Genomic DNA, 72,089 nt, shown 5'->3' with positions numbered 1-72,089 from the left:
CTAACATGGAGATCAAGCACGACGTTAGCATACAACACTACCATGCTAGTTATGATAACTAACACATGAAAGCATACTAAGCATGTAGGAAGGTAAGCAACTAGATCATTTGATCGGCCAAATCAACATGTGTTATAGAAGCATGAATAACAAAATGACATGCATTTTTATTTAGTCATCCTACACTTGCAAATATATAAAAGGTACACAAGTAACCATCAGACAACACACGGATTGGTACACACACGTTATGCAATCGAGTTATACAATCACAGCACTAGGGCATGATATTGACCAAGCAGGAAGGGCTCATATGCATTTAAAACATATGCAATCATAACTACTAGCATGCATCTACTAATAAGTAAAGGCCAACCACATGTGCGAAAATACGAAGCAACTAGCAATCCCATAACACATGATAGGACACAACCAAAACATGCATTCTACCTTAAGCAATGGCTATCATAACATGACAAGAAATAAAGGTAAATAAACACACATGATAATTACCAAGAGGCAATAAACTAAGTTGTATGTCACAAGAATAACTTATATAAAGCAATACACATATAACCATGACATAAAGCATCAAGCATGTAATCTTGGATAACAATCATCTACAACATAGTGTTAACAACTAGGCGACAATTTATTATGCGACATGGAAATACAATGGATTTGTTCTCAAACAACAGAGCATTCCATTTGACTTCAAGCATAAAGAAACCATGCGACATCAGGTACTAAAAATATATAAACATCTATCATAGACATAACATGATTTCAAACCATTAAAACAAACATAAGACATCCGTAAAAATAAATATGTAAACCATATGTAAGATATCTTTGTGCCAAACAAAAACAATCAAAACAAGAAATATTTCACAATTAGGTGAACAAATTAAGGCCTTGAATAATTCTATGAAATTATGTGCACGACGAACAATCACCAAAATTTGTACGCACGCAGCAAAGATGACTACAAGATGCATCAAACTTTATCAACATGATACCTTACAAAACAATATTAAAATCTATACACATGTCTAACACGAGACAATTAATATACAAAAATATATTATCAACTTGCCACGACATGTAGTACAAATTTCTAATAATTTAAATAATCCTAGAAATAAATCTAATACATCACGTGTTCCTCCTAAAATTATCCAAAACAAATAGAAGTGACTCATAAGCATAAAGATACATATGGAACTAACATAGCAACCTAAAAGTTTTGTCAAACACAAAACGTACTTGGACTCTATACAAAAACGACTAAGATAAAGTCTATACTTAAACATGATTGTCCAAACAAACAATCTAACTCCACCATGGGGTTTCTACAGCCATAAGGAGTGCTTCATATGTTGAACACGAGACCATTTGATGGATAGAAAATAAAGGGACAAGCCGATACCATCAAAACAAAATATGTTTTGGACAAGCGCGGCCAACGAGATAGATAGGTTAAAACATAATGTCTATGAGATACTACGGGTGTTGTTGAGAAGGTGTGCATGAGGAATTGGATAGAGGCTCACCGAGTTGGACGTAACGGTGTGGTGAACTTGCCGAACAGTGTACACGCACATGTGAAATTCTTCGCGTGTGGTTGACGGAACGCGTTCTTTCTTCTCTGAATGGAACCATGACATGGAGGAGGACCTTCGAGCGCAAGGATTTGGATGGAGGTGTTGTGAGTCACCAGGAACGAGCTCTCGTGTCCATGGAGCAGCAGCAGTTTGAGAAGGGTTCTTGGCAAGACAAAGAAGGGATAAGGCAGGAGGGCTGAGAGGAATGAGAGAGGAGATCGGGGCGCTCGTCCAATCACTCACGGATTTGGAAACCATGAAGTACTAAGGAAGTTAGAGGAGGGGTGCATGGTGGCTGTAGGTTTTCTCTTCTCTGTATTGGGTGCGCATGTAAGCGTGGGTGAAAGAAGGAGATGAAGTGATGGAGGTGGAAGAAGAGGTGGAGGCGCACGATAAGGCCTTTCAGTTTTGGAAACCAATGGGTTTATGGGAAATAAAAGGAGAGGAGGAATCATGGCTGTTGACGTTTCCTTTCTGTAGGATTGTGAGCGTACAGAGAGGGAGGAGAAGAGAGGTCGCTCTGCTGGGTAAGATGGGCCAGATCGGCCAGACCCATGAGGAAGGAGGGAAGAGGGAAAAAAATAGAGAGAGGGGTTGTTGGGCTACGGTCCAAGAGAGATGGAGAAAGAAGGAAAATAGATGGGTTGGGTCCATACGGGTGAGAGGAATAAGAAACACAAGGAAAAATAGAGAAGGTAGATTGGGCATCGAATATTGCCCAGAGTTTGGGAAAAGAAATTAAATATATTTTCCTTCTTAGGAAAATCTAGAAAAGGAATAGAAGCTAACAAATTCAACAGAAGTTACAAAATACAAATGCGCATAATTTAATATGCTGAAGGGAGAAAAACAAAACCCAACTCTAAGAGAAGAACAAAACTCAAGTTAAATTTAAGTTCGCATTAGATCAAGTTAAATCCTCCAAATTATAAAAGTCCAATTTAAGCTTTGTTACCAAATAAAACAAATGAAATTTTCTCACCCTAATTTTTGGAAAACTTTCTCTTAAACAGTTACTCAACTTGAATTAATTGTCATTGGCTTTGAGCACATAAAAGACTTGTATGCGCATGATCCTACTTTTGCTATTCCTTATGCCAAGTGTTTGACGCATACATCTTGAGATTGCTATTACATCAAGGATGATTATCTTATGAGAGCTAACAAACTTTGCATCCCCAAGTCTTCTCTTCATTTGTTATTTTTGCAAGAATCTCATGGAGAAGGACTAATGGGACACTTTGTACGCGACAAGACATTTGCTACGCTCTCCAAGAACTACTTTTGGCCCAAGATGTTCTGCGACGTCTCACACTTCACCACTCGATGTTCTACATGTCGCAAAGCTAAGTCTGAAGCTCAATCTCATGGTCTATATACACCCCTTCCAATTCCATACCACCCATGGGAAGATATTGGCATGGATTTTGTGCTTGACTAGAAATGGAAAGGATTCCATGTTTGTTGTTGTGGACCGATTCTCTAAAATGGCTCATTTCATTCCTTGCAACAAGATAGACGATGCTTCACATGTTGCCAATCTCTTTTGTAGGGAAATCTTGCGCCTACATGGAGTGCCAAAGACGATTGTCTCAGATCGCGATGTCAGGTTCTTGAGTTACTTTTGGAGACCTTATGCACCAAGCTCGAAATCAAGCTACTTTTCTCCACGGCATACCATCCACAAACCAACGGCCAAACGGAAGTGATGAACCGGACACTCTCCACTCTACTACGCATCTTGATCAAGAAGAAATCAAGGAGTGGGAGGAGTGTCTACCCATCGGTGAGTATGCCTACAACCGCGCAAAGATATTCGACTACCGGCAAGTCCCCCTTCGAGGTCGTATATGGCTTCAACCCGTTGTCACCATTGGACATTCTTCCTCTACCACTACAAGAGCGCATCAACATGGACGCGAGTGCACGAGCGAGCTATCTCAGGAAGGTGCATGAAGATACAAGGCACACCATCGAGCGTCAAGTACAACGCCTCGCGACCAAGATCAACACTAACAAGAAACCCATGATATTCAACACCAGAGATCATGTGTGGCTACACCTTCGCAAGGACCTCTTCCCCAACGAACGCAAGTCCAAGCTTCTACCTCGAGCCCACGGACCCTTCAAGGTGCTAGCACGCTACAACAACAACACCTACAAGATCGACATCCCGCGCGACAAGTACTCCGTGAGAGACATATTCAACGTCAAAGATCTCTCGCCCTACCATGGTGATGAGGTTTTCGATCCGAGGTCGGATCCTTCCCAAGGGGGGGGGGGATGATGCGGAGCATCCTACGGTCATCCCCATGGACCTATCTTCCTCTCCCAAGACACCACGTGGACCGATGACACGAGCGCGTGCAAGGTGTTGGGGAACATAGTAATTTCAAAAAAATTCCTACGCACATGCAAGATCATGGTGATGCATAGCAACGAGAGAGGAGAGTGTTGTCTACGTACCCTCATAGAACGAAAGTGGAAGCGTTAGCACAACGCGGTTGATGTAGTCGTACGTCTTCACGACCCGACCGATCAAGCACCGAAACTACGACACCTCCGAGTTCTAGCACACGTTCAGCTCGATGACGATCCCCGGACTCCGATCCAGCAGAATGTCGGGGAAGAGTTCCGTCAGCACGACGGCGTGGTGACGATCTTGATGTTCTACCGTCGCAGGGCTTTGCCTAAGCACCGCTACAATATTATCGAGGATTATGGTGGAGGGGGGCACCGCACACGTCTAAGAGATCAATGATCAATTGTTGTGTCTATGGGGTGCCCCCCTGCCCCCGTATATAAAGGAGCAAGGGGGAGGAGGTGCGGCCAGGCAAGGGGCGCGCCAGGAGGAGTCCTACTCCCACCGGGAATAGGACTCCCCCCTTTTCCATGTTGGACTAGGACTTGGGGGAGGAGAGAAAGAGGGGAAAGGAAAGGGGGGGTGCCGCCCCCCTCCTTGTCCAATTTGGACTTGGGGGGGAGGGGCGCGCGGCTGCCCCTTTGGCCTCCTCTCTACTTCCTCCACTAGGCCCATTAAGGCTCATTAGGTTATCGGGGGGTTCCGGTAACCTCCCGGTACTCCGGTAAAATGCCGATTTCTCCCGGAACACTTCCGATGTCCAAACATAGGCTTCCAATATATCAATCTTTATGTATCGACCATTTCGAGACTCCTCGTCATGTCTGTGATCACATCCGGGACTCCAAACAACCTTCGGTACATCAAAACATATAAACTCAAAATGAAACTGTCATCGTAACGTTAAGCGTGCGGACCCTACGGGTTCGAGAACAATGTAGACATGACCGAGACACGTCTCCGGTCAATAACCAATAGCGGAACCTGGATGCTCATATTGGCTCCTACATATTCTACGAAGATCTTTATCGGTCAGACCGCATAACAACATACGTTGTTCCCTTTGTCATCGGTATGTTACTTGCCCGAGATTCGATCGTCGGTATCTTAATACCTAGTTCAATCTCGTTACCGGCAAGTCTCTTTACTCGTTCTGTAATACATCATCCCACAACTAACTCATTAGCTGCAATGCTTGCAAGGCTTAAGTGATGTGCATTACCGAGAGGGCCCAGAGATACCTCTCCGACAATCGGAGTGACAAATCCTAATCTCGAAATACGCCAACCCAACAAGTACCTTCGGAGACACCTGTAGAGCACCTTTATAATCACCCAGTTACGTTGTGACTTTTGGTAGCACACAAAGTGTTCCTCCGGTAAACGGGAGTTGCATAATCTCATAGTCATAGGAACATGTATAAGTCATGAAGAAAGCAATAGCAACAAACTAAACGATCAAGTGCTATGCTAACGGAATGGGTCAAGTCACTCACATAATTCTCCTAATGATGTGATCCTGTTAATCAAATGACAACTCATGTCTACGGTTAGGAAACATAACCATCTTTGATCAACGAGCTAGTCAAGTAGAGGCATACTAGTGACACTCTGTTTGTCTATGTATTCACACATGTATTATGTTTCCGGTTAATACAATTCTAGCATGAATAATAAACATTTATCATGATACAAGGAAATAAATAATAACTTTATTATTGCCTCAAGGGAATATTTCCTTCAGTCTCCTACTTGCACTAGAGTCAATAATCTAGATTACACAGTAATGATTCTAACACCCATGGAGCCTTGGTGCTGATCATGTTTTGCTCGTGGAAGAGGCTTAGTCAGCAGGTCTGCAACATTCAGATCCGTATGTATCTTGCAAATTTCTACGTCTCCCACTTGGACTAAATCCCGAATGGAATTGAAGCGTCTCTTGATGTGCTTGGTTCTCTTGTGAAATCTGGATTCCTTTGCCAAGGCAATTGCACCAGTATTGTCACAAAAGATTTTCATTGGACCCGATGCACTAGGTATGACACCTAGATCGGATATGAACTCCTTCATCCAGACTCCTTCATTTGCTGCTTCCGAAGCAGCTATGTACTCCGCTTCACATATGGATCCCGCCACGACGCTTTGTTTAGAACTCCACCAACTAACAGCTCCACCGTTTAATGTAAACACGTATCCGGTTTGCGATTTAGAATCGTCCGGATCAGTGTCAAAGCTTGCATCAATGTAACCATTTACGATGAGCTCTTTGTCACCTCCATATACGAGAAACATATCCTTAGTTCTTTTAAGGTACTTCAGGATGTTCTTGACCGCTGTCCAGTGATCCACTCCTGGATTACTTTGGTACCTCCCTGCTAGACTTATAGCAAGGCACACATCAGGTCTGGTACACAGCATTGCATACATGATAGAGCCTATGGCTGAAGCATAGGGAACATCTTTCATTTTCTCTCTATCTTCTGCAGTGGTTGGACATTGAGTCTTACTCAACTTCAGACCTTGTAACACAGGCAAGAACCCTTTCTTTGCTTGATCCATTTTGAACTTCTTCAAAACTTTGTCAATGTATGTGCTTTGTGAAAGTCCAATTAAGCATCTTGATCTATCTCTATAGATCTTAATGCCCAATATGTAAGCAGCTTCACCGAGGTCTTTCATTGAAAAACTCTTATTCAAGTATCCCTTTATGCTATCCAGAAATTCTATATTATTTCCAATCAATAATATGTCATCCACATATAATATCAGAAATGCTACAGAGCTCCCACTCACTTTCTTGTAAATATAGGCTTCTCCAAAAGTCTGTATAAAACCAAATGCTTTGATCACACTATCAAAGCGTTTATTCCAACTCCGAAAGGCTTGCACCAGTCCATAAATGGATCACTGGAGCTTGCACACTTTGTTAGCTCCCTTTGGATCGACAAAACCTTCTGGTTGCATCATATACAACTCTTCTTCCAGAAATCCATTCTGGAATGCAGTTTTGACATCCATCTGCCAAATTTCATAATCATAAAATGCGGCAATTGCAAACATGATTCGGACAGACTTAAGCATCGCTATGGGTGAGAAGGTCTCATCGTAGTCAATCCCTTGAACTTGTCGAAAACCTTTCGCAACAAGTCGAGCTTTGTAGACAGTAACATTACCGTTAGCGTCAGTCTTCTTCTTGAAGATCCATTTATTCTCAATTGCTTGCCGATCAACAGGAAAGTCAACCAAAGTCCATACTTTGTTCTCATACATGGATCCAATCTTAGATTTCATGGCTTCTAGCCATTTTGCGGAATCTGGGCTCACCATCGCTTCTTCATAGTTCGTAGGTTCATCATGATCTAGTAGCATGACTTGCAGAACAGGATTACCGTACCACTCTGGTCGGATCTTACTCTGGTTGATCTACGCGGTTCGGTAGTAACTTGATGTGAAGTTTCATGATCATTATCATTAGCTTCCTCACTAATTGGTGTAGGTGTCGTAGAAACCATTTTCTGTGATGAACCACTTTCCAATAAGGGAGCAGGTACAGTTACCTCATCAAGTTCTACTTTTCTCCCACTCACTTCTTTCGAGAGAAACTCCTTCTCTAGAAAAACTCCGAATTTAGCAACAAAAGTCTTGCCTTCGGATCTGTGATAGAAGGTGTTCCCAACAGTCTCCTTTGGGTATCCTATGAAGACACATTTCTCCGATTTGGGTTCGAGCTTATCAGGTTGAAGCTTTTTCACATAAGCATCGCAGCCCCAAACTTTCAGAAACGACAACTTTGGTTTCTTGCCAAACCACAATTCATAAGGCGTCGTCTCAACGGATTTTGATGGTGTCCTATTTAACGTGAATGCAGCCGTCTCTAAAGCATAACCCCAAAATGATAGTGGTAAATCAGTAAGAGACATCATAGATCGCACCATATCTAATAAAGTACGATTACGACGTTCGGGCACACCATTACGCTGTGGTGTTCCGGGTGGCGTGAGTTGCGAAACTATTCCGCATTGTTTCAAATGTACACCAAACTCATAACTCAAATATTCTCCTCCACGATCAGATCGTAGAAACTTTATTTTCTTGTTACAATGATTTTCAACTTCACTCTGAAATTCTTTGAACTTTTCAAACGTTTCAGACTTATGTTTCATTAAGTAGATATATCCATATCTGCTTAAGTCATCTGTGAAGGTGAGAAAATAACGATATCCGCCAAGAGCCTCAATATTCATCGGACCACATACATCAGTATGTATGATTTCCAAAAAATCTGTTGCTCTCTCCATAGTACCGGAGAATGGCGTTTTAGTCATCTTGCCCATGAGGCACGGTTTGCAAGTACCAAGTGATTCATAATCAAGTGGTTCCAAAAGTCCATCAGTATGGAGTTTCTTCATGCGCTTTACACCGATATGACCTAAACGGCAGTGCCACAAATAAGTTGCACTATCATTATCAACTCTGCATCTTTTGATTTCAACATTATGAATATGTGTATCACTACTATCGAGATTCATTAAAAATAGACCACTCTTCAAGGGTGCATGACCATAAAAGATATTACTCATATAAATAGAATAACCATTATTCTCTGATTTAAATGAATAACCGTCTTGCATCAAAAAAGATCCAGATATAATGTTCATGCTCAACGCTGGCACCAAATAACAATTATTTAGGTCTAATACTAATCCCGAAGGTAGATGTAGAGGTAGCGTGCCGACCGCGATCACATCGACTTTGGAACCATTTCACACGCGCATCGTCACCTCGTCCTTAGCCAATCTTCGCTTAATTCGTAGCCCCTGTTTCGAGTTGCAAATGTTAGCAACAGAACCAGTATCAAATACCCAGGTGCTACTGCGAGCATTAGTAAGGTACATATCAATAACATGTATATCACATATACCTTTGTTCACTTTGCCATCCTTCTTATCCGCCAAATACTTGGGGCAGTTCCGCTTCCAGTGACCAGTCTGCTTGTAGTAGAAGCACTCAGTCTCAGGCTTAGGTCCAGACTTGGGTTTCTTCTCCTGAGCAGCAACTTGTTTGCTGTTCTTCTTGAAGTTCCCTTTCTTCTTCCCTTTGCCCTTTTTCTTGAAACTGGTGGTCTTATTGACCATCAACACTCGATTCTCCTTCTTGATTTCTACCTCCGCGGCTTTTAGCATCGCGAAGAGCTCGGGAATAGTCTTATTCATCCCTTGCATATTATAGTTCATCATGAAGCTTTTGTAGCTTGGTGGCAGTGATTGAAGAACTCTGTCAATGACACAATCAATAGGAAGATTAACCCCCAGTTGAGTCAAGTGATTATGATACCCAGACATTTTGAGTATATGTTCACTGACAGAACTATTCTCCTCCATCTTGCAGCTATCGAACTTATTGGAGACTTCATATCTCTCAATCCGGGCATTTGCTTGAAATATTAAATTCAACTCCTGGAACATCTCATATGCTCCATGATGTTCAAAACGTCGTTGAAGACCCGGTTCTAAGCCGTAAAGCATGGCACACTGAACTATCGAGTAGTCATCAGCTTTGCTCTGCCAGACGTTCATAACATCTGGTGTTGCTCCTGCAGCAGGCTTGGCACTTAGCGGTGCTTCCAGGACGTAATTCTTCTGTGCAGCAATGAGAGTAATCCTCAAGTTACGGACCCAGTCCGTGTAATTGCTACCATCATCTTTCAACTTTGCTTTCTCAAGGAACGCATTAAAATTCAACAGAACAACATCACGAGCCATCTATCTACAATTAAACATAGACAAGCAAGATACTATCAGGTACTAAGTTCATGATAAATTTAAGTTCAATTAATCATATTACTTAAGAACTCCCACTTAGAAAGATATCCCTCTAATCCTCTAAGTGATCACGTGATCCAAATCAACTAAACCATGTCCGATCATCACGTGAGATGGAGTAGTATCAATGGTGAACATCAATATGTTGATCATATCTACTATATGATTCACGCTCGACCTTTCGGTCTCCGTGTTCCGAGGCCATATCTGTTATATGCTAGGCTCATCAAGTTTAACCTGAGTATTCCGCGTGTGCAACTGTTTTGCACCCATTGTATTTGAACGTAGAGCCTATCACACCCGATCATCACGTGGTGTCTCAGCACGAAGAACTTTCGCAACGGTGCATACTCAGGGAGAACACTTATACTTTGATAATTTAGTGAGGGATCATCTTATAATGCTACCGTCAATCAAAGCAAGATAAGATGCATAAACGATAAACATCACATGCAATCAATATAAGTGATATGATATGGCCATCATCATCTTGTACTTGTGATCTCCATCTCTGAAGTACCGTCATGATCACCATCGTCACCGGCGCGACACCTTGATCTCCATCGTAGCATCGTTGTCGTCTCGCTAATCTTATGCTTCCACGACTATCGCTACCACTTAGTGATAAAGTAAAGCATTACAGCGCGATTGCATTGCATACAATAAAGCGACAACCATATGGCTCCTGCCAGTTGCCGATAACTCGGTTACAAAACATGATCATCTCATACAATAAAATTTAGCATCATGTCTTGACCATATCACATCACAACATGCCTTGCAAAAACAAGTTAGACGTCCTCTACTTTGTTGTTGCAAGTTTTACGTGGCTGCTACGGGCTTAGCAAGAAACGTTCTTACCTACGCATCAAAACCACAATGATAGTTTGTCAAGTTGGTGCTGTTTTAACCTTCGCAAGGATCAGGCGTAGCCACACTTGGTTCAACTAAAGTTGGAGAAACTGACACCCGCCAGCCACCTGTGTGCAAAGCACGTCGGTAGAACCAGTCTCGCGTAAGCGTACGCGTAATGTCAGTCCGGGCCGCTTCATCCAACAGTACCGCCAAACCAAAGTATGACATGCTGGTAAGCAGTATGACTTATATCGCCCACAACTCACTTGTGTTCTACTCGTGCACAACATCAACGCATAAAACCTAGGCTCGGATGCCACTGTTGGGGAACGTAGTAATTTCAAAAAAATTCCTAGGCACACGCAGGATCATGGTGATGCATAGCAACGAGAGAGGAGAGTGTTGTCTATGTACCCTCGTAGACCGAAAGTGAAAGCATTAGCACAACGCGGTTGATGTAGTCGTACGTCTTCACGGCCCGACCGATGAAGCACCGAAACTACGGCACCTCCGAGTTCTAGCACACGTTCAACTCGATGACGATCCCCGGACTCCGATCCAGCAGAATGTCGGGGAAGAGTTCCATAAGCACGACGGCGTGGTGACGATCTTGATGTTCTACCGTCGCAGGGCTTCGCCTTAGCACCGCTACAATATTATCGAGGATTATGGTGGATGGGGGCACCGCACACGGCTAAGAGATCAATGATCAATTGTTGTGTCTATGGGGTGCCCCATGCCACCGTATATAAAGGAGCAAGAGGGAGGAGGTGTGGCCAGGCAAGGGGCGCGCCAGGAGGAGTCCTACTCCCACCGGGAGTAGGACTCCCCCCTTTTCCATGTTGGACTAGGACTTGGGGGAAGGAGAGAAAGAGGGGAAAGGAAAGGGGGGGCGCCGCCCCCCTCCTTGTCCAATTCGGAGTTGGGGGGGAGGGGCGCGCGGCTGCCCCTTTGGCCTCCTCTCTAATTCCTCCACTAGGCCCATTAAGGCCCATTAGGTTACCGGGGGGTTTCGGTAACCTCCCGGTACTCCGGTAAAATGCCGATTTCACCCGGAACACTTCCGATGTCCAAACATAGGCTTCCAATATATCAATCTTTATGTCTCGACCATTTCGAGACTCCTCGTCATGTCCGTGATCACATCCGGGACTCCGAACAACCTTCGGTACATCAAAACATATAAACTCAAAATTAAACTGTCATCGTAACGTTAAGCGTGCGGACCCTACGGGTTCGAGAACAATGTAGACATGAACGAGACACGTCTCCAGTCAATAACCAATAGCAGAACCTGGATTCTCATATTGGCTCCTAAATATTCTATGAAGATCTTTATTGATCAGACCGCATAACAACATACGTTGTTCCCTTTGTCATCGGTATGTTACTTGCCCGAGATTCGATCGTCGGTATCTTAATACCTAGTTCAATCTCGTTACCGGCAAGTCTCTTTACTCGTTCTGTAATACATCATCCCGCAACTAACTCATTAGCTGCAATGCTTGCAAGGCTTAAGTGATGTGCATTACCGAGAGGGCCCAGAGATACCTCTCCGACAATCGGAGTGACAAATCCTAATCTCGAAATACGCCAACCCAACAAGTACCTTCGGAGACACCTGTAGAGCACCTTTATAATCACCCAGTTACGTTGTGACGTTTGGTAGCACACAAAGTGTTCCTCCGGTAAACGGGAGTTGCATAATCTCATAGTCATAGGAACATGTATAAGTCATGAAGAAAGCAATAGCAACAAACTAAACGATCAAGTGCTATGCTAACGGAATGGGTCAAGTCAATCACATCGTTCTCCTAATGATGTGATCCTGTTAATCAAATGGCAACTCATGTCTATGGTTAGGAAACATAACCATCTTTGATCAACGAGCTAGTCAAGTAGAGGCATACTAGTGACACTCTGTTTGTCTATGTATTCACACATGTATTATGTTTCCGGTTAATACAATTCTAGCATGAATAATAAACATTTATCATGATACAAGAAAATAAATAATAACTTTATTATTGCCTCTAGGGCATATTTCCTTCACAAGGGCTATCGAGAACGAGGTTAACTCTCTCCTTGTTGAACCCCCCTTTGATCCACTTGAGACATGACTACTACCTCAAACGGAGATGCTTTGTGTGCTTAGGTACCAAGGAAGAAACCAAGGAGAAGTTATGGTGCAAGATGGACATCAAGAGCATGAAGAGAATCTGCCCAGCCCAGAAGTACCGGTACAACCGCCCTTGTACCGCCCAACTACCGGCCAAGCTTCTCTGATCGAGCGATGCAAGGCTGGTACAGCACCAGTTTATCCCCGTAACAGCCACCAGACCGGTACAACCGCCCCAAGCACCGGCACAACCGTTGAGCACATCTGAAAGCACCTCCAGGAACCAGTACCTGAGCGCCCAGTGGTACAACCGCCCCATGACCGGTACTACCGCCCTACCTGTGCGCAGTGAAAGGGGTTTCACCCCATGTATCCCCCAACTTACCCCTTGGACTATACATACTTGTCCCTTAGCTCCGTACTAGGGTTAGCGTTGTGTTAGCTCATATGTGAGATAGAGCTTCGCTCATCCATCTGGATCTACTCCACCGCGAGGGACCGACACCTCTTTGGAGAAGATCCTCTTTGGATTCAAGACCCCTTTCAGGGAAGATCCCCTTGTTGATTCAAGGCCTCCTCAAGGAGAAGAACCGGTTACCTTATGTATCGTCCTTTGTTGGATTCGGATCATGTATCTCTTTGTGGTTCGAGAATCTAGCATATGTGTGATCATTCTGGTTGGTTTGAGTGATTCTCTCGTGTCTCTTCTCATGTCTCCCCTCGTGATTTCCCCTCGTGTTCTTCATGTTCTCCGCGGGATTTGCTCCAATCGTGAAAGGTCGGGCAACTAGGGTTCTACCCTACACCACATGGGTTAGTACATAAAGTGTAATGGGCAATGCTTATCATGCCATGGGGTCACTTGATCCCTCTCAGTACATCTTCTACGCTTTATGTGTTGATCAACTTGATTCACTTTTTGACTTAGTCTTGATGAACCTTGAGTCATGTCTTCTATATGACCACTCTTTGGATAATTCCTTGAATAGCACCTTGATCAACACATAAACTCCTTGAAACCAACAAATGGACTTCGAGAAAAGCCTATGGACAAACCCTTCAAATATAACTCAAGGCAACCATTAGTCCATAGAGATAGTTATCAATTACCAAAACCAAACATGGGGGTACCATGCTTTTTCAACCCCCAACCCGACCATCCTCCTTAGCTCTTGTTATAAGAATACCAACATATCTGCTACAATATGAAATAAGATTGGTGACATGGGATCACCTTGCCTCAGTCCCTTCCGGGTTTGGAAATAATGATTGATGTCATCGTTCACCTTAACCCAACACTCCTGCCTTGAATGTAGGAAGCCATTTGTTTCCTTTATTCAGCCGCAAAATCTTTCATGCGAAGGGCTTGTTGAAGAAAATGCCACTTGACTTTGTCATATGCCTTTTCGGAGTCCACCTTAAATGAAACTCCATCAAGTTTCTTAGTGTGGAGCTCATGGATCGTCTCATGGAGGACAACCACTCTCTCAAGAATATTGCGACCAGGCATAAAGACAGTATGTGTTGGGCGCACGACCGTATGAGAAATATCAGACAATCTATTAGTGCCCATCCTTATAAAGATTTTAAAACTAACGTTCAACAGGTAGATGGGTCTGAATTGCTCAATCCGAGCAACATCCACAATCTTGGGTAAAAGCATGATAATTTAGGACTATCTTGACGCCCCTCACAAATTTGTTCTTTTGTGCAGCTCGCAAATTCATAGTATTTCATTATGAAATTTTAACACACGTACAATACATCCTTCCTTATGTACACACGTATGTATTTTTTTAGATTTTTTAAACTGAAAAGTTTGATTTTGATTTTTCTTAAAATAACGTCTTAGGACATCTTCATCGCAAGACTCTATCTTGTCCGCCGGACGCAGTTTGAATAAAAACGGACACATGCAACGATCCAACGGCAGACCCCATTTTACTTTTTCGTCCACTTCATGTCCGTTTCACCCCATCTCTGATCCAAAGTTGGTCTGAATTTGAGGCAAAAGCGGACAGAAAACGGACGCCTCCGCGTCCTCTTCGTCCGCCTGTGTTCGAGCGTGCCCCACATATCACCCTCTCTCCCTTGGCCCACCGTGTCCACCTACCCATCAACACATGCAGCCACATGGCTGTGCCTACCGGAGCGGCGCGGCGCCGGCCGGAGCGGGACGCGGTGCGGCGCAGGCGGCGGCCGGAGCAGGGTGTGGGCGCGAAGCAGGCGGCGGGCGAATACGGTGCGGACGCCGGAGAGCACGGGCGCGAGCTCGACGCTGGCGAATCTGGCAGGCCCGGGGCCGACCTCTGGTGGGCAGGGCGTGCAGGCGCGGGGCCGAGCACGGCCGTCAGACCTCAGGGGACGTTGGCGGCGGCGCGCGGGCCTTCCTCTCTCCCCATCGGACGAAGCTCGCGGTGGCCTGGTCGGAGCGAGCGGGAGCGGCAGGCGAGACGCGGCCGGCACGGACGAGCGCCACGCCGGGCGACAGCCAAGCGCTGTGGGGCACGAACCGGGGAGCGGCTGCGGCGCTACGGCCGGAGCAGAGCCGATGCTGCCCCTCCTCTCCCGCGGACCGTGGCCGAGGGCGCGGCAGCAGGGGGTGCAAGGCGGGGCCGGCGAGCACGGTGCGCCGGGGTTGCTGGTGCTGGCAAGGCACGATGGGCGCGGCTGCGGCGTGCGGAGCGAGCGAGCCGCTGCGTCCTCTCCACCGGGCGTGGCCGCAGGCTCAGGCAGCAGGGCGGCCGTGGCAGGCGGGGAACGCGAGCACCGGTGCGCCGTGGCGGCTGTGCTGTGCGGGACGCGACGGCGCACAGGCACATCAACAACGAACGCGTCGGTGCATCGGGCGACATGCTGGCAGATGTGGGCGACTGCGTCGATGCGGCGACCGGCCGCACGCTGATGGCGCCGGCTTGGCTAGCTAGCTAGCCAGCCCGTGCGCGTGCGCGTGCTTGCTAGCTAGCTAGCGAGCCGCCGCGGGTGCATGCTAGCTTGGGCTTGCAGGGCGAGAGCGGCCGGCGCGCGAGCGTGCAGATGAGCGCTACCGGCGCACGGGCATGCAGACGGGCGATGCCGGCGTGCGAGCACGGGCGAGGCATGGTGGGGTCTAGGTCGGACAGTTTGCGATGGATTGTTCTCGTTGCATGCACAAGTTGACGAACGACCCAAACCGAACGCGTATGTTCGTTTTTTTATCTAAATGGACAAAATTCGGATAAAGACGAACGTCCGTTTGGGGTCACGCTCACGTTTTTTGCCCATCTTTTGTGGGTGGAGGGAGGGATGCGGATCGAGCTCTCCGCCTATACCGGTCAAGTTCCAACTGCCGCCCGCCGGCACCCCCCAAATTTCGCCAGTCTTTCATCAGCGCCTGCCCCCTGGCGGGCTCCTCGTCCTCCCAGTCTTTCATCAGCGCCTGCCCCCTAGAGGGCTCCTCATCCTCCTCCTTCCCTGCGCGCCCACCTTTGTCGTTGGTCAAGAAATTCGTCAATGGAAAACATCGAGATGGCCAGCCAACGACGAACGGGTTCTTCTTCTTCTTCCCTCCGCCGCATCGCCTGATGTCAACCGCTACAAGAAGAGGGAAACGGGCCTGGAAAGATCGTGGGGTCGCAGGTTGGTTACACACCCCTTCTCCGCATTTTGCGTAGTGGCATGACTACTTGTGGATGGTGGTTGATTCGCCTTCTTGTTTTCTCACAGCCGTGCCGAGGGGAGGGGAGGAGGTGATCAGGCAAATCGGTGCTTCTTTTCCGAGGAGCTAGCTTTGCTACAGGTTTGATCTTATCCCGGGATCTGATGTGCATGCGCGCTCCTCTCGTGAACTTGTGGTGACTAATTTCGCACCATGAAGGCCAAAGCCTCGGTGGCTGGGGGCGGCGAATAGTCGAGCGCCTTGTGCGCACTGTGTTTGTGCCACCAATGGAAGCCACCATGCCCTGATTGCACTAGGCAGGGTTGCGAATAACGCGAAGGGGTTGCTGTTCCTCCTTTATTCTTGCAACTTCCACTTGATACTGAACCTGCAACAATTTTGCAACATAACTGCACGGCATTCCCCTTGTCTGCCGTGGCGCAGTGTCACGCATATCTTTACTGCAGCCCATGTTATCACTTACACTGTTTAAGCAAAAGAAATGTGATGTCTGGTGAATTGTTGATTATGGCATCGCCATATTTAGTTAGTTTGTTTACTTATTAGTGGTATATAGTTTAATCGAGGACCTCTATTTCCGTTCGTACCTTCGGTTGTGTGCTGATAATGACGGATTGTTCTAGTTTTGCCTCGTCCTATTTTATTATGTTTGTGTTGAACATCCAGGCATCCAGCAATTGGCATTATAGGTTCATTACCTTAACCTTACAGTCACGTGATTGTTCTAGGACACGATATCTCTCTTGAACATCTACAGCACAAAGGGCGCATGTTCTGTGAGTAAGAGTAACAAAAATGAATCAGTTTAGATTTTCATCACCTAACAAGATTCTTACTCAAACTGTGTATTTTCCCAAATAGTCAAATTTCATAACTTAGCTGATGCTAAAGAACCCTTGTTCCTGGGCTGCTAGTCTACAATATAGAAACAGGTGCAAGTATTGCCTTAACCATCTCTTCGATGCTCAAGGTTCTTGAATGTGGTGATTGAAAGTTTATTGTTTCTTTGACAAATAGACATGCTTGTTATAATTGATTTAGTGGTTTCTTAAATCTATTCGGTGGATGGATTGACAGATCAAAACTCGGGAAGCGATGCCATCTCCATCAGCACCTATTCGTGTGGCAGTTCCACCACCCTATGTAACATCGCATGGAGCTAAAATTGCAAGGCTACATATGTATGACTGGATTGTGCTGGTTATTCTAGTTGTGGTGGATGTAGTACTAAATAAAATAGAACCATTCCATCGATTTGTTGGATCGGACATGCTAACGGATCTCCGATATCCCATGAAAGACAACACGGTGCCATTTTGGACGGTGCCGGTATATATTTTGAACTCTTAGTTCTACCCTGTTTATTTTCATGAACCTCCTAAGTACATTGTCTTGAATTATCGTGATTGTGCAGATATATGGTATCATTGGACCTATGATTATCATGACCAGTATATACATCAAGAGGAGGAATGTCTATGATTTGCATCATGCCATACTAGGTTCATTCATATTCTTCCGTGCAAGTTTGTGATATCTTATTCTTATGCAATTAATCTGAAATCTAGCTTGTCCTACCAGGTCTCCTCTTTTCAGTGGCTATAACTGCAGTTTTAACTGATGCGATTAAGGATGGTGTTGGTCGGCCACGTCCAGATTTCTTTTGGCGCTGTTTTCCTGACGGAGTACCTGTAATGTGCTCACCTTCGGTTGATCTTTCAATGATTGTTTGAGTGGAGCCCTTCGCACGATTTCATCTGACCTTTCTGTGCAACTTATGGCTTTGCTTGATGTTCAGGCCTATGACAATTTTACTACGGGCGTCCTGTGTCATGGTAAAGCGAGTGATATCAAAGAAGGTCACAAGAGTTTCCCAAGTGGTCATACTTCTTGTAAGTGAAAGCATGTTCGTCAGTTCCCTTTTACCTCAGCAATGCAAAAACTATGATTGCTGATACTCTAAACTGCAAGAGCTTTTACATGCTACCTGTTCTTGAGGTGAACGACTCACAAATTTTCTGTTTCTCAGTGTCTTTTGCTGGCCTCGGGTTTCTGTCATGGTATCTAGCTGGTAAAATCAAAGTTTTTGATCGAAGAGGCCATGTTGCAAAACTCTGCATTATTTTTCTCCCTCTGCTTGGTGCAGCCTTAGTGGCTGTTTCTCGAGTAGACGACTACCGGCATCATTGGCAAGATGTGTGCACTGGTGGAGTTCTGGGTAGGTCTGACATGGTTATCTATTAAAGATTACGTTGCGAAACAAATAAAGATAGAAGTTAAAAGTGTTGTACACGTAATTCTTGATAATCTAATGTGTTAACTAAAATTCTGCAGGACTGGTGGTTGCTTCTTTGTGCTACCTGCAATTTTTTCCTCTGCCGTCTGACGAAAATGGTATGCTTCATACTTCTTTTAGGGTAACTCACAAGACCCCACAGAGTTAGGGAATAGTTCTTAGAAACCACTGGTGTCGATTGGAAAGTGCTTTGCAATGTGAAAATTGGCATCAAGATCTAGCCTTCAAGCATTATAACCACACTCATTTGTACAAAATCATCAGAGCAAAGGTTTTCATTGTGTGTTCTGTAATATACTTGGGTTGTTATGCGGCACTGATGATACAGTAGCATGTATGAAAACAGATAACGTGGAGGTTTTGTGTCCAATTTCCAGTTCCGTCGTATAATTTGGTAACTCTTCGACAATATCCCTTGAAGTGCTCAGACTAATCTTCATCTTTTGTTACCACAATTGACAATGGGTGCCCTTCACACCAAACAATTTTTACTAATCTAGTGCCATGCACATGGTGAGAAATTCTTATATTTGATGCATTTTTATTGTGGTTTAATATGTTATAAACTACTAGGTTGATGTTGCAGGGCTATCTCATATCCTACTGTAATCTGCTCTGTTCGCAAGCTTAAGATCGTTATCTTCTTTCATCTTTGTCAAGATTATTGATACATTGTTCATTGACAGGTCTATGGCCTCACGCATACATCCAGCACATTCATAATCCGGAAGGGGGACACACAAGTGCAACCCACAGCAATGGATCACCAAAACTCGGTGCAGAACGGTTTGTTTGAAGGTTCTGATGGACTAGAGACGAGGGCTAGATTCCATGAGGTTGGTCGTAGACAGCAATAACGGATTACTAACATGAATAGGATGGTTGCTAAATATCGGATGTGTTTTCAATAGAACCTGAAAACCTGAGGTACTATGTAGACCTTTCAGGTCCGACTTAATATATTCCTCATATATTAGGCTATCAAGATAATTCTCAGGATGATTGTTCAGATATTGCTTTTAACATGGGGTAGAATATTGATAGTATAATGTTAAGTTCCTGATGATCTGTGACCCCTGTTATTTGTGACTGCACCTTTTATCCTGGAGGTTGTAGCAAGTAGGTAGAGGATTTTGAACATCATTGTAGTCTTACCCTTGAAGTTAAACAGGATAAATCCTCAACAAAGCCCAGCTTTGCATGCTAGCCAGCGACAGTTTTGCCCTTAGCAGATTATGGTAGGTATACAGTTTTTCTTTTCTGGTTAACTGTCACTATATCCATCTGACTGATCCCGAATAGGCTTTCAGATCCCAAAACGTTTTTGGAGCGAGCTGAAATATAGCCCCTCCATCCCAAAAGATTCAGCCAAACCCACGAGCGTCAAAATGCCTCCAGGTTCCATGATTCCTAGTGGGAACGAGTATTCACGCCCTAGCACCTGCCCTCTAGCCGCCCGGCACCATGCTCCGACCACCGTGCTACTGAGAATCGAGTCTGAAGCCTCCACCGTGACCCCCACAACGGCGCCCTAGGAGGGGCTATGGTCAAGCGCCACCGGCTTGTAGCATGCTTGTGCTCACGGGACAGGATTTCTGACAGGCAAGTGCTTTTGAATATAAAGTACAAATTAAGTTATGTTTTCATATCCATGTTTCTCGTGACTAGGACTTTCAAATAAGATCCATTTTGAATACGTTTCGATGAATTTTAAAAATAAATGTTAAATTTTAACTCTTGAAACTTAGTACGCACCAACGATAAAATCATAATTTTTTTGCCTACGGTCGCCAAAAAAATATCTTAAAATTTATCTATGAAACTTGTAAAACAGAGCGAGAAAATTACAAGTTCCAGATAAAAAAGCATAAGTTTCAACGACGGAAACTTAAAACTTATTGTGCCCTCGCGCGGGATCGAACGACTTCACGAATCGTGAGGCAATCGAGCAGTCGGACAGGGCTTGGCAGGTGCGTGCCCCTGCGAATTTCCCTTCTGCCCACCGTTCCTAAAAGATACTATCAGCATAAAGAAACTCACAGAGGAGCAAGACTCAATTCAACAACAACAAAAAGAAAAGAATAGATGGGCATCATAAGATCCAACTCCATTAACAAAGCTCATGATACAAAGGTCAAAAGTTCTCACACAGCTGCCTCCTCCCTCAAGAAAAGCTTAGGGTTCCTCTGCCTCCCGTCAGCGCCGCCGCCAGTCCACCTCGTCTCCGGTGGCCTTAGGGCCATGGCGGGGTGGTGGATCCCGGCCCTTGCCAGCAGGAGGGCTATGTTTCTAGATGTTCCTTTGAGTTTTTTAGGGTTTGTGTCCTGCTCAGGAAGACAAGAAGGTGGCGGCTCTCTGAAGATGGAATAAGGTTCTGCCCGCCTAGCCCCCATCCCGGTGATGTGTCTAGCATCGTCGGTGGGTGTGTGGAGGTGTGTCTACGGCAGATCTGTCCTTGATAGATTTGCTCGGATCTGGTCGTAGTTCTGTGACCGCATATCTCTCTGGACAACCCATGGGATATGCCTTTGGTTTTTTTTTGAAGTGGGGGCGGGAGAGGGGGGTTAACCATCTCCACGATAAATATCCAAGGAAGCAATGACCTGAGATAAATGTTAGCAACCATCATTACTTCTACTAACCACATTATCATCACACCAAAATACCATTTAGAGATAAATACACTTTCAACTTGTAAAAATGACCAAATCAGAGCTTCTCGACAATGAAACAAGAAAATAGCTTGATGTCCTGCAATTGCACATAATTTAGTTGTAGTTGTTTTCAACATAAGAGTGTCGATCCCACAAAGGGCCAAGGAACTGGTCTTTTGCCCCTTATAGAGATTTATCTGAGTGTGTTTGCAAGTTATATTTGATCCCAAGCAAAAGCGGTGTGAAGAAGGAAATATTGCAAGAGTATGTGTGCAAGAGCAAGAATTAAAGTGCAGAATAATAGTAATTAAGAACAAGAGAGTAATGGGAATGATGAAAACTGAAGGAAATATGCCCTAGAGGCAATAATAATGTTATTATTTTATTTCCTTATATCATGATAAATGTTTATTATTCATGCTAGAATTGTATTATCCGGAAACATAATACTTGTGTAAATACATAGACAAACTAAACGTCACTAGTATGCCTCTACTTGACTAGCTCGTTAATCAAAGATGGTTATGTTTCCTAACCATAGACATGTGTTGTCATTTGATTAACGGGATCACATTATTAAGAGAATGATGTGATTGACATGATCCATTCCATTAGCTTAGCACCCGATCGTTTAGTATGTTGCTATTGCTTTCTTCATGACTTATACATGTTCCTATGACTATGAGATTATGCAACTCCCATTTGCCGGAGGAACACTTTGTGTGCTACCAAACGTCACAACGTAACTGGGTGATTATAAAGGAGCTCTACAGGTGTCTCCAAAGGTAAATGTTGGGTTGGCATATTTCGAGATTAGGATTTGTCACTCCGATTGTCAGAGAGGGATCTCTGGGCCCTCTCGGTAATGCACATCACATAAGCCTTGCAAGCATTGCAACTAATAAGTTAGTTGCGAGATGATGTATTACGAAATGAGTAAAGAGACTTGCCGGTAACGAGATTGAACTAGGTATTGAGATACCGACGATCGAATCTCGGGCAAGTAACATACCGATGACAAAGGGAACAACGTATGTTGTTATGCGGTTTGACCGATAAAGATCTTCGTAGAATATGTGGGAGCCAATATGAGCATCCAGGTTCCGCTATTGGTTATTGACCGGAGACGTGTCTCGGTCATGTCTACATTGTTCTCGAACCTGTAGGGTCCGCACGCTTAAGGTTTCGATGACAGTTATATTATGAGTTTATGAGTTTTGATGTACCGAAGTTAGTTCGGAGTCCCGGATGTGATCACGGACATGACGAGGAGTCTCGAAATGGTCGAGACATAAAGATTGATATATTGGACGGCTATATTCGGACACCGGAAGTGTTCCGGATGATTTCGGAGAAAACCGGAGTGCCGGAGGGTTACCGGAACCCCCCCGGGAGAAGTAATGGGCCTTACGGGCCCTAGTGGAGAGAGAGAGGGGCGGCCAGGGTGGGCCGTGCACCCCCTCCCCCTCTGGTCCGAATTGGACTAGGAGAGGGGGGGCGCCTCCCCTTTCCTTCTCCCTCTTCCCCTTCCTTTCCCCCTCCTAGTAGGAGTAGGAAAGAGGGGAGTCCTACTCCTACTAGGAGGAGGACTCCTCCTCCTTGGCGCGCCCTAGGGACGGCCGGCCTCCTCCCCTTGCTCCTTTATATACGGGGGCAGGGGGCACCCCTAGACACAAGTTGATCCACGTGATCGTTTTCTTAGCCGTGTGTGGTGCCCCCTTCCACCATACTCTTCGATAATATTATAGCGGTGCTTAGGCGAAGCCCTGCGACGGTAGAACATCAAGATCGTCACCACGCCGTCGTGATGGATCGGAGTCCGAGGATCGTCATCGAGCTGAACGTGTGCTAAAACTCAGAGGTGTCGTAGTTTCGGTGCTTGATCGGTCGGGACGTGAAGACGTACGACTACATCAACCGCGTTGTCATAACGCTTCCGCTGTCGGTCTACGAGGGTATGTAAATCACACTCTCCCCTCTCATTGCTATGCATCACCATGATCTTGCGTGTGCGTAGGAAAGTTTTTGAAATTACTACGTTCCCAACAGTGGTATCAGAGCCTGGTTTTATGTGTTGATGTTATATGCATGAGTAGAACACAAGTGAGTTGTGGGCGATATAAGTCATACTGCTTACCAGCATGTCATACTTTGGTTCGGCGGTATTGTTGGATGAAGCGGCCCGGACCGACATTACGCGTACGCTTACGCGAGACTGGTTCTACCGACGTGCTTTGCACACAGGTGGCTAGCGGGTGTCAGTTTCTCCAACTTTAGTTGAACCGAGTGTGGCTACGCCCGGTCCTTGCGAAGGTTAAAACAGCACCAACTTGAAAAACTATCATTGTGGTTTTGATGCGTAGGTAAGATTGGTTCTTGCTTAAGATCGTAGCAGCCACGTAAAACTTGCAACAACAAAGTAGAAGACGTCTAACTTGTTTTTGCAAGGCGTGTTGTGATGTGATATGGTCAAGACATGATGCTAAATTTTATTGTATGAGATGATCATGTTTTGTAACCGAGTTATCGGCAACTGGCAGGAGCCATATGGTTGTCGCTTTATTGTATGCAATGCAATTGCGCTGTAATGCTTTACTAAGCGGTAGCGATAGTCGTGGAAGCATAAGATTGGCGAGACGACAACGATGCTACGATGGTGATCAAGGTGTCGCGCCGGTGACGATGGTGATCATGATGGTGCTTCGAAGATGGAGATCACAAGCACAAGATGATGATGGCCATATCATATCACTTATATTGATTGCATGTGATGTTTATCTTTTATGCATCTTATCTTGCATTGATTGACAGTAGCATTTTAAGATGATCTCTCACTAATTATCAAGAAGTGTTCTCCCTGAGTATGCACCGTTGTGAAAGTTCTTCATGCTGAGACACCACGTGATGATCGGGTGTGATAGGCTCTACGTTCAAATACAACGGGTGCAAAACAGTTGCACACGCGGAATACTCAGGTTATACTTGACGAGCCAAGCATATACAAATACGGCCTCGGAACACGGAGACCGAAAAGTCGAGCATGAATCATATAGTAGATATGATCAACATAGTGATGTTCACCAATGAAACTACTCCATCTCACGTGATGATCGGACATGGTTTAGTTGATTTGGATCACGTGATCACTTAGAGGATTAGAGGGATGTCTATCTAAGTGGGAGTTCTTTAGTAATATGATTAATTGAACTTAAATTTTATCATGAACTTAGTACCTGATAGTATCTTGCTTGTTTATGTTTGATTGTAGATAGATGGCCCGTGCTGTTGTTTCATTGAATTTTAATGCGTTCCTTGAGAAAGCAAAGTTGAAAGATGATGGTAGCAATTACACGGACTGGGTCCGTAACTTGAGGATTATCCTCATTGCTGCACAGAAGAATTACGTCCTGGAAGCACCGCTGAGTGCCAGGCCTACTGCTGGAGCAACACCAGATGTTATGAATGTCTGGCAGAGCAAAGCTGATGACTACTCGATAATTCAGTGTGCCATGCTTTACGGCTTAGAATCGGGACTTCAACGACGTTTTGAACGTCATGGAGCATATGAGATGTTCCAGGAGTTGAAGTTAATATTTCAAGCAAATGCCCGGATTGAGAGATATGAAGTCTCCAATAAGTTCTATAGCTGCAAGATGGAGGAGAATAGTTCTGTCAGTGAGCATATACTCAAAATGTTTGGGTATAATAATCACTTGATTCAATTGGGAGTTAATCTTCCAGATGATTGCGTCATTGACAGAATTCTCCAATCACTGCCACCTAGCTACAAGAGCTTCGCGATGAACTATATTATGCAAGGGATGAATAAGACTATTCCCGAGCTCTTCGCAATGCTGAAAGCTGCGGAGGTAGAAATCAAGAAGGAGCATCAAGTGTTGATGGTCAACAAGACCACTAGTTTCAAGAAAAAGGGCAAAGGGAAGAAGAAGGGGAGCTTCAAAAAGAACAGCAAGCAAGTTGCTGCTAAAGAGAAGAAACCCAAATCTGGACCTAAGCCTGAAACTGAGTGCTTCTACTGCAAGCAGTCTGGTCACTGGAAGCGGAACTGCCCCAAGTATTTGGCGGATAAGAAGGATGGCAAGATGAACAAAGGTATATGCGATATACATGTTATTGATGTGTACCTTACTAATGCTCGCAGTAGCACCTGGGTATTTGATACTAGTTCTGTTGCTAACATTTGCAACTCGAAACAGGGACTACGGATTAAGCAAAGATTGACTAAGGACGAGGTGACGATGCGCATGGGAAATGGTTCCAAAGTCGATGTGATCGCGGTCGGCACGCTACCTCTACATCTACCTTCGGGATTATTATTAGACCTAAATAATTGTTATTTGGTGCCAGCGTTGAGCATGAACATTATATCTGGATCTTGTTTGATGCGAGATGGTTATTCATTTAAATCAGAGAATAATGGTTGTTCTATTTTTATGAGTAAAATCTTTTATGGTCATGCACTCATGAAGAATGGTCTATTCTTATTAAATCTCAATAGTAGTGACACACATATTCATAATGTTGAAGCCAAAAGATGCAGAGTTGATAATGATAGTGCAACTTATTTGTGGCACTGCCGTTTAGGTCATATCGGTATAAAGCGCATGAAGAAACTCCATACTGATGGACTTTTGGAACCACTTGATTATGAATCACTTGGTACTTGCGAACCGTGCCTTATGGGTAAGATGACAAAAACACCGTTCTCCGGTACTATGGAGAGAGCAATAGATTTGTTGGAAATCATACATACAGATGTATGTGGTCCGATGAATGTTGAGGCTCGTGGCGGATATCGTTATTTTCTCACCTTCACAAATGACTTAAGCAGATATGGGTATATCTACTTAATGAAACATACGTGTGAAACATTTGAAAAGTTCAAAGAATTTCAGAGTGAAGTTGAAAATCATCAAAGCAAGAAAATAAAATTCCTACGATCTGATCGTGGAGGAGAATATTTGAGTTACGAGTTTGGTGTACATTTGAAACAATGCGGAATAGTTTCGCAGCTCACGCCACTCGGAACATCACAGCGTAATGGTGTGTCCGAATGTCGTAATCGTACTTTACTAGATATGGTGCGATCTATTATGTCTCTTACTGATTTACCGCTATCGTTTTGGGGTTATGCTCTAGAGACAGCCGCATTCACGTTAAATAGGGCACCATCAAAATCCGTTGAGACGACGCCTTATGAACTGTGGTTTGGCAAGAAACCAAAGTTGTCGTTTCTGAAAGTTTGGGGCTGCGATGCTATGAAAAAGCTTCAACCTGATAAGCTCGAACCCAAATCGGAGAAATGTGTCTTCATAGGATATCCAAAAGAAACTATTGGATACACCTTCTATCATAGACCCGAAGGAAAGAATTTTGTTGCCCCCTTCCACCATACTCCTCGATAATATTGTAGCGGTGCTTAGGCGAAGCCCTGCGACGGTAGAACATCAAGATCGTCACCACGCCATCGTGCTGACGGAACTCTTCCCCGACACTTTGCTGGATTGGAGTCCGGGGATCATCATCGAGCTGAACGTGTGCTAAAACTCGGAGGTGCCGCAGTTTCGGTGCTTGATCGGTCGGGCCGTGAAGACGTACGACTACATCAACCGCGTTGTCATAATGCTTCCGCTGTCGGTCTACGAGGGTACGTAGATCACACTCTCCCCTCTCTTTGCTATGCATCACCGTGATCTTGCGTGTGCGTAGGAAATTTTTTGAAATTACTACATTCCCCAACAAAAAATGCATCTAAGGCTAAAGGCATTCTCAGGAAGTTCAGATTCACCACCTGTATTTATGATACTTGATTGTGTAGAAACACAATCTTTCATTGACATATGTAATCCATGTTATATGTGTATTGTGTGGGCTATGTGCATACTACCGCAACTCTGCGTCACAGACGCCACCACTATCCCTCCAATACCTACCGATGGAGTACGACGATCAATAAGGACGCCGCATAAAACACATGGGTCATCATTATTTACATACCAATGATCCTCTAAGAAGATGGGTAGCCTTTGTCACCATTGTATCTCTAACCCCACATCACAAAGATAATAATATTCTTCAAATCCCAATGGGCTAAATGTTGTGCAAACGACATACACACAATATCAAGAAGAATATTACCACAACCGTATTACGAAGATCATATATCTTATCGGTGTTCATATCATATAAATGCTAGGGTTCATCCGTGTCCATGATAACTAGGGAATTAATCAGACATAGAGACACAAGACATCATCGATGTGTTCATGTCAATAAAAGATCAATGATTGATGTGGTATGCGTACAAATTCACACTATGTTTTGGATTACAACGAGATGAATGAAGGAGTTGATGTCTAGGATGTGGATGCTGTTGATGATGGTTTATGGTGTGAACTTCAGGATCGAATGTATGGCGAGGTGGTGCCCTTCTGCCAATTCCCACTCCGGATGTCTTCTAGAGGTGAGGTTTTCTGCTTTTGTTTCGCGAGCTAGAGTCTATCCATTCATCACATCTGAGATCTGAACGATACTACGGTTGTTGTACGAGCGGTCGTACTCATATGAATATCTTCTACTCTTCTTGAGTGGTGAATGCAACCTGGTTTCTTCCCATGTGCTTATCTCTTTGTATGGTAGGCTTTCATGACGTCTAATTAGCATATTTTACACCAAACATAGGTGTTCCCCATTCAATGCTCCAAATCTCTTGCTTCCTTGTAGTCCTGGTGAAAGCTGGCAAAAAGGTATGCGCAAACGTGGTAAAATACAAAACATCATGTGTCTATGATGCAAAAAAAATCTAAGAAAAACATGTTACAAAATGCACCCATGATATAGATGATGTTTGAGATTCTTTTTTTGCTCATTTATGCGGTATAACAACAATAGATTGCTAATATATTATCTATAAATCAAGACATAGTTGAAGTCGAGGGGTATTAAAGGCTTTGCAAAGCTTAACACAGATAAAATCCAAAATTTCATAAGCTGAATGAATAGGAAAAGTAGTTTCACAAGGTTTCCTCTTAGCGGTGCTTATTTCCACCACTTTCCATAAGCCTGTTTCTGAAAAAAAAGCATAAGGTCAAAAGAGGTGACCCTTACAACATGTTTGGTAACTTTTGGGAAGGGGTAGAGGAATTTAGAGGAGGGAGTTATATGAAGAGATTAGATGTGGGAAGGCCATTTTATTCTAAATCCCCTGTTTGGTCCGATTGAGTATTACACGTGAGAATTTGAGAGATATCTTTATTCCATGTTTGGTTAGTGGGAATTCATGAATATTAGCCGAGAGCAACATAACTTAATTCCCACCCACCCATGCTAATAAATTGTTTTGTTCATAGGCATCTAGTTTTGATCCTAGATCCTTGTTGATGACCCATTGCCTATTTGGTTTTGGTGTATATGACCTTCACACAGTAGCAGGGATTTAAGTACTCATGCCTTGATTACTTACATGAACAAGGATCCAACACACATCTAACAAAATTACCATCAAATCAAGTAACTATATCTAAAGATATTGATGTTTCAGTAACCACACAATATCATAATCATGTTCAGCAGCTAATATGATCATTACACGAAAATATATCACAATCAGTTTGGGGAGCTCATGCGAGCATTCAAAAGGGAGCGAATGTTGCATATCCACCACTCACAAGCCTGCATCATCTTGGGAGAAAGGCTAGTGAAGATGGTAGGAAGAGAACCTCTCCTATATGTTGGATTTGAAACATGGTTGGTTTCCGATGGGTTCACCATTTTCAAGATAGACCGTTTAGTATGGTTAGTAGGTAGCATTTAGTACTCCCTCTGATCCATATTAGTTGTCGCTTAAACATATGTATCTAGATGTATTTCAGTGCTACATCTGTTTGAGCGACAATTAATATGGGCTGAAGGGAGTATGATTTTTCAAGAATCCTATAGGATTGAAGAGAATGAGGGCTTAGTATCTGATATGTGCACATCTTGGCCGTGAGACTTCATGGAAGCATGAAAGAGGATGATGCAAGAGGTGCTGAAGTATGTCTTTGTTGACTCCATGGATGTTCTTGAGCCCTTCTTGTCATTGTTACACTGCATTCGTTTCGAGACTTCTAAAACCATGCACATGTATCTATGGTTCATTAAGTTAGAGTCATTGTCGGTGTCAAAACTGGCGGATCTCGGGTAGGGGGTCCCGAACTGTGCGTCTAGGCCGGATGGTAACAGGAGGCAAGGGACACGAAGTTTTACCCAGGTTCGGGCCCTCTTGATGGAGGTAAAACCCTACGTCCTGCTTGATTAATATTGATGATATGGGTAGTACAAGAGTAGATCTACCACGAGATCGGAGAGGCTAAACCCTAGAAGCTAGCCTATGGTATGATTCTTGTTCTGTACGTTGTCCTACGGACTAAAACCCTCCGGTTTATATAGACACCGGAGAGGGTTAGGGTTACACAAAGTCGGTTACAATGGTAGGAGATCTATATATCCGTATCGCCAAGCTTGCCTTCCACGCCAAGGAAAGTCCCTTCCGGACACGGGACGAAGTCTTCAATCTTGTATCTTCATAGTCCAGGAGTCCGGCTGAAGATATAGTCCGGCCATCCAGACACCCCCTAATCCAGGACTCCCTCAGTAGCCCCCGAACCAGGCTTCAATGACGATGAGTCCGGCACGCAGATTGTCTTCGGCATTGCAAGACGGGTTCTCCTCCAAATTCCGTGTACCTGTTGAATAAAGTCCGGCTTCTTGTAAATGTTGCGCTCCTTGGCTTCTACGCCCAATAATGGCCGTCTCCCACGTGTCAAACGAATATGAAAATTCTGAGTGTTTTTACATCCACACCCCTAGCCACGTAAATGAGCCGCCCATTTAAGAAGACGAGGATTTAGATCCAAACCGCACCTTCTCCCCCTTGCGAGTGTCCATCAGAGCGCATCCGACAAAGGTCCATACCACCATGGCCAGCCGTCGCAACTCCTCCTTTCGCCCTTCCAGCCCTCAGCTCCTAGAGTTCTATGGCCTCCAGCTACACAATCTTACGCCTGCCTCCGTATTGCATATCGCGGGCTTCGTAGCCCTCTGCGAGCTGTTTTTGGGTGTTGAGGCTCATTTCGGGCTGTGGAAAGAGCTATTCTGCCTTGTGCCCCGTTCTCAGAAGAGGCCAATATATCAAGTGGGTGGAGCCGAAGTGTGGCGCATCGCCGGGACCGGATATCTATCCGGAACCCCAAAGAAGGTGTCCGAGGACTGGCCTTCGGAATGGTTTTACATAGAGGACGTCCCGCTACCGGATCCTGTCCGGATCGGCCTCCCTGAGTTCGTCAGTGCTCCACTAAAGAAGCGCCTAAGTTGGCATCCACGGAGCCCTCAGAGGGAAAATGACAAGGACGTCCTTTACCTGATGGGCCGGATAAGATTGTTAGCTCATTCCAGACTGACCATGATCGGGGTCGTGGCCGCATGCATCATGCGAGGGGTGCAGCCACTACAGTATAGAGGCCACCCCATGTGGGATTTCAACAGGGAGGACGATGCCACCCGCTACGGCCATAAGGGACCGGATTCGGCTGCAGCCCTAACAAAGACCTTGTCCGCTTTGTACAAGGGAGAAGAGGAGGAATTTCTCCGCGTCAACCCACAGGGTGGATTTTCTATGTACAATCCCCCAAGCTGGGTAAGTGGTCACATTTACTTGCCCATTCGTTTTATATTCCCATTGTTAAATATTCAGTCTAACGACTTCAACGCAGGAACTGCGCCAGGCTGTTAAAGAAATAAACAGCCCTCCTCCACAACCCGAGGACCCAGGACGGTCCCTCGACCCGGCCTCTCAAGAGGATTCGGACTTATCTGTGGAGCTGATTGATGGAGTGTTCCATCAATTGAGCAAGGACAACGCCTTGGTGGCCATTACGGCCGATTACCCAGGGCTAATCCCGGCCTCCCAGGTAACTGAGATCGAAGTCCCAGTACCCTAAATAGGGGTCCGCCCTCTCGTGTTTTCAGTTTCCTGATTACAACCGAGCTTTGCAGGGGAGGTTTTTGAGACGGGAGGCCAAACCTGCGGCGACAAGCCAATGAGGGGCCGCAGGGCCCCGTGGGCAGAAAAGAGGCGCTGTCCGGACCGAGGTGTCAGTGCAAAGGTATGGCGCGCCCCCTTATCCTAGGTGTTATACCTTCAAGGCATATTAACACTCGTGCTCTCTTCAGGACAAAGAGACCTCGCCGGACTATATCCGGAGAGGCTGTCAATCATGCCTCCACCAGCCAGGCTCCAAAGCCTGGTCCGGAGGCGGAGGCGAACACAAGGCGCGCACCAGACGCTCCTCCGACGGAGGATGTGGACAGGTTGTCTGCCACCAACTCTGAGGTGGAGAGTGCCATGAACCACAGGCGTCGCCGGACAATTCTTCCCGATGCTTGTTTCTCCCGAGAGGCATTAAATGCCTTCAATTCGGGAGATGCGTACCTCTGTGCCGCTCAAAATGGTCTAGCCAGAGCCACGGAGCAATATGTAAAAGACATACGGGTAAGAAAATTTTGGTAATTATATATATATATATATATACCAGTAGCCCCCGAGACTTGAAACAGTTAGAATAACTGATTTTAAGGATCATTTGTTATGCAGGTTCTTACAAAAAAGAATTCCCTACTGTCCCAGGAGCTGGAAGAGTGCAAAGCCCAACTTGAGGCCGCACTAGCCGCGGCAGGGGAGCCCAAGGAGACCCCCTCTGGTAATATACACTTCGAAAGATAAGTGTTTTGCGAAGCAAGGCATGGGTGCGAATCTGACAAATGAAATTGCAGATGGCACCGGATTGAGTCCGGAAAGGCAACAACTCCTACGCCAGCTGAAGGCTGGTGAGAAGGTGCAGACAAAGGTGAGGCGGGAGAGGAACGATCTCCAAGATGCCAACACCAAGCTGGGCGTCGACCTTAAAGATGTTCGTGCCCAGCTGTCAGACTCCGTTAAGGAGAATCAGCTGCTTCGGCGCGGCATATTTAGTAAGTGCTTGAACGAACCTTTGAAAAAAAGTTCGGTGGGGAAGTCGACTAACAGAGTAATGTCTGTAGGTGTGCTAACAGGTCGTCCTGCAGAGGAGATGCCCGGTTCTATGGGTGACCTTCTTCCCGAGCTCTCGCAACTGCTCAAGCGAGTTCGGCAGGCGATGCAAGGCGTCGCCCAGGCCTTGTGGCCATCCATCTCCATGCCCGAAGGTCTTGGAGAGCTTGCGGAGAAGCTAAAGGGAGCACGGCGGCGCTTCCGATTGTGGAAGATATCGGCCTGCTGTCAAGGCGCTAGGGAGGCCTGGGCCATGGTGAAGACGTGGTACACAAAGGCTGACCCCAACCACATGGCCGAGGTCGGTCCCGTGGGGCCCGATGGGAAGGAGATCCTTGTAAGCTTAGTATACGGACAAGTAGAATTGGCCGCAAAGTATTCCCAACAGGACTGTAAATTAGACAGCCTGTTAGATGGTATTGAAGAGGAATACAATTAGTCAGAATGACTATGTAATTTAATTGACATTTATAATGCCTTCTAGACGGATTGTAGATCGTTTGTCATGGCCGACCTTTTCGCTTCAGCCTCGGGACCTGACGGTCCAGAGTGTGTTCGAATTCCCATGCGGTTATATAAGAACCGGGGAATGCATGGAGACCAGGCGTAGGGGTCATTAGTGCGGGAACAGACAAGTGCCCGACTAGTTATGTTATATTACATGGTTAGTAAGAAACATCTTCCAGGGAGAATAGTTCCGTTAGGGGTTCCTTTCCCTGGGAGGCATGCCCTAAAGTGCATGCCCATTCTGCGAAAAAGAAGCGGGAAAAAGCATCCGGGGCGCATAAATAAATAAGTGAAAAGATCATCTTTTAGGTCACCGACCGAATATTCCCTTAAGAACGCTAGCTTTCGGCTTCACCCAGTTTGAGGTATGCATCCGGCTGATCCGGCAGTAACAATCGCAGAGGTGTTCCCTTTACCGCCTAACTGAATAATCGGGAACGTAGGGGTAAGCACAGGAGCCAGGCAACCCAGCTTGGCCAAAACTTAAGTCATATCGATGCATATAATGGTGAAATAAAAGGTACATGCGGAAGTGTAACACATGTGTTGGGCATGAAGCCCGTATAAATAAGCTTCTGTTAAAAGAAGCCCCCATGTTTAATGAGTGCGAATAGCACGTCATTTGATGAGCCTTTAAAGGCTATAAGAGAAAGGAAGGGGAGAAGGAGAGAAATGTAAGACACACATTATATAAAAAATGGACAGAGGAAGGATACGAACACAGAGTCCGGCGCTAGGCATAGAATCTTCGGAGATGGGCTGCGTTCCATGGGTTCGGCTCGAGTCGGTTATCCGATGCATCTCGCAGGCGGTACGCTCCACCAGTCAGGACTTGGTCAATTATGAAGGGACCTTCCCACTTGGGCTTGAGTTTTTCCTTTTTCTTGTCCAGCAGGCGTAGAACTAATTCGCCAACGTTGTAATTTTTGGCCCGTACTTCTCTGCTTTGGTATCTTCGAGCCTGCTGTTGATAGAATGCGGAACAGGCTTTTGCCACGTCACGCTCCTCCTCCAATGCGTCCAAACTGTCCTGCCGATCGAGCTCGGCTTCTCTTTCTTCGTACATGCGCACTCGAGTGAGTCATGAATTATGTCGCAAGGCAAAACTGCCTCTGCGCCGTACACCATAAAGAATGGTGTGTATCCGGTGGTGCGATTCGGCATGGTCCGCAGCCCCCAGAGTACGGAGTCGAGCTCCTCTACCCACTGCATGTTAGATTCCTTGAGGGACCGCACTAATCTGGGTTTGATGCTGCTCATGATAAGACCATTTGCACGTTCGACCTGGCCGTTAGTTTGTGGGTGATAGACGGAAGCATAATCGAGCTTGATGCCCATGTTTTTGCACCAGAGTTTTACCTCGTCGGCCGTAAAGTTCGTGCCGTTATCAGTGATGATGCTGTGGGGGACGCCGTAACGGTGTACAACCCCGGATATAAAGTCTATCACTGGTCCGGATTCGGCCGTCTTAACAGGCTTGGCTTCTATCCATTTGGTGAATTTATCCACCATGACCAGTAAGTATTTTTGCTTGTGGGTTCTGCCTTTAAGGGGTCCAACCATGTCAAGCCCCCAGACCGCGAAGAGCCAAGTGATGGGGATAGTTTGGAGGGCAGTGGGTAGCATATGGCTTTGGTTTGCAAAGAGCTGGCAACCGACGCATCGTTGGACTAAGTCCTGGGCGTCTGCCCGGGCCATCGGCCAATAAAAGCCTGTACGGAAGGCCTTGCTTACAAGGGACCGAGCTGCAGCGTGATGACCGCCGAGTCTGGCATGAATTTCAGCCAGGAGGTTCCGCCCTTCCTCTTCGGAGATGCACCTTTGAAGGACTCCGGTAGTGCTTTTCTTATAAAGCTCTCCCTCGTGGACTTTGTAGACTTTGGATCGCCGCACTATGCAGTGTGCCTCATTTTGGTCCTCGGGGAGTTCCTGCCTAGTAAGGTAGGCGAGGAATGGTTCTGTCCACGGGGCGATGACGACCATTATTACGTGGGCTGAAGGTGTTATTTCATTGGCAGAGCCTCCGATTGTGTCAGAATGTTCAGTGTCGGGCAATGTGGTTGGGTCCGGGCTGTTATTGTTCGGCTTCCCTTCCCATACTACGGATGGCTTGAACAGCCTTTCCAAGAAGATGTTGGGGGGGGGTACTACATCGCGTTTTGCGCCGATGCGTGCCAGGACATCTGCCGCCTGATTATTTTCCCGGGCTATATGGTGAAATTCAAGCCCTTCGAACCGAGCTGACATTTTTAGGACGGCGTTGCAGTAAGCTGCCATTTTTGGATCCTTGGCATCGAAGTCTCCATTTATTTGGGATATTGCGAGGTTCGAGTCCCCGTGCACCTCTAGGCGTTGAATGCCCATGGATACTGCCATCCGGAGACCATGTAAAAGGGCCTCATATTCGGCTTCATTGTTGGAGTCTGTGTACATAATCTAGAGTACGTATTGAACTGTGTCTCCTACGGGGGACGTCAAAACGACGCCAGCCCCTAGTCCGGCCAACATCTTGGAGCCGTCAAAATGCATGATCCAATTTGAATATGTGCCGTACTCTTTAGGGAGTTCGGCCTCCGTCCATTCTGCGACGAAGTCGGCCAAAACTTGCGACTTGATGGCTCGCCGTGGCTTATAAGTTATGTCGAACGGGAGGAGCTCAATGGCCCATTTTGCAATCCGGCCTGTTGCGTCACGGTTGTTTATAATATCGTTAAGTGGTGTTGGAAATATGCCCTAGAGGCAATAGTAAATTGGTTATTATTATATTTCCTTGTTCATGATAATCGTTTATTATCTATGCTAGAATTGTATTGATAGGAAACTCAGATACATGTGTGGATACATAGACAACACCATGTCCCTAGTAAGCCTCTAGCTGACTAGCTCGTTAATCAATAGATGGTTACGGTTTCCTGACCATGGACATTGGATGTCGTTGATAACGGGATCACATCATTAGGAGAATGATGTGATGGACAAAGACCCAATCCTAAGCCTAGCACAAGATCATGTAGTTCATATGCTAAAGCTTTTTATAATGTCAAGTATCATTTCCTTAGACCATGAGATTGTGCAACTCCCGGATACCGTAGGAGTGCTTTGGGTGTGCCAAACGTCACAACGTAACTGGGTGGCTATAAAGGTACACTACAGGTATCTCCGAAAGTGTCTGTTGGGTTGACATGAATCGAGACTGGGATCTGTCACTCTGTGTAAATGGAGAGGTATCTCTGGGCCCACTCGGTAGGACATCATCATAATGTGCACAATGTGATCAAGGAGTTGATCACGGGATGATGTGTTACGAAACGAGTAAAAGAGACTTGCCGGTAACGAGATTGAACAAGGTATTGAGATACCGACGATCGAATCTCGGGCAAGTATCGTACCGCTAGACAAAGGGAATTGAATACGGGATTGATTAAGTCCTTGACATCGTGGTTCATCTGATGAGATCATCGTGGAACATGTGGGAGCCAACATGGGTATCCAGATCCCGCTGTTGGTTATTGACCGGAGAGTCATCTCGGTCATGTCTGCATGTCTCCCGAACCCGTAGGGTCTAGACACTTAAGGTTCGGTGACGCTAGGGTTATAGAGATATTAGTATGCGGTAACCCGAAAGTTGTTCGGAGTCCCGGATGAGATCCCGGATGTCACGAGGGGTTCTGGAATGGTCCGGAGGTAAAGAATTATATATAGGAAGTGCTATTTCGGCCATCGGGACAAGTTTCGGGGTCACCGGTATTGTACCGGGACCACCGGAAGGATCATCGGTGATTTGGATCACGACGAATATGACTCCATCAACCCCGTTCTCTTGAACACTTCCGCGCGCGATCTACAAGGGTATGTAGATCCACTCCTCCCTCGTTGCTAGATGACTCCATAGATAGATCTTGGTGACACGTAGGAAAATTTTGAATTTATGCTACGTTCCCCAACAGTGGTATCAGAGCTAGGTCTATGCGTAGATTCTATGCACGAGTAGAACACAAAGTAGTTGTGGGCGTTGATTTTGTCAATTTACTTGCCGTTACTAGTCTTATCTTGATTCGGCGGCATCGTGGGATGAAGCGGCCCGGACCGACCTTACACATACTCTTACGTGAGACTGGTTCCACCGACTGACATGCACTAGTTGCATAAGGTGGCTAGCGGGTGTCTGTCTCTCCCACTTTAGTCGGATCGGATTTGATGAAAAGGGTCCTTATGAAGGGTAAATAGCAATTGGCATATCACGTTGTGGTTTTGCGTAGGTAAGAAACGTTCTTGCTAGAAACCCATAGCAGCCACGTAAAACATGCAAACAACAATTAGAGGACGTCTAACTTGTTTTTGCAGGGTATGCTATGTGATGTGATATGTCCAAGAAGAATGTGATGAATGATATGTGATGTATGAGATTGATCATGTTCTTGTAATAGGAATCACGACTTGCATGTCGATGAGTATGACAACCGGCAGGAGCCATAGGAGTTGTCTTTATTTATTTATGACCTGCGTGTCAACATAAACGTCATGTAATTACTTTACTTTATTGCTAACCGTTAGCTGTAGTAGTAGAAGTAATAGTTGGCGAGACAACTTCATGGAGACACAATGATGGAGATCATGATGATGGAGTTCATGGTGTCATGCCGGTGACGATGATGATCATGGAGCCCCGAAGATGGAGATCAAAAGGAGCAATATGATATTGGCCATATCATGTCACTATTTGATTGCATGTGATGTTTATCATGTTTATACATCTTATTTGCTTAGAACGACGGTAGTAAATAAGATGATCCCTCATTAAAATTTCAAGAAAGTGTTCCCCCTAACTGTGCACCGTTGCGAAAGTTCGTCGTTTCGAAGCACCACGTGATGATCGGGTGTGATAGATTCTTACGTTCGAATACAACGGGTGTTGACGAGCCTAGCATGTACAGACATGGCCTCGGAACACATGCAAAACACTTAGGTTGACTTGACGAGCCTAGCATGTACAGACATGGCCTCGGAACACAAGAGACCGAAAGGTCGAGCATGAGTCGTATGGTAGATACGATCAACATGAAGATGTTCACCGATGATGACTAGTCCGTCTCACATGATGATCGGACACGGCCTAGTTGACTCGAATCATGTAATCACTTAGATGACTAGAGGGATGTCTATCTGAGTGGGATTTCATAAGATGAACTTAATTATCCTGAACATAGTCAAAAGGTCTTCGCAAATTATGTCGTAGCTCGCGCTTCAGTTCTACTGTTTAGATATGTTCCTAGAGAAAATTTAGTTGAAAGTTGATAGTAGCAATTATGCGGACTAGGTCCGTAAAATGAGGATTGTCCTCATTTGCTTCATAGAAGGCTTATGTCCTTAATGCACCGCTCAGTGTGCTGAACCTCGAACATCGTCTGTGGATGTTGCGAACATCTGACATACACATTTTGATAACTACGTGATAGTTCAGTTAAACGGTTTAGAGTTGAGGCACCGAAGACGTTTTGAAACGTCGTGAAACATATGAGATGTTTCGAGGGCTGAAATTGGGATTTTAGGCTCGTGCCCACGTCAAGAGGTATAAGACCTCCGACGATTTTCTTAGCCTACAAACTAAGGAGAAAAGCTCAATTGTTGAGCTTGTGCTCAGATTGTCTGAGTACAACAATCATTTGAATCGAGTGGGAGTTGATCTTCCAGATGAGATAGTGATGTTTCTCCGAAGTCATTACCACCAAGCTGCTAGAGCTTCGTGATGAACTATAATGTATCGGGGACATATATGATGATCCTTGAGATATTCGCGATGTTTGAAACCACAAAAGTAGAAATCAAGAAGGAGCATCAATTATTGATGGTTGGTGAAACCACTAGTTTCAAGAAGGGCAAGGGCAAAAGGGGATACTTCATGAAACGACAAATCAGCTGCTGCTCTAGTGAAGAAACCCTAGGTTGAACCCAAACCCGAGACTAAGTGCTTCTGTAATAAGGGGAATAGACACTGGAGCAGAATTACCCTAGATACTTGGTAGATGAGAAGGCTAGCAAGGTCGATAGAAGTATATTGGATATACATTGTGTTAATGTGTACTTTACTAGTACTCCTAGTAGCACCAGGGTATTAGATACCGGTTCGGTTGCTAAGTGTTAGTAACTCGAAATAACAACTATGGAATAAACGGAGACTAGCTAAAGGTGAGCTGACGATATGTGTTGGAAGTGTTTCCAAGGTTGATATGATCAAGCATCGCACACTCCCTCTACCATCGAGATTGGTATTAAAACCTAAATAATTGTTATTTGGTGTTTGCGTTGAGCATAGACATGATTGGATTATGTCTATCGCAATACGGTTATTCATTTAAAGAGAATAATGGTTACTCTATTTATTTGAATAATACCTTCAATGGTCTTACACCTGAAATGAATGGTTCATTAAATCTCGATCGTAGTGATACACATGTTCATGCCAAAAGATATAAGATAGTAATGATAGTACCACCTACTTGTGGCACTGCCACTTAAGTCATATCGGTATAAAACACATGAAGAAGCTCCATGTTGATGGATCTTTGGGCTCACTCGTTTTGAAAAGTTTGAGACATGCGAACCATGTCTATTGGTGTATATACATGAAGAAACTCCATGCAAATGGACCGTTTGGACTCACTTGATTTTGAATCACTTGAGACATGCAAATCATACCACATGGGCAAGATGACTGAAAGCCTCGTTTTCAGTAAAATGGAACTAGAAAGCAACTTGTTGGAAGTAATACATTTTGATGTGTGCAATCCAATGAGTGCTGAGGCATGTAGTGGATATCGTTATGTTCTTACTTCACAGATGATTTGAGTAGATGTTGAGTATATTTACTTGATGAATCACGAGTCTGAATTATTGAAAGGTTCAAGTAATTTCAGGGTGAAGTTGAAAGATCGTCGTGACAAGAGGATAAAATATCTATGATATGATCATAGAGATGAATATCTGAATTACGAGTTTGGCACAGAATTAAGACATTGTGGAAATTGTTTCACAACTAATACAGCCTGGAACACCATAGTGTGATGGTGTGTCCGAACATCATAACTGCACCCCATCGGATATGATGCATACCATGATGTCTCTTATCGAATTACCACAATAGTTTATGGGTTAGGCATTAGAGACAACCACATTCACTTTAAAAGGGGCACCACGTAATTCCGATGAGATGACACCGTATGAACTATGGTTTAGGGAAACCTAAGCTGTCATTTCTTAAAAGTTTGGGGCTGCGACGCTTATGTGAAAAAGTTTCAGGCTGATAAGCTCGAACCCAAAGCGGATAAATGCATCTTCATAGGACACCCAAAATAGTTGGGTATACCTCCTGTCTCAGATCCGAAGGCAATAAGGGATTGTTTCTGGAATTGGGTCCTTTCTCGAGGAAAAGTTTCTCTCGAAAGAATTGAGTGGGAGGATGGTGGAGACTTGATGAGGTTATTGAATCGTCTCTTCAACTAGTGTGTGGCAGGGCACAGGAAGTTGTTCCTGTGGCACCTACACCAATTGAAGTGGAAGCTTATGATAGTGATCATGAAACTTCAAATCGAGTCACTACCAAACCTCGTGGGATGACAAGGATGCGTACTACTTCAGAGTGGTACGTGATCCTGTCTTGGAAGTCATGTTGCTAGACAACAATGAACCTACGAGCTATGGAGAAGCGATGGTGGGCCCGGATTCCGATAAATGGCTCGAGGACATAAAATCCGAGAGAGGATCCATGTATGAAAACAAAGTGTAGACTTTGGCAGAACAGCTCGATGGTCGTAAGGCTGTTGAGAGCAGATGGATTTTTAAAAGGAAGACGGACAATGATGGTAAGTATCACCATTGAGAAAGCTCGACTTGTCGTTAAGATGTTTCCCGACAAGTTCAAGGAGTTGACTATGATGAGACTTTCTCACACGTAGCGATGCTAAAAGTCTGTTGGAATTATATTAGCGATTACTGCATTATTTATGAAATCTTGCAGATAGGATGTCAAAACAAGTTTTCTTACCAAGTTTTCGTAAGAAAAGTTGTATGTGATACAATAGAAGGTTTTGTCAATCCTGAAAGATGCTAACAAGTATGCAAAGCTCCAGCAATCCTTCTAAGAACTGGAGTAAGCATCTCGGAGTTGGAATGTATGCTTTGATGAGATGATCAAAGATTTTGGTGTATACAAAGTTTATGAGAAACTTGTATTTCCAAAGAAGTGAGTGGGAGCACTATAGAATTTCTGATGAGTATATGTTGTTGACATATTGTGGATCAGAAATGACGTAGAATTTCTGGAAAGCATATAGGGTTATTTGGAAAGTGTTTTTCAATGGAAAGCCTGGATTAAGCCACTTGAACATTGAGCATCAAGATCTATAAGGATAGATCAAAACGCTTAATGGTACTTTCAAATGAGCACATACCTTGACATGATCTTGAAGGTGTTCAAGATGGATTAGTCAAAGAAGGAGTTCTTGCCTGAGTTGTAAGGTATGAAGTTAAGACTTAAAGCTCGACCACGGCAGAATAGAGAGAAAGGACGAAGGTCGTCCCCTATGCTTAAGACGTAGGCTCTACAGTATGCTATGCTATGTACCGCACCTGAAGTGTGCCTTGCCATGAGTCAGTCAAGGGGTACAAGAGTGATCCAAGAATGGATCACAGGACAGCGGTCAAAGTTATCCTTAGTAACTAGTGGACTAAGGAATTTTCTCGATTATGGAGGTGATAAAAGAGTTCGTCGTAAAGGGTTACGCCGATGCAAACTTTGACACTAATCCAGATTATTCTGAGTAGTAAACTGGATTCGTATAGTAGAACAGTTATTTGGAATAGCTCCAAATAGAACGTGGTAGCTGCATCTAGGAGATGACATAGAGATTTGTAAAGCACACACGGATCTGAAAGGTTCAGACCCGTTGACTGTAACCTCTCTCACAAGCATAACATGATCAAACCCAGAACTCTTTGGGTGTTAGTCACATGGGGATGTGACCTTGAGTGTTAGTCACATAGCGATGTGAACTGGATTATTGACTCTAGTGCAAGTGGGAGACTGTTGGAAATATGCTCTAGAGGCAATAATAAATTGGTTATTATTATATTTCCTTGTTCATGATAATCGTTTATTATCCATGCTAGAATTGTATTGATAGGAAACTCAGATACATGTGTGGATACATAGACAACACCATGTCCCTAGTAAGCCTCTAGTTGACTAGCTCGTTAATCAATAGATGGTTACGGTTTCCTGACCATGGACATTGGATGTCGTTGATAACGGGATCACATCATTAGGAGAATGATGTGATGGACAAAGACCCAATCCTAAGCCTAGCACAAGATCATGTAGTTCGTATGCTAAAGCTTTTCTAATGTCAAGTATCATTTCCTTAGACCATGAGATTGTGCAACTCCCGGATACCGTAGGAGTGCTTTGGGTGTGCCAAACGTCACAACGTAACTGGGTGGCTATAAAGGTACACTACAGGTATCTCCTAAAGTGTCTGTTGGGTTGGCACGAATCGAGACTGGGATTTGTCACTCTGTGTAAACGGAGAGGTATCTCTGGGCCCACTCGGTAGGACATCATCATAATGTGCACAATGTGATCAAGGAGTTTATCACGGGATGATGTGTTACGAAGCGAGTAAAAGAGACTTGCCGGTAACGAGATTGAACAAGGTATCGAGATACCGACGATCGAATCTCGGGCAAGTATCGTACCGCTAGACAAAGGGAATTGAATACGGGATTGATTAAGTCCTTGACATCGTGGTTCATCCGATGAGATCATCGTGGAACATGTGGGAGCCAACATGGGTATCCAGATCCCGCTGTTGGTTATTGACCGGAGAGTCATCTCGGTCATGTCTGCATGTCTCCCGAACCCGTAGGGTCTACACACTTAAGGTTCGGTGACGCTAGGGTTATAGAGATATTAGTATGCGGTAACCCGAAAGTTGTTCGGAGTCCCAGATGAGATCCCGGACGTCACGAGGGGTTCCGGAATGGTCCGGAGGTAAAGAATTATATATAGGAAGTGCTATTTCGGCCATCGGGACAAGTTTCGGGGTCACCGGTATTGTACCGGGACCACCGGAAGGGTCCCGGGGGTCCACCGAGTGGGGCCACCTACCCCGGGGGGCCACATGGGCTGTAGGGGTGTGCGCCTTGGCCTGTATGGGCCAAGGGAACCAGCCCCAAGAGGCCCATGCGCCAAGAGATGAGGGAAAGGAAGAGTCCTAAAGGGGGAAGGCACCTCCTAGGTGCCTTGGGGAGGTGGGACTCCTCCCTGGCCGCACCCTTCCTTGGAGGAAGGGCCAAGGCTGCGCCCCGCCCTCTCCCTTGGCCCTATATATAGTGGGGGGAAGGGAGGGCAACCATACCTAAGCCCTGGCGCCTCCCTCTCCCTCCCATGACACATCCCCCTCCTCCCGCAGCGCTTGGCGAAGCCCTGTTGGAATCCCGCTACTTCCACCACCACGCCGTCGTGCTGCTGGATATCCATCAACCTCTCCTCCCCCCTTGCTGGATCAAGAAGGAGGAGACGTCGCTGCTCCGTACGTGTGTTGAACGCGGAGGTGCCGTCCGTTCGGCGCTAGGATCATCGGTGATTTGGATCACGACGAGTACGACTCCATCAACCCCGTTCTCTTGAACGCTTCCGCGCGCGATCTACAAGGGTATGTAGATCCACTCCTCCCTCGTTGCTAGATGACTCCATAGATAGATCTTGGTGACACGTAGGAAAATTTTGAATTTATGCTACGTTCCCCAACAAGTGGTACTTCCGAGGCTACTGTTATTGAACACTCTTGAAAGTAGTGTCGTAGCTTCCAGGATGCCATGAATACCGCGTAAGCAATCTTTTGATAATGCGGGTACCGTGATTTGCACGGAGTGAGGACAGTGGACACATAATAGACCGACTTTTGAAGGGGGAATTTGTGTCCGTCCGTTTCTCGTTCGATGACGAGCACTGCGCTTACAACCTGATGTGTTGCTGTAATGTACAATAGCATTGGTTCGCCAATGTTTGGCGCGGCCAGGACTGGGTTTGTTGCCAATATGGCTTTTATTTCGTCGAGTCCGGCCGTGGCTGCATCCGTCCATTCGAAGTGTTCGGTGCGCCGAAGGAGGCGGTAAAGGGGTAGGGCCTTTTCTCCCAAGCGGGAGATAAAGCGGCTTAGAGCCACCACGCATCCGGTTAATTTTTGTATTTGTTTGAGGTCCTTTGGGATATCCAATTGTAACAGAGCTCGGATCTTGGCTGGATTTGCTTCAATTCCTCTACCGGATACAATGAAGCCCAAGAGCTTTCCGGCTGGGACGCCAAAAATGCATTTTTCCGGGTTGAGCTTGATGTTGTATGTTCGGAGGTTATCAAATGTGAGCCTCAAGTCGTCTACTAGAGATTCGACATGTCTTGTTTTGACGACCACATCATCTACATATGCCTCCACTGTTTTGCCGATCTGGTTTGCCAGACATGTCTGAATCATGCGCTGATATGTTGCGCCGGCGTTTTTGAGCCCGAAGGGCATTGTGTTGAAGCAGAATGGGCCGTATGGTGTGATAAATGCCATTGCGGCTTGGTCTGATTCTGCCATCTTGATTTGATGGTAGCCGGAATATGCGTCGAGGAAACACAACGAATCGTGTCCTGCGGTAGCGTCGATAATTTGATCGATGCGGGGGAGGGGGAAGGGATCCTTTGGGCAAGCCTTGTTAAGGTCTTTAAAATCAACGCACAGACGCCAGGATTTGTCCTTCTTTGGTACCATCACCAGGTTTGCTAGCCAGTCCAGATATTTTACATCTCTGATGAATCCGGCCTCCAATAGCTTTGCTAGCTCCTCTCCCATGGCCTGTCTCTTAGGTTCGGAAAACGCCGAAGAGCTTGTTTGACAGGTTTGAATCCTTTTAGGATATTTAAGCTGTGCTCGGCCAGCCTGCGTGGGATTCCTGGCATGTCTGAAGGGTGCCAGGCGAAAATGTCCCAGTTCTCTCGTAGGAACTCTCGCAGTGCGGCGTCTACATCAGGGTTTAACTGTGCCCCGATGGAAGCTGTTTTATTGGGGTCCGTTGGATGGACCTGGAATTTGACTATTTCGTCCGCCGGTTTAAAGGAGGTGGACTTGGATCTTTTGTCGAGTACCACATCGTCCCTATTCACCGTGGAGCGCAGCGCAGTTAGTTCCTCAGCCTCTAGGGCTTCGGATAGTGCCTCGAGGGCCAGTGCGGCTGTCTTGTTTTCGGCGCGGAGTGCTATGTCCGGATCACTAGCGAGAGTGATGATCCCGTTAGGCCCGGGCATCTTGAGCTTCATGTACCCGTAATGGGGTATTGCTTGGAAGATTGTAAACGCTTCCCGCCCTAGCAGAGCGTGATAACCGCTGCTGAACGGAGCCACATGGAATGTGACCTCTTCGGACCTGTAATTATCCGGCGTGCCGAACACCACATCTAGTGTGATTTTTCCTGTACAGCGCGCTTCCCGACTGGGGATTATTCCTCTAAAGGTTGTGCTGCTTCGCTCAATGCGGTTCCAGTCTATTTCCATTTTTGAAGGGTTTCCTCATAAATGAGGTTCAATCCGCTACCGCCGTCCATGAGTACCTTGGTAAGACGAAAGCCATCCACTATTGGACTAAGGAACAATGCGGCTGGTGCTTGGGCTGTTCAGAATTTAGGTTCATCACTGGCGTTAAAGGTAATAGTCGTGTCACTCCATGGGTTTATTGTTGCTACTTGGTAGACTTCGGCAAGGCTGCGGAGTGTCCTTTTTCGCATATTATTTGATGCGAAAGTCTCGAAGACTGTTAATACCGTATTGATGTCTCCGGGGTGGCTTTCTGTGGCCTCCGGAATTAGGAGATCTTCGCCAATTTTGGCCACCTACCGGAGTATCCAACATGCTCTAAGGCTGTGAGTTGGTGTGGCGTCTTCTGTACTATGAATTTTACAGTGTCCATTAAGCCATCCTTCCAGTACGGTTCCATGCCCTGTAGAAGGTTTTTGCTTTTTGGTGTTTGACCCGGGTGTCTGGCGATGATGCACCCTTTTATTTCGGACTGGGTTTGTAGTCAGCGAAGCGTGTAATATCACGGCGACTTATGGCGTTGAGGATTCCCTTGTCCGTGCAATTATTGCAGAAGATTGAGATTGCGTCTTCCTTGCGGCAGTCCCTTATCCTGTTCCTAACCAGGAGGAATCTGGCCCAGTAATGATGTACTATTTCATCGGGCTCTTGCCTGATTTGGGATAGATCGCTTATGTTCGGGTGGGTGGGTGGAATTAAATCCGAAGCCTCACCCAATCTGAGGCTCAGAGGCCGAGGAATTTCCGAACTCAAAAATTTGGATTCCTGGATGTTGTCCAATGAATCCAGCCCGTCGCCTGACTCTAAGTTCAGGTCTTGAGTGATATCCTCCCCTCCGTGGGTATCCGGCTTGGAGGGATCGGGAATCCGGACGTAGCTAGTCCTTAAGATAGATGAAGGGTCGCCGCACTGTCCCTCTACCACGGCAACGTGATGGGTGACTTGGGGTGAGTTAATCTCTCTCAGATCGGGTTTAGGCCCAATCTGGTCGTAATCCGTAGCGACTCCCAGGGCGGCGATGCGATCCAAGAGCTCGTTTATGGAGGGGAGCTCCATTGGATCTAACTGCTCAGCAAGTTCCGGGCTGACATGAAGATTGTTTTCGATGGCTCGAGAGGTCATCGTCGGCGTAGAAGCCGAACAGGCGGTCATAAGAAAACCACCTAGCCGGAGGGTTTGGCCGACAGTCAAAGCTCCCTTAGCAACGGTGCCGTCTTTAAAGACGGGGCGAGGCATCCTTCCTGATGGCGACGACACAGAGGAACTCTCAATGAAAGCACCAATGTCGGTGTCAAAACCGGCGGATCTCGGGTAGGGGGTCCCGAACTGTGCGTCTAGGCCGGATGGTAACAGGAGGCAAGGGACACGAAGTTTTACCTAGGTTCGGGCCCTCTCGATGGAGGTAAAACCCTACGTCCTGCTTGATTAATATTGATGATATGGGCAGTACAAGAGTAGATCTACCACGAGATCGAAGAGGCTAAACCCTAGAAGCTAACCTATGGTATGATTGCTGTTCTGTACGTTGTCCTACGGACTAAAACCCTCCGGTTTATATAGACACCGGAGAGGGTTAGGGTTACACAAAGTCGGTTACAATGGTAAGAGATCTATATATCCGTATCGCCAAGCTTGCCTTCCACGCCAAGGAAAGTCCCTTCCGGACATGAGACGAAGTCTTCAATCTTGTATCTTCATAGTCCAGGAGTCCGGCTGAAGATATAGTCCGGCCATCCAGACACCCCCTAATTCAGGACTCCCTCAGTAATTCTCTTAAAACCTGGAAAGATGATGTTCATTAGTGTTATTTTACTCTATTTTATTCATGTCAAACTTTAAAATGTAATAATCTTGTCATAACCTGGAAAGATTTGTAATTCAGTTCTTAATATGTGAAATATGTGTTGTAATGGGGAAGAGGAGTTGGAGCACTCGGGTGCTCCACCCCTTATATGAGTATTAAATTCATAAAAGAAACTAGGGAAATTAAAAAATAGGAATTTTAGGATATCAAACCTAGGTATCCAATCTACTTCCATGTGAAGTCTCGTGAAAAATCCCAGAAAATGTATTCTTGATGAAAAAAGACAAAAAGAATCCAACACATAGAAAAATACTATTCTGTTTGGATGGATTGTAGGCCGGACTGCATTTTCTTCGACATGGATGCATTTCCTGATATCTTTTCAGGAAACTTCACACGTGAGTAGATTGGACAACCAGGTTTGATTCCAAATTATTTTAGTTTCTCATCCGCAAAAAAATTATTTTAGTTTCCTTGGTTTTTTAATTTAATATTTATATGAAGGTGTGGAGCCCCACGAGCTCCTGCGTATTTTCGGTTGTATTGGAGACTATTCATATGTATCCAACATTGTTTGCCTGGTCGGCAGGGCGTCGCTAACAGAAAAAAAAACGAGTAGAAAGAGAATGGAATTCCATGCACGCAAGCGACATCACCAAAAAAATTCCACGTCTGTCCATCCATTAATGCGGCGATCAATGTTTGGTCGCACATCAAAGCTGAGCTGGTGCATGCATGCATGCTTGCTTGCTTGCACACGCGCAGGAAGCGGGAGAAAAATATGGCCATCAGAGCAACCGAAGCTGACTTGAGAGGGTTTTTCCACGCTTACTTCCAGCCCGATCAACGTCCGGTGCACCGGCATCGGCATGTGCACCAGCGCCAGCATTCCATGCTTCCATTAGTGATCACTGACTCATCTGTAGCTAGCTTACACGAGATCGAAACATGCGTACAAAGTGCACGTACTAGATCGCTCTCGAGATCTGCCGAACTTGCTTGTACTACGTAGCTAGACTAAGTAGAGCGATCACGGCCTTGTGGAAAGCTGGACACGTCTGCTGTGGCTTGCTGGCTATATAAAAACGTGCACTCACCAGCTTTCTGGCACACACACCACTACACGAGCAGTGTGACACACAATCACCAGCTGAGCGGACTCTGCTTCATTGCCCAAGATGAGAGGAGTTGTGGTGGTGGCCATGCTGGCCGCGGCCTTCGCCGTGTCTGCGCACGCCGAGCAATGCGGCTCGCAGGCCGGCGGGGCGACGTGCCCCAACTGCCTCTGCTGCAGCAAGTTCGGTTTCTGCGGCACCACCTCCGACTACTGCGGCACCGGCTGCCAGAGCCAGTGCAACGGCTGCAGCGGCGGCACCCCGGTACCGGTACCGACCCCCTCCGGCGGCGGCGTCTCCTCCATTATCTCGCAGTCGCTCTTCGACCAGATGCTGCTGCACCGCAACGACGCGGCGTGCCTGGCCAAGGGGTTCTACAACTACGGCGCCTTCGTCGCCGCCGCCAACTCGTTCTCGGGCTTCGCGACCACAGGTAGCACCGACGTCAAGAAGCGCGAGGTGGCCGCGTTCCTCGCTCAGACCTCCCACGAGACGACCGGCGGGTGGCCGACGGCGCCCGACGGCCCCTACTCCTGGGGCTACTGCTTCAACCAGGAGCGCGGCGCCACCTCCGACTACTGCACGCCGAGCTCGCAGTGGCCATGTGCGCCGGGCAAGAAGTACTTCGGGCGCGGGCCCATCCAGATCTCACACAACTACAACTACGGGCCGGCGGGGCAGGCCATCGGCACCGACCTGCTCAACAACCCGGACCTCGTGGCGTCGGACGCGACCGTGTCGTTTAAGACGGCGTTGTGGTTCTGGATGACGCCGCAATCACCCAAGCCTTCGAGCCACGACGTGATCACGGGCCGGTGGAGCCCCTCGGGCGCCGACCAGGCGGCGGGGAGGGTGCCTGGGTACGGTGTGATCACCAACATCATCAACGGTGGGCTCGAGTGCGGGCGCGGGCAGGACGGCCGTGTCGCCGACCGGATCGGGTTCTACAAGCGCTACTGCGACCTCCTTGGTGTCAGCTACGGTGACAACCTGGACTGCTACAACCAAAGGCCGTTCGCATAGTCGATCGACTATATGATGCGAGAAGACATGCAAAAAATAAAGGCTCACACTAGATATTGTAACAATGGCTTTGCGATAGACATCGCCTAGTACAAGGGAATAATGGTGCGATCATCGCAAGATGCGTGTGTAGTCGATTATTATGCAATAAATGATATGTTCCTATCAAAGTTTTTTCAAATGAAATGCATTTAACTCGACTTCAAATTAATAAAACCATCAACCGGGTAGGATATAAAGTGCAGATTATTACAACGGCTGCGCATGAGGAAAAAAAGACTGAAAAATTACAGACATAGAAACTATAGAAGCCAGCCAAAGAGCGAAACTGTCAACACAGGGAGAAACAAAATCATGTTGTCAAAGAGCACAACATCGACCAGAACAAAGGGAACGAACCGCCAGTGAATAGTGAAGAGGAGGATCGAGCCTTGCAAGGAGAAACCATTAGCTCTGCCCCAACCCAGTCGTGCCAATGCCGGAGGGGCGACCATCTCCCCTACATCCAGCATGAGGATGCTGCTCATAGGCCGGCAAGCACGGACGCAGCAGGGCAGCCACCGAAGGGCAACAAGGCACACATCCCCCCCCCCCCCTCCACCGTCGCCGGATATCCGAGGACGCATTGCACCGCAGCCACCAGCAAGCCACAGATAGCAGCACCCCAACCCCAAGCCGGCACTTCCAAGGAGGACCACGACACCAGTGCGTCGCCACCGGCCGGCCAAAGCCCTAGGTTTTCACCCGTGGACTAAAGGAAGGGAGGGGGGAAGGAAGAGGAAACCTAACAAGCCGTCAGGAGGGGAGTACCGAAGCCAGAGCACCGCTGTCGTCGACGAGGTCGATACGGAGTCGACCAAGGGATTCCCCCGTTCCAGTCTTCTGTCGCCACATCATCTGGGGATTGATCTGGTAGCCTGAAAGGGCCATATCAGGATCAGCGATGGGGGAAAGCCGCATCACGGAACGAGGCCAGAGATCCGAGCAGCGAGGCGCCTCCGCCACCCAACCACTGCCCGCGCGACCTGAGGGGCAACCTGCATGCACCTGCAGCGCCACCCACCGGAGAGGTCGACGCCGCCCGTCAGATCCAAGGTCGTCGCCTCGGCGCCCAAAGCTCCCTGCAGCGAAGCAGGGAGCAGAGCCTCGCCACCACCTTCATCGGATGTCGCGCGGCGACTGACGACGTCCTCAGCTGGCGATGGGGAGGAAGGGAGAGGGGGAGTGGGTGGCTAAGGTGCTAGGGTTTTCGCCCGCACGGGGCGGTGTGAGAGCCACGAGGTGTTTTTTCTTCCAATCCAAGATTCGCATCTTATGTTGGTCATATCATATACCTCTATGCTTTACTTGTATAAAAATCACAATTGGTGATGATGGTATGTCTGCCATCCAGCATTTTTGACCGTTCGATCTACATCTAACGTATGTGAGGCAAACTATGGCACATCTAAAAAAATCGTCTACCACTCCACTCCATGATTTTGCAGAAATCCTCTTCGTTTCTCTGGTGTCTTGAGACCTGGTGCCGCCGCCATCTACCCCCAACTCCTCGCATGCCTCCTCTGCTGTGGCAGCCTACCGCCTACCACCACCACGCCCCCTCCTCTGCGCCATCTCCTTCGCTCCCTTCCCAGCTTCCTCTGATGCCACCCTCCACAAATACGCCACCGACGCCGCCAGTTCATCTCCCGCCACATACTTTCTCCTAGATGTGCCACTGCCAACCATCACCACCATGCCCCCTCCTCGTCGCCGACTTCTTCGCCACTTCCCATCTCCTGTCAGCGCTCACGCCCATAATGAGGCCAAGGAGGGCGAACTGCGCGTCTAACGTCTTATCGGACATTAGGCAGCAGGAGAAATCCACGTGCCACCTTAGACTCACGTCCACCATGAGCCCGCATTCGCTAGCTACGACCTACAACCATGACCACTGTTGGTCACAACTTCTTAGACAAGGACTGGCACCTTGCAGAAGACAATAGGTTATGCAATCTTTCACTCCTAAGAGCATGGTTAATAGTATATAGCCAGTTGATGGCTATATGAAGTTTTCATGTCATCTATAGTCATCTACTATACTCACTCATATAATAAGGTGGGCTATAAGGTTGGCTATAAGATTAGTACTTTTTCTAAGCATCTCTCTTTCTCTTTCTTTGCATTTATTGTATTTGCCTATAAGCTAGCATATAGTTGGGCTCTTGCACGAGAGTTTGCTCTTCTTATTTTTTGGTGTCTCTCTCCTCCACGTAGGCAAAAATGCCATGTAAGCGGGTTATAAGCCATATTGTACGTACTTTAACTGCAGTGGGCTCTCGAGATCCTTGCCCCTCCAGGTAAAAATTGCTCTGCTTCACCTCTGCTTGTCGTAGCATGCACGCTAGATGCTCGACAAAATGCCAGAGTATGTATACCGTCTTATCCCTCCATAGTATCAACCATTCAGTTGGTAGATGCAATTTTCGTTTTTTTGTTTTAAATTACTCTGTGCGTCATGGATGAGTAGCAAACTTCGAAGATCTAAACATGGGAAAATGTCACAACTGACAAGTTATATTTATATTCGTGCTCACAGTGTGTCAGGCGACATACAAATGATGCTCTTAAAAATTATGATCTTGTCAAGTTATTATATATTTTTGTTTACAAGAAAAACATTGTCAAGTATATGCACACATGCACGATAATTTTTTGTGTGTGTAGTTATTGACAATGAAATCTTTCATAGTTGTTACATCTCTAATCAATTCTTATGCTTGCAAGAGCCATGGTTGCATAATATGTATAATGTCATTCATAGGGAGGAGATGAAATAAGGTTGAATTTTCAACACTATAATGCTAAATCTATGTTGTGAAGAACAACTGGATCACACCGGATATCCAATTTATTCTAATTTATTGATGCTGACAAAGATGGCATTTGCCTTGAAGTGGAGTCGCTACTGAGATTTTGTTAAAGCTACTAATATCAGTTATTCTTCTTGTATTGTAATACTCCAAAATATTATTTTTTCATTGTAAGAACTCTCCTACTACTAATTTTTTGTTAAAGAAGTTGACATCAAAACTGGAGGATGCAGGTCATTGCGTTATATGTTGATGGACTATCTTCGTTTTTGAATACTATAGGTTGTTGGGCACTCCGAGGATATCTGGCGAGGTATTGGCAAGCTTCTGATCTCACGAGTACCCTCAACGGAAGGTCTCAAAGCTGTCTACTGTAATTCTCACTCTCCGCACTAATGATCTTGATCTGCTTGAGGTTAGTAATCAAACATGTGCATTTATCTTCTATATTGTTAGTTTCATGGATTTAGATAACATATAGTAGTTGTAGTATATGTTAAATTTGTTTATTTTATATATGTTTCTTCTGAAGTCAAGTGAATTTTTGTGGATGCCAAATTAAAACAATTTATCGGGCTGTAATTATATAATCATTCTTCACGAAGAAGAATATATAGTATCAGTGTTAGAATCAAACCGGAGTCAAGCTCAGATATTACGGGGTCATATTACATTTGATAATCCATGGACTGGTGGCAAACTCAAAAAGGCCTTGCAGTTAAAGAATAGGCCATAAGTTTTGATAATCCCATGGGATGCAGTGTTAACTAGATGCTCCAGCCTTTGTACTTCTAATATACAGAATTGCAGAGGGCATCCGTAATTAAATCCAAGAAGTTTACCTATACACTTCTATTAATCCAGGAAATCTGAACCATTTGTGTACCTATTGATTGGGCTGAGAACATGTTGGGGAGTGTGGCCCAAATAACATGCGAATTTTCAATTGAACCCACTTGGACGAGAACCTCCTTGGATAGGCTGTGAAGGAGACAAGCTATAATATGTCGATCTTGGACGAGCGAGGGAGCATAGGCAGGGTTTGGGACGAGGTGATCCTTGCCCTCTGTCGTCTTAGAGATGATGGTTTTTGATGGTTCGGCCGTGGTCTGATCTATGTAACCATGCGGAATTGTGCTAAGAATATATTTTTATGGTAAATCTAACTATGGTGTTCTTTGTACCAATACAATTATGGTGAAGCAAAATACAATATCATAAATTTGAAGATGCAAAATACAATATCATGATTTCCATGAGATCCGATCATGAAATGTCAATTATCATAATCTAGTTTTCATATGTACTAAGTGATTCTCAAGGTATGGTGTCACTGTGATAGCTCTTGTGCAGAAAGAATATTGCACTTATCAATCTTGTGGGTGTGAGTTTTGAAACCAACTTTTGGACACTGAAACTTGCGAAATGTAAAATCTACTGAAGAAAGTGGAAACAAAGCGGCAATAAATGATAGAAGAAAGAGAGGCATCTACCGGAATCAAAATAGATGGCACGTATCCAACCTTGTCAACCAGTACACCCAAGTGCCTTTTGATCGTCCCTGACAACAAATATTTGGCCTTGCTTTATAGGCTATCTTCACTTCGTTTTCTAAAAGTTGTTGTAAGGAGAAGTCGTGACTATTGCATCTTTCAAGTCAATGTCTAGAAAATTAAGATGATACTGAAAATATTCTGGGACCGTTGCCAACAATCCTATAAAGATGTCCCCGACTATTGCATCTTTCAAGTCAATGTCTAGAAAATTAAGTTTTAATAAACACGCACTTACTTTGCGGTCATTCATCACTACGGTTATAGGTCTGAAACGTCTCTAACGTATCTATAATTTTTTTTATTGTTTCATGCTATTATATTATCAATTTTGGATACTTTATATGCATCTTTATGCTATTTTATACCATTTTTCGGAACTAACCTATTTACCCAGTGCCTACCGTCAGTTGTTGTTTTCTGCCTGTTTTTGGTTTTCCAGAAAATCAATACCAAACGGAGTCCAAACGCTACAAAATTTTTTGACGATTTTTTTCTGGACATAAGAAACCCTAGAAGCTTCAGGAGGAGACCAAACGGGAAGCGAGGAGACGGCAAGGCAACAGGGCGCGCCCAGGGGGTAGGGTGTGCCATGTTACCTTGTGGGCTCCACGTGGCTCCGTCTGACCTAATTCCCCTTCTATAAATTCTCAAATATTGGGAAACCCCTAGAGAGCCACCCGAAACACTTTTTCCGCCGCCGCAAATTTCTGTTCTTCCGCGATCCCATCTGGAAGCCTTTTTTGGTACTCTGTCGGAGGGGGAATCGATCACGGAGGGCTTCTGTATCATCCTTGCTGCCTTTCGACGATGCGTGAGTAGTTCACCACAAACCTACGGGTCCATAGCTAGTAGCTAGATGACTTATTCTCTCTCTTTGATCTTCAATACAATGTTCTTCTCGATCTTCTTGGAGTTCTATTCGATGTAATCTTCTTTTGCGGTGTGTTTGTCGGGATCCGATGAATTGTAGGTTTATGATCGAATTATTCATTGAAAGTAATTGAGTCTTTTGCGGTGTGTTTGTCAGGATCCGATGAATTGTATTTCTCTCTAATCTATCTGTTTGGTTTCGCCAACTAGATTGATTTATCTTCAGTGGGAGAGGTGCTTTGTAGTGGGTTCAATCTTGTGGTGTGCTCACCTCATGGCAGAAGGGGTAGCGAGGCATGTATTGTATTATTGTTACTAAGGATAAAATGGCGGGGTTTATTCATATTTATTGGGTTTACTTTGTCTACATCATGCCATCTTGCTTAAGGCGTTACTCTATTTGTCAGGAACTTAATACCATAGATGCATGTTGGATAGCGGTCGACTGGTGGAGTAATAATAATAGATGCAGACAGGAGTCGATCTACTTGTGTGATGCCTACATGCGTGATCATTGCCATGAATAACGTCATAACTATGCAATTTTCTATTAATTGCCCAACAGTATTTGTTTACTCATTGTATGCTATGTGTTCGAGAGAGAAGCCTCTAGTGAAAACTATGGCCCCTATGTCTACTTTTATCATATTATAAAAACCAAAAATACATTGCCGCAATTTATTTACTTTTATTTTGTTTTGCAATTTTTATATATATATATATATATATATATATTTGCGGGGGTTGCAATTTATATATTTACCTATACAAGATTTGATCCTTGCAAGTAACGGGTTCAAGAGGATTGATAACCCTATTGCCCGTGTTGGGTGCAAGTATTTGCTTTTGTGTGTGCATGTATTGTTCATGAGGTTTGCGTTATTCTTCTATTGACTCGAGGTTAGAGTCATTCTCTTAAAACCTGGAAAGACGATGTTTTTTCTTTGCGAATTAGAAAATGATGATCATTAGTGTTATTTTACTCTATTTTATTTATGTTTATCTTTGAAATATAATAATCCTGTCTTAACTTGGAAAGATGTGTAATTCAATTGTTCTTAATCTGTGAAATGTGATTTGTATTGGGGAAGAGGATTTGGAACACTGGGTGCTCCACCCCTTATATAAGTATTAAATTCATAAAACAAACGAGGGTAACTAAAAAAAACTAGAATTTTTGGATATCAAAGCTAGGTATCCAATCTACTTATGTGTGAAATTTCGTGAACAAATACTAGGAAATGTTCTCTCTGTGAAAAAAAATCAATGTATAAAAAAACTGTTTGGATAGATCGTAGGTCGTTCTGTATTTTCTTCGCCACCGACATTTCCTGGTTTGTTTTTCAGGAAACTTCACATTGAAGTAGATTGGGCACCCAGGTTTGATATGCCTAAATTACAGGATTTTTTTTGAATTTTTCCGGTATTTTTAAATTTAATATTCATATAGAAGCGTGGAGCACAAGCTACAAGGAGCTCCTGTGTATTTTCCGTTGTAATTGAGACTTTTTTTGCGGGAAATAATTGAGACTATTCATATATGTATCCAACATAGTTTGCCTGGTCGGCAGGGCGTCACTAACAGAAAGAAACGAGTAAAAAGAAAGAAAAAAATATGAATAGCATATGCATGGAATTCCATGCACGCAAGCCATGTTTAATTCCAAGAAAATTCCACGTCCGTCCATCCATTAATGCGGCGATCAATGTTTGGTCGCACATCAAAGCTGAGCTGGTGCATGCATGCATGCATGCTTGCTTGCTTGCATGCGCGCAGGAAGCGGGGAGAAAAATCTGACCCAGTGAGCCATCGAAGTTGAGTTGAGAGGAATTTTCCACGCTTACTTCCATCCCGATCAACGTCCGGTGCACCGGCATCTGCACCAGCACCGGCATTCCATGCTTCCATTAGTGATCACTGACTCGTATGTAGCTAGCTTACACGAGATCGGAACATGCCTACAAAGTACACGTACTAGATCGCTTTCGAGATCTGCCGAACTTGCTTGGACTGCGTAGCTAGACTAAGTAGATCGATCATGGACTCGTGGAAAGTTGGACACGTCTGCTGTGGCTTGCTGGCTATATAAAGACGTGCACTGCACCAGCTTCTGGCACACACACACACACACCACTACACGAGCAGTGTGACGCACTAGCTAGTAACTAAATCACCAGCTGAGCGGGCTCTGCTTCATTGCCCAAGATGAGAGGAGTTGTGGTGGTGGCCATGCTGGCCGCGGCCTTCGCCGTGTCTGCGCACGCCGAGCAGTGCGGTTCGCAGGCCGGCGGGGCGACGTGCCCCAACTGCCTCTGCTGCAGCAAGTTCGGCTTCTGCGGCTCCACCTCCGACTACTGCGGCAACGGCTGCCAGAGCCAGTGCAACGGCTGCGGCACCCCGGTACCGGTACCGACCCCCTCCGGCGGCGGTGGCGTGTCCTCCATTATCTCGCAGTCGCTCTTCGACCAGATGCTGCTGCACCGCAACGATGCCGCGTGCCAGGCCAAGGGGTTCTACAACTACGGCGCCTTCGTCGCCGCCGCCAACTCGTTCTCGGGCTTCGCGACCACGGGTGGCACCGACGTCAGGAAGCGCGAGGTGGCAGCGTTCCTCGCTCAGACCTCACACGAGACCACCGGCGGGTGGCCGACGGCGCCCGACGGCCCCTACTCCTGGGGCTACTGCTTCAACCAGGAGCGCGGCGCCACCTCCGACTACTGCACGCCGAGCTCGCAGTGGCCATGCGCGCCGGGCAAGAAGTACTTCGGGCGCGGGCCCATCCAGATCTCGCACAACTACAACTACGGGCCGGCGGGGCAGGCCATCGGCACCGACCTACTTAACAACCCGGACCTCGTGGCCACGGACGCGACCGTGTCGTTTAAGACGGCGTTGTGGTTCTGGATGACGCCGCAGTCACCCAAACCCTCAAGCCATGACGTGATCACGGGCCGGTGGAGCCCCTCGGGCACCGACCAGGCGGCGGGGAGGGTGCCTGGGTACGGCGTGATCACCAACATCATCAACGGTGGGCTCGAGTGCGGGCGCGGGCAGGACGCCCGTGTCGCCGACCGGATCGGGTTCTACAAGCGCTACTGTGACCTCCTCGGTGTCAGCTACGGCGACAACCTGGACTGCTATAACCAGAGGCCGTTCGCATAGTCAATCGGCTATAGGATACGAGAAGACATGCAATAATAAAGACTCTAAATACTGTAACAATGGCGTGGCGATAGACCTCGCCTAGTACAAACAAATAATGGTGCGATCCACGCAAGATGCGTGTCTAGTCGATTATAATGTAATAAGTGGTGTGTTCCTATCCAAGTTTTTTTTAATGAAATGCAATTAGCCCAACTTTAAATTGATAAAACCATCAACCAGCTAGGATACAAAGTGCAGATTATTACAACGGCTGCGCATGAGAAAAAGAAGACTGAAAAATTATAGACATAGATCGCCCAAGGCCGAAACTATAGAAGCCGGCCAAAGAGTGAAACTGCCAACACAAGGGGAAACAAAACCATGTTGTCGGAGAGCACAACGCCGACCAGAACAACGGGAACAGAGGACTCCGCGGACCGCCAACAAGCAGTGATGAAGAGGATCGAGCCTTGCAAGGAGAAACCATTAGCTTTGCCACAACCTAGTCATGCCAATGCTGGAGGGGAGACCATCTCCCCTACATCCAGCACAAGGATGCCGCTCATAGGCCGACAAGCACGGATACAACAGGGCAGCAGACCAGCAGCCGTCAAAGGGTAACAAAGGCACACATCCCCCGTCTCCACCATCGCCGGACATCCGAGGATGCATTGCACCGCAGCCACCACCAACCCACAGATGGCAGCACCCCAACCCCAAGTCTACCCCAAGGCAGCGCTTCCAAGGAGGACCACGACGCCAGTGCGCCGCCACCGGCCGGCCAAAGGCCTAGGTTTTCACCCGTAGACTAAAGGAGGGGAAGGGGTGAAGGAAATATGCCCTAGAGGCAATAATAAAGTTGTTATTTATATTTCCTTATATCATGATAAATGTTTAGTATTCATGTTAGAATTGTATTAACCGGAAACTTAGTACATGTGTGAATACATAGACAAACAGAGTGTCCCTGGTATGCCTCTACTTGACTAGCTCGTTAATCAAAGATGGTTAAGTTTCCTAGCCTTGGACATGTGTTGTCATTTGATGAACGGGATCACATCATTAGAGAATGATGTGATGGACTAGACCCATCCGTTAGCTTAGCACTATGATCGTTTAGTTTATTGCTATTGCTTTCTTCATGACTTATACATGTTCCTATGACTATGAGATTATGCAACTCCCGAATACCGGAGGAACACTTAGTGTGCTATCAAACGTCACAACGTAACTGGGTGATTATAAAGATGCTCTACAGGTGTCTCCGATGGTGTTTGTTGAGTTGACATAGATCGAGATAAGGATTTGTCACTCCGATTGTCGGAGAGGTATCTCTGGACCCTCTCGGTAATGCACATTACTGTAAGCCTTGCAAGCAATGTGAGTAATGAGTTAGTTGCGGGGTGATGCATTACGGAACGAGTAAAGAGACTTGCCGTGATGAGATTGAACTAGGTATGATGATACCGACGATCAAATCTCGGGCAAGTAACATATCGATGACAAAGGGAACAACGTATGTTGTTACGCGGTTTGACCAATAAAGATCTTCGTAGAATATGTAGGAGCCAATATGAGCATCCAGGTTCCGCTATTGGTTATTGACCGGAGATGTGTCTCGGTCATATCTACATAGTTCTCGAACCCGTAGGGTCAGCACGCTTAACGTTTGATGACGATTTGTATTATGAGTTATGTGATTTGATGACCGAAGTTTGTTTGGAGTCCCGGATGAGATCACGGACATGACGGGGAGTCTCGAAATGGTTGAGACGTAAAGATCGATATATTGGAAGGCTATATTCGGACATCGGAAATGTTCTGAGTGGTTCGGGTATTTTTCGGAGTACCGGAGAGTTACGGGAATTCACCGGGGGAAGTATTGGGCCTTCATGGGCCTTAGTGGAAAGGAGAGAAGGGCCACAAGGGGAGGCCACACGCCCCCCATGGGCTGGTCCGAATTGGACTAGAGAGGGGGTGGCGCCCCCCTCTTTCCTTCTCCGTCTCCTCTCCTCCCTTCTTCTCCTACTTGGACTAGAAAAAGGGGAAACCTACTCCTACTAGGAGTAGGAATCCCCCCTTTGGGCGCGTCCCTTGTGGTCGGCCTTCCTCCTCCTTCCCTCCTTTATATACAGGGGCAGGGGCACCCCAAAGACACGACATACAATTGTCTTAGTAGTGTGCGGTGCCCCCCTCAACAGTTACACACCTCGGACATATCGTCGTAGTGCTTAGGCGAAGCCCTGCGCCTGTAACTTCATCATCACCGTCAACACGCCGTCATGCTGACGGAACTCACTCTTGGCCTCAGCTGGATCAAGAGTACGAGGGACATCACCGAGCTGAACGTGTGCAGATCGCGGAGGTGTCGTGTGTTCGGTACTTGATCGGTTGGATCGCGAAGACGTTCGACTACATCAACCGCGTTACTAAACGCTTCCGCTTTCGGTCTACGAGGGTACATAGACACACTCTCCCTTCTCGTTGCTATGCATCTCCTAGATAGATCTTGCGTGATCGTAGGAATTTTTTTTGAGATACTGCGTTCCACAACAGTGGTATCCGAGCCGGGTCTATGCGTAGATGTTATATGCACGAGTAGAACACAAAGAGTTGTGGGCGATAATAGTCATACTGCTTACCAACATGTCATACTTTGATTCGACGGTATTGTTGGATGAAGCGGCCCAGACCGACATTACATGACCGCGTTCATGAGACTGGTTCTACCGACGTGCTTCGCACACAGGTGGCTAGTGGGTGTCTGTTTCTCCAACTTTAGTTGAATTGAGTGTGACTACGCCCGGTCCTTGTTGAAGGTTAAAACAACACACTTGACGAAGAATCGTTGTGGTTTTGATGCATAGGTAAGAACATTTCTTGCTAGAAGCCCATAGCAGCCACGTAAAACTTGCAACAACAAAGTAGAGGACATCTAACTTGTTTTTGCAGGGTATGTTGTGATGTGATATGGTCAAGACGTGACGAGATATAAATTGTTGTATGAGATGATCATGTTTTGTTTAAGTTATCGGCAACTGGAAGGAGCCTTATGGTTATCTCTTTATTGCATAAGATGCAAGCACCATACAATTGCTTTACTTTATCGCTATGCGATAGCAATAGTTGCAAAAGCAATAGTTGGCGAGACGACCATGTGACGACACATTGATAAAGATCAAGATGATGGAGATCATGGTGTCATGTCGGCGATGATAGAGATCATGACGGTACTTTGGAGATGGAGATCAATGGCACAAGATGATGATGGCCATATCATGTCACATATTTTGATTGCATGTGATGTTTATCTTTTATGCATCTTATTTTGCTTAGTACGATGGTAGCATTATGAGATGATCCCTTACTAAAATTTCAAGGTATAAGTGTTCTCCCTGAGTATGCACCGTTGCGATAGTTCTTCGTGCTGAGACACCACGTGATGATCGGGTGTGATAAGCTCTATGTTCACATACAACGGGTGCAAGCCAATTTTGCACATGCAGAATACTCGGGTTAAACTTGACGAGCCTAGCATATGCAGATATAGCATCGGAACACTGAGACCGAAAGGTCGAGCGTGAATCATATAGTAGATATGATCAACATAGTGATGTTCACCATTGAAAACTTCTCCATCTCACGTGATGATCGGACATGGTTTAGTTGATATGGATCATGTGATCATTTAGATGACTATAGGGATGTCTATCTAAGTGAGAGTTCTTAATTAATATGATTAATTGAACTTAAATTTATCATGAACTTAGTACTGATAGTATTTGCATATCTATGTTGTAGATCAATTTCTCGCGTATAGCTTCCCCGTTTTATTTATGATATGTTCCTAGAGGAAACTATGTTGAAAGATGTTAGTAGCAATGATGCGAACTAGCTCCATGATCTGAGGATTATCCTCATTCTTGCACAGAAGAATTATGTCCTTGATGCACCACTAGGTGATGGACCTATTGCAGGAGCAGATGCAGACGTTATGAACGTTTTACAAGCTCGGTATGATGACTACTTTATAGTTTAGTGCGCCATGCTTTACGGCTCAGAACCGGGGCTTCAAAAAAAATTTGAACGCCGCGGAACATATAAGATGTTACAAGAGCTAAAATTGGTATTTCAGACTCATGCCCGAGTCGAGAGGTATGAGACCTCTGACAAGTACTTTGCCTACAAGATGGAGGAGAATAGCTCAACTAGTGAGCATGTGCTCAGAATGTCTGAGTACTACAATCGCTTGAATCCAGTGGGAGTTAATCTTCCAGATAAGATAGTGATTGACAGAGTTCTCTAGTCACTATCGCCGAGTTACTGGAACTTTGTGATGAACTATAATATGCAAGGGACGACGAAAATGATTCCCGAGCACTTCGTGATGCTGAAATCAACGAAGGTAGAAATCAACAAAAGCATCAAATGTTGATGGTTGATAAGACCACTGGTTTCAAGTAAAAGGGGCAAGGGAAAGAAAGGGAACTTCAAGAAGAATAGCAAGCAAGTTGCAGCTCCCGTGAAGAAGCCCAAAGCTAGACCCAAGCCTAGAACTGAGTGCTTCTAACTGCAAAGGAAATGGTCACTGGAAGTGGAACTACCCTAGATACTTGGCGGATAAAGAGGATGGAAAAAGTGAACAAAGGTATATTTGGTATACATGTTATTGATGTATACTTTACTAGTGTTTATAGCAACCCCTCGGTATTTGATACTAGTTCAGGTGCTAAGAGTAGTAACTCGAAAACAGGAGTTGCAAGATAAACAGAGACTAGTTAAAGACGAGGTGACGATGTGTATTGAAAATGATTCCAAGGTTGATAAGATCACCATCGCACACTCCTTTTACCTTCGGGATTAGTGTTGAACCTAAAATAAATGTTATTTGGTGTTCGTTGAGTATGAATATGATTGGATCATGTTTATTGCAATACGTTTATTCATTTAAGTCAAAGAATAATTGTTGTTCTGTTTACATGAATAAAACCGTCTATGGTCATACACTTAATATAAATGGTTTATTGAATCTCGGTCATAGTGATACACATATTCTTAATATTGATGCCAAAAGATGCAAAGTTGATATGATAGTGCAACATACTTGTGGCACTGCCGTTTAGGTCATGTTGGTGTAAAGCGCATGAAGAAACTCCATGCAGATGGACTTTTGGAATCACTTGATTATGAATCATTTGATGCTTGCGAACCATGCCTCATTGGCAAGATGACTAAGACTCCATTATCGAGAACAATGGAGTGAGCCACTGACTTATTGAAAATAATACATATCAATGTATGCACTCCGATGAGTGTTGAGGCTCGCGGCGAGTATCGTTATTTTCTAAACCTTCACAGATGATTTGAGAAGATATGGGTATATCTACTTAATGAAACACAAGTCTGAAACATTTGAAAAGGTTCAAAGAATTTCGAAATGAAGTGGAGAATCATCATAACAAGAAAATAAAGTTTTTACGATCTGATCGCGGAGGCGAATATTTGAGTTACGAGTTTGGCCTTCATATAAAACAATGTGAAATAGTTTCACAACTCACGCCACTTGGAACACCACAGTGTAACGGTGTGTCCGAACATCATAACCGTACTTTATTGGATATGGTGCGATCTATGGTGTCTCTTACCAATTTACCACTATTGTTTTGGGGTTATGCATTAGAGACAACTGCATTCACGTTAAATAGGGCACCATCTAAATCCGTTGAGATGACACCATATGAACTCTGGTTTAGCAAGAAACCTAAGCTGTCGTTTCTTAAAGTTTGGGGCTGCGATGCTTATGTGAAAAAGCTTCAACCTGATAAGCTCGAACCCAAATCGGAGAAATGTGTCTTCATAGGATACCCAAAAGAGACTGTTGGGTACACCTTCTACCACAGACCCGAAGGCAAGATATTCGTTGCTAAGAATGGATCCTTTCTAGAGAAGGAGTTTCTCTTGAAAGAAGTGAGTGGGAGGAAAGTAGAACTTGATGAGGTAACTGTACCTTGTCTCGAATTGGAAAGTAGTTCATCAGAGAAATTTGTTCCTGTGATGCCTACACCAACTAGAGAGCAAGTTAATGATGATGATCATGAAACTTCGGATCAAGTTACTATAGAAATTCATAGGTCAACCAGAGCACGATCCACACCAGAGTGGTACGGTAATCCTGTACTCGAAGTCATGTTACTAGACCATGATGAACTTACGAACTATGAGGAAGTGATGATGAGCCCAGATTCCGCAAAATGGCTTGAGGCCATGAAATGTGAGATGGGATCCATGTATGAGAACAAAGTATGGACTTTGGTGGACTTGCCCAATGATCGGCAAGCCATAGAGAATAAATGGATCTTCAAGAGGAAGACGGACGCTGATAGTAGTGTTACTATCGACAAAGCTCAAATTGTCGAAAAACAGTTTTTGACAAGTTCAAGGTGTTGACTACTATGAGATTTTCTCATTCGTAGCGATGCTTAAGTCTGTCCGAATCATGTTAGCAAATTGCCACATTTTATGAAATCTGGAAAATGGATATCAAAACTACATTCCTTAATGGATTTCTTAAAGAAGAGTTGTATATGATACAACCAGAAGGTTTTGTCAATCCTAAAGGTGTTGACAAAAATGTGCAAGCTCCAGCGATCCATCTATGGACTGGTGCAAGCATCTCGGGGTTGGAATATATGCTTTGATAAGTTGATCAAGGCATATAGTTTTATACAGACTTGAGGTGAAGCCTGTATTTACAAGAAAGTGAGTGGGAGCACTACAACCTTTCTGATAAGTATATGTGAATGACATATTATTGATCGGAAATGATGTAGAATTTTCTGGAAAGCATAAAGGAGTGTTTGAAAGGAGTTTTTCAATGGAAGACCTCGGTGAAGCTGCTTACATATTGGGCATCAAGATCTATATAGATAGATCAAGAATGCTTGATAAATTTTTCAATGAGTACATACCTTGACAATTTTTTGTAGTTCAAAATGGAATAGTCAAAGAAGGAGTTCTTGCCTGTGTTGCAAGGTGTGAAGTTGAGTAAAGACTCAAAACCCGACCACGGCAGAAAATAGAAAGAGAATGAAAAGTCATTCCCTATGCCTCAATCATAGGTTCTATAAAGTATGCTATGCTGTGTACCAGACCTATTGTATACCTTAGCATGATTTTGGCAAGGGAGTACAATAGTGATCTAGGAGTAGATCACTGGACAGCGGTCATAATTATCCTTAGAGGACTAGGGAAATATTTCTTGGTTATGGAGGTGATAAAAGAGTTCGTCGTAAAGAGTTACGTCGATGCAAGATTTTTACACCGATCTAGATGACTCTAAGTATCGATCTAGATACATATTGAAAGTGGGAGCAATTAGCTAGAGTAGCTCCGTGCAGAGTATTGTAGACATAGAAATTTGCAAACTACATACGAATTTGAATGTTGCAGACATGTAGACTAAACTTCTCTCACAAGCAAAACATGATCACACCTTAGTACTCTTTGGGTGTTAATCACATAGCGATGTGAACTAGATTATTGACTCTAGTAAACCCTTTGGGTGTTAGTCACATGGAGATGTGAACTAATCACATAAAGATGTGAACTATTGGTGTTAAACCACATGACGATGTGAACTAGATTATTGACTCTAGTGCAAGTGGGAGAGTGAAGAAAATATGTCCTAGAGGCAATAATAAAGTTGTTATTTATAGTTCCTTATATCATGATAAATGTTTATTATTCATGCTAGAATTGTATTAACCGGAAACTTAGTACATGTGTGAATACATAGACAAACAGAGTGTCCCTAGTATGCCTCTACTTGACTAGCTCATTAATCAAAGATGGTTAAGATTCCTAGCCATGGACATGTGTTGTCATTTGATGAACGGGATCACATCATTAGAGAATGATGTGATGGACTAGACCCATCCGTTAGTTTAGCACTATGATCCTTTAGTTTATTGCTATTGCTTTCTTCATGATTTATACATGTTCCTGTGACTATGAGATTATGCAACTCCCGAATACCGGAGGAACACTTAGTGTGCTATCAAACGTCACAACGTAACTGGGTGATTATAAACATGCTCTACAGGTGTCTCCGATGGTGTTTGTTGAGTTGGCATAGAGCGAGATAAGGATTTGTCACTCCGATTGTCGAAGAGGTATCTCTGGGCCCTCTCGCGAATGCACATCACTATAAGCCTTGCAAGAAATGTGACTAATGAGTTAGTTGTGGGATGATGCATTACGGAACGAGTAAAGAGATTTGTCGGTGACGAAATTGAACTCGGTATGATGATACCGACGATCGAATCTCGGGCAAGTAACATATCGATGACAAAGGGAACAACGTATGTTGTTATGCGGTTTGACCGATAAAGATCTTCGTAGAATATGTAGGAGCCAATATGAGCATCCAGGTTCCGCTATTTGTTATTGACCGAATATGTGTCTCGGTCATGTCTACATAGTTCTCGAACCCGTAGGGTCCGCATGCTTAACGTTTGATGACGATTTGTATTATGAGTTATGTGATTTGATGACCGAAGTTTGTTAGGAGTCCTAGATGAGATCATAGACATGACGAGGAGTCTTGAAATGGTCGAGATGTAAAGATTGATATATTGGAAGGCTATATTCGGACATCGAAAAGGTTCTGAGTGGTTCGGGTATTTTTCGGAGTACCGGAGAGTTACGGGAATTGGTCGGGGTAAGTATTGGGCCTTCATGGGCCTTAGTGGAAAGGAGAGAAGGGCCACAAGGGGAGGCTGCGCCCCCCATGGGGTGGTCCGAATTGGACTAGGGAGGGGGCAGCGCCCCCCTCTTTCCTTCTCCCTCTCCTATCCTTCCTTCTTCTCCTACTTGGACTAGGAAAGGGGGAAACCTACTCCTACTAGGAGTAGGAATCCCCCCTTTGGGCGTGACCCTTGTGGCCGACCTTCCTCCTCCTCCCCTCCTTTATATACAGGGGCAGGGGCACCCGAAAGACACAACAGATAATTGTCTTAGCCGTGTGCGGTGCCCCCTCCAAAGTTACACACCTCGGTCATATCGTCGTAGTGCTTAGGCGAAGCCCTGCGCCGGTAACTTCATCATCACCGTCAACACGCCGTCATGCTGACGGAACTCACCCTCGGCCTCAGCTAGATCAAGAGTACGAGGGACGTCACCGAGCTAAACGTGTGCAGATCACAGAGGTGCCGTGCGTTCGGTACTTGATTGGTTGGATCACGAAGACGTTCGACTACACCAACCGCGTTACTAAACGCTTCCGCTTTTAGTCTACGAGGGTACGTAGACACACTCTCCCCTCTTGTTGCTATGCATCTCCTAGATAGATCTTGCGTGATCGTAGGAATTTTTTTGAAATACTGCGTTCCCCAATAGGTGGAAGGAAGAGGAAACCTAACAAGCCCTCGGGAGGGGAGTAGCAAAGCCAGAGCACCTTCGTCATCGTCGAGGTCGATGCGGAGTAGACCAAGAGATTACTCCATTCAAGGCTTCCGTCGCGACACCCTCTGGGACTGATTTGGCAGCTTGAAAGGGCCAGATCCAGATCGGCGAGGGGGGGGGGGGCGTATCGGGGAAGGAGGCCGGATATCCGAGTAGCGAGGTGCCTCCGCGGCCCAACCGTTGCCCGCGTGACTAGAGGGGCGACCTGCATGCACCTGCAGCGCCACCCACCGGAGAGTTCGCCGCCACCCATTAGATCCAAGGTCATCACCTCGGTGCCCAAAGCTCCCAGCAGCGAAGTAGGGCAGCAGAGCCTCGCCACCACCTTCACCGGATGTCACGGGGCGACCGACTACGTCCTCAGGTGGCGATGGGGAGGGAGGGAGGGAGGGAGAGGAGGGTGGGTGGCTAGGGCGCTAGCACGGGGCAACGTGATGGCCGCGAGGCATTTTTCTTCCTATCCAAGATTCACATCTTTTGTTCGTCACATCGTATATCTCTACGCTCTACTTCTATAAAAATCACCGTTGGTGATGATGGTTTGTCTGCCATCCAGCATTTTGACCATTCGATCTACATGTAATGTATTTGAGGCTAGCTGTGGCACGTGTACAAAAGAACCGCCAGCCACTCCCCTCCATGATTTTGCAGAAATCCTCTTCGTTTCTCCGGTGTCCCGAGACCTGGTGCCTTCGTCGTCCACCCCCAACTCCTAGCATGCCTCCTCTTCTATGGCGGCATACCGCCTACCACCACCACGCCCCCTCCTCTGCACCATCTCTTTCGCTCCCTTCCCAGCTTCCTCTGATGCCGACCTCCACAAATACGCCACTGACGCCGTCAGTTCATCTCCCACCACATCCTTTCTCCTAGATGTGCCATTGCCAACCATCACCACCATGTTCCCTCCTCCTCGCCGGCTTCTTGGCCACTTCCCCATCTCCTGTCAGCTCTCACGAACATAATGAGGCCAAGGAGGGCGAACTGCGCGTCTAGCGTCTGATCAGACATCCTTCACTCCTAAGAGCATGGTTAATAGTATAGCCAATTGATGGCTATATGGATCTGTCATGTCATCCATAGTCATCTACTATACTCACTCATATAGTAAGGCGGGCTATAAGGTCGGCTATAAGATTAGTAATATTTCTAAGCATCTTTCTTTCTCTTTCTGTGCATTTATTTATTTGCCTAGAAGTTAGCATATAGCTAGGCTCTTGCATGAGAGCCCGCTCTTCTTATTTTTAGATGTCTCTCTCCTCCATATAGGCAAAAATGCCATGTAAGCGGGTAATAAGTCATTAGTGTACTTACTCTAACCGAAGTGGGCTCTCGAGAACCTCGGCCCTCGAGGTAAAATTGCTCTGCTTCACCTCTGCTTGTCGCAGCATGCACGCTAGATGCTCGACAAAATGCCAGAGTATGTATACCGTCTTATTCGTCCTTAGTATCATCCATTCAGTTGGTAGATGCAATTTTCATGTTTTTTTTAAAATTATTCCGTGTGTCATGGATAAGTAGCTAACTTTGAAGATCTAAACATGGGAAAATGTCACAACTGAAAGTACTATTTATATTCGTGCTCACAGTGTGTGAGGCGACATACAAATGATGCTCTTAAAAATTATGATCTTGTCACGTTATTATATTTTTTGTTTCCAAGAAAAACATTGTCATGTATATGCACACATGCACTGTATCTGGTAGTTATTGACAATGGCATCTTTCATAGTTGTTACATCTCTAATCAATTACTCCCTCCGTTCCTAAATATAGGGTGTATAGTTTTTGGCACGGAAATTAAAGAACACACGTGGAGGTAAAATTATACAAGTTTTGAGCGAGATTACACCTGACTAATTGGCATGAGAAAATAGAGGAGGTTGCCTAATATAAGGAAATGTAATCACATCCCTAAAAAAATTATCCAAACGAGTGGTGCAATGCAATACACCTTATATTTTGGGTTTTTTCTCAAAAATCTATACACCTTATATCAAGGAACGGAGGGAGTATTATGCTTGCAAGAGCCATGGTTGTATAATATGTATAATGCCATTCATAGGGAGGAGATGAAATAAGGTTGAATTTTCAACACTATAATGTCAACTCTATGTTCTGAAGAACAGTTGAATCACATGGGATATCCAATTTATTCTAATTTATTGATGGTAACAAAGATGATATTTTCCTTGAAGTGGAGACGCTACTGAGATTTTGTTAAAACTACTAATATCAGCTATTATGCTTGTATTGTAATTTCTCCAAAATATTGTTTTTTCATTGTAATGCACTTTCCTACTACTAATTTTCTGTTAAATAAGTTGACATCAAAACTGGAAGATGCAGGTCATTGCGTTAGATGTTGATGGACTATCTTCGTTTTTCAATGCTATAGGTTGTTGGGCACTCCAAATTAGGATATCTTGAGAGGAATAGGCAAGCTTCTCATCTCACGAGTACCCCCAATGGAAGGTCTCGAAGCTGCCTACTATAATTCTCACTCTCCGCGCTAATGATCTTGATCTGTTTGAGGTTAGTAATCAAACATGTGCATTTATCTTCTATATTGTTAGTTTCATGGATTCAGATAACATATAGTAGTTGCAGTATATGTTAAATTCGCTTATTTTGTATATGTTTCTTCTGAAGTCAAGTGATTTTTTGTGGATGCTAGATTAAAACAATTTATCGACCTGTAATTATAGAATCATTCTTCATGAAGAAGATTATATGGTATTAGTGTTACAATCAAACTGGAGTCAAGCTCAGATATTATGGGGTCATATTACATTTGATAACCCATTGACTGGTGGCAAACTAACAATGCCCTGCAATCAAAGATTAGGCCATAAGTTTTGGTAATCCCATGGGATGCAGTGTTAACTAGACGCTCTAGCCTTTGTACTTCTAATATACATAACTCCAGAGGGCATCAATAATTAAATCCAGGAAGTTTACCCATAGACTTCTATTAATCCAGGAAATCTGAACCATTTTTGTACCTATTGATTGGGTTGAGAACATGTTGGAGAGTGTGTTCCAAATAGTATGCGATTTTTCAATTGAAGCCACTTGAACGAAAACCTCCTTGGATAGGCTGTGAAGGAGACAAGCTACAATATGTTGATCTTGGACAAGCAAGGGAGCATAGTAAGGGTTTGGGACGACCTAATCCTTGCCCTGTGTCATCTAAGAGATGATGGTTTTTGATGGTTTGGTTGTGGTCTGATATATGTAACCATGCAGAATTGTGCTAAGAATATATTTTTATGGTAAATATAACTATGGTGTTCTTTGTACCAGTACAGTTATATAGTTGGTGAAGCAAAATACAATATCATAAATTTGAAGATGCAAAATACAATATCATGATTTCCATGAGATCCGATCATGAAATGTCAATTATCATAATCTAGTTTTCATATGTACTAAGTGGTACTCAAGGTATGGTGTCACTGTGATAGCTCTTGTGCAGAAAGAATATTGCACTTCTAATCAATCTTGTGGGTGTGAGTTTTGAAACCAACTTTTGGACAATGAAACTTGTGAAATGTAAAATCTACCGAAGAAAGAGGAAACAAAGTGGAAATAAATGATAGAAGAAAGAGAGGCATGTACAGGAATCAAAATTGATGGCACGTATCCAACCTTGTCAACCAGTACACCCGAGTGCCTTTTTGTCGTCCCTGACAACAAATATTTGTCCTTGCTTTATAGGCTATCTTTCCTTTGTTTTCGAAAAGTTGTTGTAAGGAGAAGTCGTGACTACACTGCTCCTGCTAAGAGCGTTGCCGCTCCATGCTCTTCTTCGTAACAAGATGATACAGAAAATATATCACTTTGATTAGTTTTACCCAAAGCAGTTCCCATGATATATCAATGTCATCAACACTGTTACAGACATGAAGGTCTTAAACTACTCCTTTTAGATCTACTGGAGCAACAAAATTTTGAATAAGACACTTTATTCAGCTTCAGCGGATTTGTGGCAGCACAAAAGGTCAATGAACAAAAGCTACAACGGGTATGTCCCTCCTTTTAAGGGTTACCCGATAACTACAGGAAAATGTCACTGTCCTTTACAAAGAAATCATGCCTTTTTCCTGATGAAGTTAGTCTATATAAATCGCTTAAGAAGCTGCAGCAACAGGTATATATGTGAAACATTGCATACCTCAATAAAAGATGATGTTTCATGTAAGCCACCCGGTGAATCCCAAAACTATAAAGCTCTCGGACTTCGGTGGAAGTTTTTCATCTTCATAATAATATTGACATCTTGGACAACCCCTTCTGAAGCACACATAAAACAAAATTATGTGCCAAGCACCATACCTAAGTCTTTCTACAAGAGATTTTTTTACAATTCAATGCAGATTCTGCTACCAACAAGCCTATAAAGATGTTCCTGACTATTGCGTCTCTCAACTCAAAGTCTAGAAAATGAAGTTTTAATAAACATGCACTTACTTTTCGATCATTCGTCACTACAGTTGTAGGTCTGAAACGTCCCCAACGTATCTATAATTTTTTATTGTTTCATGCTATTATATTATCAATTTTGGATACTTTACATGCACCTTTATGCTATTTTATATCATTTTTGGGATCTAATCTAATAACCCAGTGTCTACTGCCAGTTGCTATTTTATACTTGTTTTTGTTT

General features: G+C 45.1%; 2 protein-coding genes and 1 pseudogene across 2 annotated transcripts; all 3 read left to right on the top strand.

Moving 5' to 3' along the window:
• The first annotated feature begins 16,292 nt into the window (after nt 1-16,292).
• Nucleotides 16,293-19,778, top strand: LOC125544498 (annotated as a pseudogene).
• Nucleotides 19,779-48,505: 28,727 nt separating this feature from the next.
• On the top strand, nt 48,506-58,171 carry LOC125544497 (basic endochitinase A-like). The gene is made up of 2 exons (XM_048708210.1): nt 48,506-48,590; nt 57,035-58,171. Exons 1-2 carry the CDS (start codon nt 48,576-48,578, stop codon nt 57,974-57,976), a joined length of 957 nt encoding a protein of 318 aa, XP_048564167.1. The 5' UTR covers nt 48,506-48,575; the 3' UTR covers nt 57,977-58,171.
• Nucleotides 48,576-49,705, top strand: LOC125544496 (basic endochitinase A-like). Its single transcript, XM_048708209.1, has one exon. The coding sequence runs from the start codon at nt 48,576-48,578 to the stop codon at nt 49,533-49,535; it is 960 nt and encodes a 319-aa protein (XP_048564166.1). The 3' UTR covers nt 49,536-49,705.
• Nucleotides 58,172-72,089: the final 13,918 nt, after the last annotated feature.

Source organism: Triticum urartu, chromosome 3 (assembly GCF_003073215.2).
Source record: "Triticum urartu cultivar G1812 chromosome 3, Tu2.1, whole genome shotgun sequence".
NCBI classification, from domain to species: Eukaryota; Viridiplantae; Streptophyta; class Magnoliopsida; order Poales; family Poaceae; genus Triticum; species Triticum urartu.
Note: the sequence above shows the minus strand (reverse complement) of the source record. Positions and strands in the feature narration are given on the sequence as shown.

What these genes read in the sequence shown, in the direction of transcription:
- LOC125544496 (XM_048708209.1), top strand. Translation starts at nt 48,576, where the DNA reads ATGAGAGGAGTTGTGGTGGTGGCCATGCTGGCCGCGGCCTTCGCCGTG.